Here is a 65696-nt window from a genome sequence, read left to right on the forward strand (position 1 = left end):
AGAGTATTAAAGAATATCTCTCAATTGTCAAAAAGCGTTCGAGAGTATTAAAGAATATCTCTCAAAACCTCCTGTACTCGTTGCACCGAAATCGGGCAAACCGTACCTCCTGTACTCGTTGCACCGAAATCGGGCAAACCGTTCTTGATTTATGTCAAGGTGACGAGCCACTCTTTAAGTGCACTACTTGCACAAGATGACGATAACGGTCATGAACAGACAGTATATTACCTAAGCCGAACCTTGGTAGGTGCCGAATCCCGGTATCCAATGATTGAGAGGGAATGTCTCGCCTTGGTGTTCGCAATTCAGAAGATGCGGCATTACTTGGTTAGACAGACTATTTACGTTATCTCCAAGGTTAACCCAGTCCGAGTGTTCATGACACAGCCGGCTTTCATGAATTAGTGATTAGCAAAATGGGCCTTACTCCTGTCCTAATATGACCTGCACTTTAAACAACAGAAGTCGGTAAAAGGATAGGCTATTTGTGATCTCCTAGCAGCTAACCAACCTACGGATACCGCCAAAGTATATGACGATCTGCCAAATGAAACACACGAGGTCAACACAACTTCGTACCAACAAGTGTGGCGCTTGTACTTCGATGGTGCTACTCGAGCACCTAATGTAGCGAGTGCTCATGGATATTCTAAGATTTCTTCTGGAGTTGGAGTTGTCTTAGTTTCACCAGGAAAACATGTGATGCCTCGAGCCTACTCGTTGACCGAGCCATGCTCAAATAACGTAGCCGAGTATAACGCGCTACTCATCGGACTCAGTTTCGCTAAAGAGCTGGGGGTTGAGTATCTCGAAGCTTTCGGTGATTCTCAACTAATAGTTAAGCAAGTTCAAGGGGAGTATGCGAAGCTTTCGGTGATTCTCAACTAATAGTTAAGCAAGTTCAAGGGGAGTATGAGGTCCGAAGTCAGGATTTAATACCATATCACTAATAGTTAAGCAAGTTCAAGGGGAGTATGAGGTCCGAAGTCAGGATTTAATACCATATCATAAGATAGCCGTAGAGATGGAAGAATCGTTCAAAGGATTCTTCATCGAATACATTCCGCGGTTACAGAACGCCTACGCAGATGCGTTAGCAGCATTAGCCGTATCCCTGGCGCAGCCTTCGAAAACAGAACAGTTTGTTACAGTGAGGACTCACCAACTCTTCGTGCCAATCTATGATGAAGATGACAAAGAAGAGGATGTTAAGGAAGTATATTCGACTCAAGTCGAGTTCGAACCCCGAGATTAGCGTTTTCCTATCATCGATTACGTCTTGCATGGAATCTTACCAGAAGACGTGAAGGAAAGGGATTCAATTCGACGAAGAGCACCGAGATTCTACTATAACACGGAGAGTCGAACGCTGTATCACAGGGGGTACGATGGTTTGCTACTACGTTGCTTATCGATTAAAGAAGCTGAAGAAGTCCTTAAGGAAACACACAAAGGGGTTTGTGGTGAACACCAACCCGGCCCCAAACTTTATGATCGCATCAGAAGAATGGTATATTTTTAGCCTACCTTGATGAATGACGCAGTCGCGTATGCCCGAAAGTGTCATGCGTGTCAAATACACGCGAATTATATGTACCAACCTCCGGAGCATCTGCATCCTTTGGTTACATCATAGCCATTTGAGACTTAGGGAATGGATATTATCGGTCCTATAAATCCTCCGTCAGTCAAAGGTGACCGATTCATCCTGGCGATTACTGACTACTTCTCCAAATGGGCTGAAGCGATTCCGCTCAGAGAAGTTAAGACAAGCAACGTCATTATATTCATCAAACACCATATTATCTACCGACATGGTGTCCCAAGACGAATCATACATGACAACGGTCCTCAATTTGTCAGCAACGCCTTCATCAAGTTTTGTGAGAAGTTTAAAATTCAAGACGTCTTGTCAACAGATTATAACCCCACAGCAAACGGATTAGCTGAAGCCTTTAACAAGACTATCATCAAACTTTTATCAAAACTCATGAAGACTAACAAGCGAGATTAGGACGATAAACTCAGCAAAGCCTTATGGGCTTACCGCACCACAGTCCGCACACCTAATGGCGCAACCCCGTACTCTTTGGTATACGGGTGTGAAGCCGTCCTTCCATTGAAGATTCAAATTCTGTCTCTTCGAATCGCCCTCGCGACCCAGATGACGACCGAAGAACAACATCAGAAGCATCTCGAAGAACTCGAAATGCTCGATGAAAAGCGCTTAGAAGCTCAACAGCACATTGAGTTCTACCAAGCCAGAATTTCCCGAGCTTTTGATAAAAAGGTTTGGTAACTGAGTTTTAAAGAAGGAGATTTGGTCTTAACTGAACGACGGCCTATGATCCTTAATTCTAAGAAGAAAGGCAAATTTGAACCCAAATGGGAAGGGCCGTTCGTAGTAGAGACAGTCTATTCGAGTGGCGCATATCGCCTTATTACCAAAGAAGGCGACCGGCTTATGATGCCGATAAATGGTAAGTTCCTAAAAAAAATACTATCCTTAGTATATTCAAGATAACCAATGTATCGGGAAGTTCCCGGAAGAATACTGCATACGGTATTCTTAGGGATAACCCAGTTGTTATGAAGATAACGAATAAAAAAAATCCATGCTTAGACTCTGAATGTATTCAAAGTTGAAGTGTATCTTATCATTAATGTTGAATTCACCAATTCTCATGAATTCTTTTGCTGAGATGAGATTCGATTATTTTGACAGATCAACCTTTCCTCACAAAATCCCCCACTGATCGAGTCAATTGATGGTGAGCCCACCAAAATTTCTATCCGCCAATTCATGGCAATTTTCAAAGCTTGATGTGTTAAGTCCTGATCACTTAACATTGATATTCTCCATCGAGTGGCTAGTACAAACCGGTACTTTTACTGTTACCTGTATTCCACTCTCTTTGCTTTCAGCTCAAACCTATAAAAGTTAGGGCCAAAGCCAGATTCTCCTCTCGATTCCTTCCATGAACGAGAGATCCACTTTCAATTTGAGCAATCAAACCTATAAAAGTTAGGATTGTCTCTGATCTCGCTTAGTCAAACCTGCAAATAGTTAGGGCTAAGATCGAGTCATCCCTTTCGATAAACGAAAGACTTCTATCTTGTTCCTTTTCAGCCAAACCTATAAAAGTTAGGACTGCAATCGGAATTTCACCTCAATGAATGAGGAACTCTCTTCTTGGATCAGGCAATAGATCCTATAAAAGTTAGGGTTGCTTGAATCTTTCCGATTCTCGGAATGAAGATCCCACTCCTAGTTTAATCTTTTCAGATTCTGGGGGTGGAGATCCCACCTCGAGTTTCCTTTCCAACTGGAGATAGGATATAAAATTCTTCTTCTTCAGTGCCGGGAGATAGAATATAAAATTCTTCCTCTTCCATTTTTGGGTTTGTCTTTACCCTGAGAAAATACACAATTCTCAACTTTCAATCCGCGCACTTTGTGCACGGGGAATTTTATCTCGACTCTTAAATAGAGATAAGCCTACGCCTAATACGCGTTGCCGGTTTAGTCTTTCACCGAGTGAAAAAGGCACCAGAATACGAGTCTGGGGACTTTTATCCCAAATCCTAAGTAGGGATGAATCAGCGCCTAACACGTGTTGTCGGGTGCCATATTCCCGTAAGAAATGGTGAAGTATATGCATTCAAAATCATAGCATAAAGTCTAGGAGAACTAACTCTCTTAGCACAACGTTACATATGAAACGAGTTTTAATAATTCACATGCTAGCCCGATTCAAACGGTAATCGGTAAACGCACATCAAACCCGTTAAAGACTGGGGGTTTGCCAAAAATCCTAAGTCAGCGCCGAATACGCGTTGTTGGGTGCCTTTTTCCCATAAAAATGATGAAGTCTATGTATTCAAAGTCATAGCATCAAGTCTAAGTGAGCTAATACTCTTAGCACAACGTTACATGCGGAACAGACTTATATAACCCGTATGCTAGCCCGATTCAAACGGTAATCGGTAAAGACACATCAAACCCGTTGATGGCTGAGGATTTGCCAAAAATTCTGGGTCCCTACTAATAAATCAAGTCAAAGCATATAATGATAAGCTCATCGGCCTGAACGCAGTCGGCGATCAAGAATGTGAAATTCTAACTTAGAAAGCCTATCTGTATAACTCTGCTCAAGCTCAGCCTGTAGATCAGCTCGGACAAATTCTTCAGAATTGTTCATGATCTTCGCGGCTTCATTTTTGAGCTTCATCAATCTCTCCTGCATAGATCCCAATCTCTCATGTATCTGTCTGCGAGAGTTCTCTAATCTAGCCAGCTCCTCTGCAATGATAGCACCAGACTCCTCAACATACTTCAAGGCCTTCTTCAACCTGTCTGCTTCCTCACGGTTGGAGTCTAAAGAACTGAGTCACTCGGCTCTATCCGTATCCTTTCTTGCAAGATTAGCCATCAGCTGTACGATAGAATTCTCATATGACTGAAGCTCGCTGCCAATGGAAGATCTCAGGTCACGCCACTGTGTCAGTCTATGCTCCAACTGAGAAGATACGAAGGAAGAAGCTCCATTAGCCTTTATCTCCTCTAACTCTCGGAGTTCAGACTCTAGAACAACAAAGTCGGCAGCGAAAGAATCAGCTAGCTCCGGATGTCCCTCTTCTTTGATCATCGTCATGTGGCAAGAAAGGGAATGTCTAAACTCATCAAAACAATATCCTTGATGAAGAAGCTTCTCGATCATGCCGTTAAAAAAGATGACGAAAGAGCCGAGATCCATTTGGAAAATGTCTTTATTGGGATCGGGATTAGCCAAAAGGGCGAGGACACGCTCATATGGAGAGGGTTGAGATCCTACAAGCAATCATGCGGAAGAGTAAGAGACTCTCGAACATGGTGGAAAATTTAAAGCGAATTGCAAGCATACCAATACCAATAGAGGTCCCCACAGATTGAGGTCCTACGATCGGCTCCGTCATTCTAATCTCAGCAGGCTCGGAGATAACAGCAGGTGTGATCATTGGGGGTATATCAACCTCTCTAGGGAAATCCGTAATGCCTCTCGGCTGTGGAGAAGAGACACCACCGTTAGGCAAACTACCAGGGCTAGAAACCGTAGTCGTATCAGTCGTGACGGCTGGTCCTATGATTACACTCATTTATTAGTCAAATAGAAATTCAGACGAATAAGGAGGATCATGATGACGGAGATTATATGCATACCTGCAGATCCATCACCCTCAGGTAAACTAGAGATGCCAGGAATCATAACTGTATCAGTCCCAGTGATTGGTCCTATGATTACAGTTCTTTATTAGTCAAATAAAAATTTTGACAAAATGAAGAGAATTTTAATGTCAAAAAAAAATTAGATATATACCTGCAGACGAATCACCCTCAAAGGATGGTCCTGCAGCCCTTCTGGTGTCCTGCTCCGCCAACATATCAACTAACAGTCTACTGTCAGATCCTGAGAAACTCGGTGCTGAAACATACACATGTTCGCTGAATTCCTCAAAACCCATATCATGGAAGGTCTCGTCCTCGACTGGTCTCTCTAACACGACACCTGCGTGAGAATTTAAGTGCTGGATATTGTTTGTGGAAAATTTGTAGTAAATAAAAATGAAAGAAAATTGATTTGTATTCTCTCAATCTCAATTACAATTTGGATTCCAATTACAAAAGAGAGGAGAATGAATTTGATTCTCCTCTTTGTTTAATTCTGGGTTCTTCACGGTGGCGGTGGAGTGCCTCATTCGAATGCTCGCGTCGATTTTGCTCTCCGTTGACGATCTAAATGTCTCAATTCACTGGAACAACTGACTTGTGTGGTCGAACTGATCAAGAACTCTTAATGAGTTGTGTAACTCAGAGCGAGTGATGAACTCTGGTAAAAAAGAGTTGTTAGAACCGAAAATAATTCGGTTGAGAAACCAAGTATCTAGTATCTAGAAATCTTCAGTTGTTGAAGGTTGTTGCCTCCTAATTTTCTCCTCTCCAGAATCTGGTCTCCAAATCCGATTCCCCCCCCCCCCCCCCCCCAAAAAAAAATCTGATCCCTTCACTCTGTTGAGTTTGTTGATATTTATATGGATCTTCATGGTGTAACTACCCCCACAATTTACTCCTAAGTGGGGCTCAATGGGGTATAACCGCCTCCTTAATCCACTCCTAAGTGGGGGCGGAAATCCCTCAGATCATAGGGAGAAAACAGTTTCTGGGACCGTTCAACTTGTGTTTGAACGAGTTAAACGCATGTCTTGTACTTCTGGAATGAAATCTGCGTTTGAACACAGTGTTTGCGAGCTGCGTTGGGCAGCAGATGCATTCTACGTTGGCAGCTGATGGAAGCTGCGTTCAGCAGCGAATGGAAGCTGCGTTCAGCAGCGAATGGAAGCTGCGTTGGACGACGGATGGAGGCTGCGTTTACAGCATTTGGGAGCTGTGTTTGTATAGCATTGACTTTGGAATGAGGCCACTTGTCTTTCACCACTGGGATGCAGGGATGTGTCCTGTGTCTTGGATTGAAGAGATCGTTGACTTGTAATCTCTTCTGTCAGAGTACCGCGACGATCGTTGTTTAGTAATCTTCGCTTTAGCTTTTTGAAATGTGGGAGTCATTAGATTGCAACTCTCATTATTAGTTGTGAAGACCATTGATCGAAATTTTCATCGATTGTCATGAAGGTCATTGAATTATAGCCTTTTGAAAGTCGTCAAATTGTAACCTCCATTGTTGATGTTTGATGGGGATAAACTCTCTGTTATAATTTTTCGACAGCCTACAGAACCCCCTCCAAAGTTTTCGAAAGTTCGCGGTTGACTGGGACGAATTTTCAGAATACAACCCCCTCCAAAGTTTTCGAAAGTTCGCGGTTGACTGGGACGAATTTTCAGAATACTTTGGATCTTAAAATTTTGTTGACTGATTGTTCACTTCGTTTGACTCGAAGACATCATGAACTTGGTTGTATAATAACTTTTGCGTCTTGAGGAAAACGAACTTAGTCAAACAAGCTAAAGCCAAAGTCATTACCGACGAACCAAACAAGAACGATGATGACAACAAATTTGTCTGGGTCCTTAAGATACTCCACCCAACCTGCGATGAGGTGCATCCAGTTGTCTAGAAAATTCTTGTAGGAATTCATGAACATGTGAGGCGCATGTGCAATATTTGGGTAAGAGAGAGCCAAGGACATCGAAGCAACCATAGAAACACCAGCTGCAAACTTGTCAACGAGGTCATCCTCAGTGTGGTTGAGCACCTCCGGGCTTAAGACAGATCCATTGTCATAGACAGAGAGAACCGCAAGCCTGTATAAGAAGGTCCTTATCCCAATTTTAGTCAGGAGGGCGGTCTCAGAGGAACTCACTTTATCTCCTTTCTTGATCAGCTCAACTGGGGTAATGATTTCGATCATATTGTCATTACTTGGAATATTAACCCCTTTGAAAGGGTTAGTTGCGTGATAGGCTAAGGTCGGTCACTAAAACACATGGCTAAATCATGCGTTCGACCATCTGAATGCGGGGATGCGTTTGGAAGTTGAGACCCCTTATTTGAAAACGCGAAAATCACGTTTTGGGTGGGATTTTTGCCTAAAATCCCGCGCTGATTTGACAACTACAGCTGTCTATAAATAGACCACTGAGGTCAAATCAAGAAGTCGTTCGACTTTTCTCTCTCTTGCTTTTCTGTCGACCGCTTAACAGGGTTTCTGTTCATCTTCTCCGGCGCTTCAACGAAGAAAAAAAAATATTCGTTCTTAAATCTCCTTCGTCACTATTAGAATGGCTCCCAAGAAGAGACTGGCCTCTAAATCAAAGATCATCCAAGCTCAGGATGCTCCATCGGCTAAAACCTCCGGGGAAATTCAAACCTCCGTGCCATCGTCTCCGATTTCCTCAATTAACGGTAAGTCTGGGTAGTCGTAAGTTGTTTTGACAGATTTCTTCTCCTCAATCTTTGATTGGTGGTTTGCCTTTCACCATTAGAACACATAGATAATCCTTAGTGTTTCTCGGTTTTAGAACGCATGGTTAGCTCCGTCGTTCATGATATTTCAACGCAGGCTCAGACCTTGCGTTTTGAATTTTGAATGCGGGTTGAAACCCTGCGTTTCGAATTTTGAATGCGGGTTGAAACCCTATGTTTAGGACTTTGGACGCAAGTCTGGACCTTGTTATTTAAATTTTGGACGCAAGTCTGGAACTTGCCTTCTTGAATTAGGCTCCTTAGTCTGACTGATTTTCTTTTCCATTTGCAGTGTGCTACTCCAACGAGCCTCTTTCTTTCAACCATTACTTCGGTCATGCGGGAGGTGCGGAGAAAAATACAATCTTCAGCTTTCATGTAGAGTACCCAGTATTCCAGGACACAAACAAAAAGCGGGCGAAACTCATCTCTCAAGCTTTCCCCGAGACTCTTAGGTCCTTAGTTACGGATGCTAGATTTGAAACCGCCGAACGTGAAATTTTAAAGAAATCATCTTTCCTCTTCGGGGACTCTGTTAAAATGGATCCCAAGCGGATGTCGGAGTGAAACTACAAATGGCTGAAGGCTGTCAACAACCGTCATCTTTTCCTTCCAAACTTAGAACGAATGTGGTCGAATTCTTATTATCAATGCGCTTCTATCCCACGGTCAATGAATTGGGAACTCGTTCAGGATCAAGGAGGTGTTGCTACTAGGCACATTACTCCTCGGGGCACTAATCCGGTTGGTTTTAATCAATTTGTAGCCTTGAAGCCAGGTTTATTCAAAAAGGAACATCCCGTCGGTGAACCTGCTAAGCTAGCGAAGGTCTTCATCAGGAAATTTATTTCTGTCAAAGGAGAGTTCCCCGCTCAAGATTTCAGGGCTCCGACATGGGTACATTCAAGCGAGACAGACTGGTGGGCCCAGATGATAAATTTTGTCTTAGAGGAGCTAGAAGAACCTTTGAGAATTTCAGAGTTGAGGACTCCAATAATAGCCACTCAATATGGGATTTCTCCGAATTATAGCGGACTTTTCGCTATGCTAGAATTTTACAATCCTCACACCGGTACCTTTTTCACTCCTGCTGGTGAATTAGGCTTCGCTAGAATTTTACAATCCTCACACCGGTACCTTTTTCACTCCTGCTGGTGAATTAGGCTTCGCTCTCCATGAGATGTTTGAAATCTCTGGATTGTCTTTTGGAGAGCTTCCTTATGAGGAATTTGTTCCTGGTAATAGGAAATTAGAGATCTTGAAACATGGTACCCCCGAAATCTATGACACTTATTGGGAATTGATGTGCTATTTCCAGATATGTGCACAAACTACTGGAAAAAGAGCCAGTGGTGTGAAACAAGGACAGTGGGCGGAGTATCTTTTCCGAAATCTGTGGGACAAGGACGCTGAGGTGACTCGCTTAGGTGCCAGTACTCTCGAGGAAATCAATGAGCGTATCAATGATGCGACCTCCCACTATACCTGTAAGGTAGAAGAGGACGTCTTCCTAGCTTTCACCACATTCGAAAGCTTCCATTATCAGGCAGAAGTCCCAATCTCCGATACGGCTTTGTTTGCTGGTTTTCTTACTCTTTGGTTGAAACGCTGTGTGGTACCCACTAGGCCGGTGGATGCTATTACAGTAGAAGTATTATACCCAGCTGTTCTCCTAGCTCATGGACGGCCTCTAAATCTCCTTTCAGCCATGGTATGCTGCTTGCAGAGTGGTCTACAGGAATTAGCCTCTGAGTTTATTGCCGTCAAGAAATTGGACTCAGATGGGAAAACAGTCATTCAAACCCTAACCCCTCGGGTGCCAATGCCGTATATTTATTTGGTATCTTAGTTTGTTTTGCACTGTCCTTCGATAATGTCGACCCCTGAATCGAGCAATACTTCGGCTCCTCTCGTTCAGCAATTGGAAACTGCTCGATGGGTCGGTTGGTATCAAGTTAAATTCTGCGAGATATTTAGACAGGATTATAATTACGAGATCGCTTGCAAGTTTCCCGTTTTCGAGGGCGGTGCGTATGGAGAGATCTATCAAGACACTCCAGGACGTAATTCTTTTACTACACTCAGTAGAAGCGTCTTCTGGTGGCTTATAAATATTCGCCTAGGCTATCTTATCTTCCGACAAGGGAGGAAGTGCTTCATTGAACTCTATCAGCCTTATCGCTTTTCTCGGCAATTCGGCTATGATCAGATCTATGTCGGGAATCCGAACCCCGCCCTTGCATACACGAGTAATGTATACGAGGGAGCGAGAGCTTGGTATTATTTGGTGGCAGGCTGTACTGAAGCAAAATTCTAACTGCCACATAAGATGCCCAATGTTCGTACTTCTTTAAGTTTTTGTACATGGTACCAGGCTGCTTCTCAAATCTCAGCTTACAACATGAATGCTTCTTGCTTGAAGGCCATTCGTAAATGGTATGCTTCCAAGAGGAGTGCTAAAAGGTTCCGTTCCCGGGGGGTTAACGAGTACTTATCATATGAAAAGGCGATTACTGAAGACGAACATCGACAATCGCCAGAGGGGGTTCAGGAAGAGATCAGAATGTCAGATACCCACTAGGTGGAATCCTCAAGAGTTAAAACCCGGAGCAAAGGCGCTACTGGGAAGAGGGCACTTGACCCAGCTGAGGAAGCCAAGTATGACAAACGAGCTCGTCGAAAGTTAGCGCTCGAGCCCCCTGCTTCTAAACTTATGTCAGATGCTCAGAAAGCATGGCATGCAGAAGAGGAAGAACGAGAGTCTACTGCTATGGGCCTTTCACCTCAGCCTAGTCTCCCTACAGTTGGTCCCGTTTTAGGAGGCCCTGTTTTTTCTGCTCGTTCATTAAATGAAGAAGAGCGTGGAGATGAATCATTTGCAGGGGGTTCAGAATTTGCCCCTGAAGACACGCTTCATGATACTGCCTCTAATGCCCCACATGTTGAAGAAGATAGACCTCCTGTCCAAGAACCTATCGTGACTGCCCAGCAAGACTTAGTAGCAGACAAGTCTCCCTCCGCTTCTGTGTTACTACCACCTGTAGGAGATACACAGCCAAGCCCTACTACTGGAGTCATATCAAAGCCTACCATCACTGGGGATCCACCAGCATTTCCTCTCGTAAACGAAGAGGAGCCTATGGACCATAGCGATGGTGAGAATGATACAGATGATGGTGGCGACCAAAGTGAGAGTAATAAGAACAATGACAACTTGGGTGATGATAGCGATGACCCCGGTGAGTGGGATATTCCACTGCCACCGTCTTCAGATAAGGCGTCAGTCTACATTCCTCTGCCTCTCACTGATAAGCGTCGTTTGTTCTGACTCATGACTAATCTTTGTTCTATATTTAAACAGTTTTCTCATACAGATCCTATGATACATGAGGCGAGCGCTGTCATCCCTCCTTCGACGCAACAGCTTCCACCACCATCAGCTCAAGTGTCAAAGCCACCTTGCTTGGAGCTCTCAACGATAACTCTCCCGCCGGTGACTTTATTGACAATTTCTTTAGCCCCTACAGAAGTTGTAGACGTGCTAAGATCATCTAAAATAAGGGAGCTTATGGCTCTTCAATCGAGTCCATCTCAACTGGATATCGGCGTTCCCTCTCAAGCCACTACGCCAAAATCGCCTACTGGTCTCTTACTTGGCTCTGTATCTTCAAAAGTTTCTGTACCATCTCCCATCGCTGCTTCGAGTCCCACGGATGTGCCAGATTTTCTCAAGATTTCTCTTGACTATTTAGAAAGTCTAACCAAGAAAGTGATTGAGGTTGTGTTGGCCGGCCAAGATACTTTTGAAACCTTTAAGCCTATGCTCATCAATAGTTTGAACAACCTCAAGTTCGTGGGGGATGTTCTGGTAGTTGAGTGTTGCTCAGAAGCCATTCGACGCTTAGAGGCACAATTGAGGTTCTTAGAGGCCTTAGGTCGTGCTGACATCCAAGCGCAGATCACGTCGACACTTGAGGACATCCGGGCTGAAGAGGCTAATAAGTATGAAGCAGCTCAACGTCATATAGCTGAGAAAGAAGTTTAGGTGGAACATCTGCAGAAGTTGCATGCTCAAAAACAAACTTAGCTAGCACTCTCCAATACTTCTTTAGAGAATTTACGAGAGAAGATCATAGCCACCGAAGTAGAGTTGGCTAGATTGAAGGCTCAATTTAAACGAGAAGAAGCTATTGTCACTGAGCTCAACATCAAAAGTGCAACCTCACTAGTAGATTATCGCACGGAAGCTAGCGCTCTTGAAGAGGCTAAAAAGGAGATTGCTGCCGCGTTGTCTAGCGAGGATGAGCTTTGGAAACGGGCCGAGATGCTGGTGCGAACTGATCATGAAGAGAAACTTTCTGACATTAAGTCTCAGCTTGCCTCATTCAGTTTGATGAATTGATGAGCCTGTTTTTGTATCGCTTCTTTGGTAGAAACAACATTTATCTTCTGGTTGCTTTGTTTTCCTTTGAATAAAAGTAGTGATGTGCTGGTTTTTCATCGTTTCTTTTGCATATCATATTTTGACATGGAACCATGAGATACCGTTTTAATATCAAAGGATAGATTTGTAAATCTCAGAAGTGCCATGTTAACATGGCGAGTTTGTGGTCTTGTCGCCCTATTGGTAGAAGTCGACAAAATGAAAGTGTTGCGATCAGAGCAACTTTGAGGACCTATCGCTCTATTGACGAGAGTCGATAAGTTGAAAATGTTACGTTCAGTGCAATTTTGGGGACTTATCGCTCTATTGACGAGAGTCGATAAGTTAAAAATGTTACGTTCGGAGCAACTTTGAGGACCGATCGCTCTATTGACGAGAGTCGATAAGTTGAAAATGTTACGTTCAGTGCAACTTTGGGGACTTATCGCTCTATTGACGAGAGTCGATAAGTTGAAAGTGTTGCGTTCAGTGCAACTTTGGGGACTTATCGCTCTATTGACGAGAGTCGATAAGTTAAAAATGTTACGTTCGGAGCAACTTTGAGGACCTATCACTCTATTGACGAGAGTCGATAAGTTGAAAATGTTGCGTTCAGTGCAACTTTGGGGACCTATCACTCTATTGACGAGAGTCGATAAGTTGAAAATGTTACGTTCCGAGCAACTTTGAGGACCTATCGCTCTATTGACGAGAGTCGATAAGTTGAAAATGTTACGTTCAGTGCAACTTTGGGGACTTATCACTCTATTGACGAGAGTCGATAAGTTAAAAGTGTTACGTTCAGTGTAACTTTGTGGACTTATCGCTCTATTAACAAGAGTCGATAAGTTAAAAATGTTGCGTTCGGAGCAACTTTGAGGACCAATCGCTCTATTGACGAGAGCCGATAAGTTGAAAATGTTACGTTCAGTGCAACTTTGGGGACTTGTCGCTCTATTGACGAGAGTCGATAAGTTAAAAATATTGTGTTCGGAGCAACTTTAGGGACTTATCGCTCTATTGACGAGAGTCGATAAGTTAAAAGTGTTACGTTCGGAGCAACTTTGAGGACTTATCGCTCTACTAACAAGAGTCGATAAGTTAAAAGTGTTGTGTTCGAAGCAACTTTAAGGACTTATCGCTCTATTAGCAAGAGTCGATAAGTTGAAAGTGTTGCGTTCAGTGTAACTTTGGGGACTTATCGCTCTATTGACGAGAGTCGATAAGTTGAAAATGTTGCGTTCGGAGCAACTTTGAGGACCTATCACTCTATTGACGAGAGTCGATAAGTTAAAAATGTTGCGTTCCGTGCAACTTTGGGGACTTATCGCTGTATTGACGAGAGTCGATAAGTTGAAAATGTTGCGTTCGGAGCAACTTTGAAGACTTATCGCTCTATTGACGAGAGTCGATAAGTTGAAAATGTTGCGTTCAGTGCAACTTTGGGGACTTATCGATCTATTGACGAGAGTCAATAAGTTGAAAGTGTTGCGTTCAGTGCAACTTTGGGGACTTATCGCTCTATTAACGAGAGTCGATAAGTTGAAAATATTACGTTCGGAGCAACTTTGAGGACCTATCGCTCTATTGACGAGAGTCGATAAGTTAAAAATGTTACGTTCAGTGCAACTTTGGGGACTTATCGCTCTATTGACGAGAGTCGATAAGTTAAAAATGTTGCGTTCGGAGCAACTTTGGGGACTTATCGCTCTATTGACGAGAGTCGATAAGTTGAAATTGTTGCGTTCGGAGCAACTTTGAGGACTTATCGCTCTATTAACAAGAGTCGATAAGTTGAAAGTGTTGCGTTCGGAGCAACTTTGAGGACTTATCTCTCTATTAACAAGAGTCGATAAGTTGAAAGTGTTGCGTTCAGTGCAACTTTGGGGACTTATCGCTCTATTGACGAGAGTCGATAAGTTAAAAATGTTGCGTTCAGAGCAACTTTGAGGACCTATCGCTCTATTAACGAGAGTCGATAAGTTGAAAATGTTACGTTCGGAGCAACTTTGAAGACCTATCGCTCTATTGACGAGAGTCGATAAGTTAAAAATATTGCGTTCAATGCAACTTTGGGGACTTATCGCTCTATTGACGAGAGTCGATAAGTTGAAAGTGTTGCGTTATGTGCAACTTTGGGGACTTATCGCTCTATTGACGAGAGTCGATAAGTTGAAAATGTTACGTTCGGAGCAACTTTGAGGACCTATCGCTCTATTGACGAGAGTCGATAAGTTAAAAATGTTGCATTCAGTGCAACTTTGGGGACTTATCGCTCTATTGACGAGAGTCGATAAGTTAAAAATGTTGCGTTCGGAGCAACTTTGGGGACTTATCGCTCTATTGACGAGAGTCGAAAAGTTGAAAGTGTTGCGTTCGGAGCAACTTTGAGGACTTATCGCTCTATTAACAAGAGTCGATAAGTTGAAAGTGTTGCATTCAGAGCAACTTTGAGGACTTATCGCTCTATTAACAAGAGTCGATAAGTTGAAAGTATTGCGTTCGGAGCAACTTTGAGGACTTATCGCTCTATTGACGAGAGTCGATAAGTTAATTATGATAAAAAACAATTATCATTACATGACGGAGTGATGTAGGCGGGAATCGAACTCTTATCTTGAGAACACAGGACCAGAGCTACCCCCTGCGTTTGGGATCTTTGAACTGAGCTGCGTATGTCTGGAACGGCGTTATGCTTTTGAACGCATCTACAGATTATTGCGTCTGGCTTAGCCTATATGCCTTTTAAACGCAGGGTTTTGTCCCGCGTCTCATCAGAATTCTAAACGACTATAATGATGACGAAGAGATCACACTTGGGCGGGAGTCTTGGGATTCTATACTACCCACAGTGAATATATATAAATAGCCCTGATTGGTCTTGTCAAGAGCCTTAAACGCTTAAGCTTCTTTCTTGAACTCAGAAACGAGTTTTTCCTTGTTAATTCCAAAACCAACTGTTTTGCTTCGTCCCTGTCCATGGCCTCCAAGGAATCTTGCTCGAGTGGAGACGAAAAGGCGGCGCACCCCATACCGTCACCGGAGAATGCCTTCGGGTCCACCTCCAGACCGACGTCAACGCCTCCCTCACCGATGCCTGGACATCAAGGTAAGCCACGCTGTGTTTTCTGTTTTAGCGTTCTTTTTAAATCCCTTAGATGGATTCTGGTTGATGATGATGAATACGATTCGTCTCTTCAATCTGTAATGTAAAAAGAAATTTCTGCGTCTTTCGACAAAAACTGTTCGTCTCCTTAATTTCGAACGCCGAAAGACATTCTTGTGTTCATTGACGAAACGAAGGGTCAATCCCTTAATCTTGAGCGCATGAAGAAATTTCTGCGTTCATTGATGAAATAAGGAGTCGATCCCTTAATCATGAGCGCATGAAGAAGCTTCTGCGTTCGTTGATGAAATAAGGAGTCGATCCCTTAATCTTGAGCGCATGAAGAAGCTTCTGCGTTCATTGACGAGACGAAGGGTTGATCCCTTCGTTTTGACATAATGGTTTGATCCTGCTGTGTTTGACGCAGACTTAAGCCTTACCGTCCTGAAAATTCATAACGCAATTCACTGCGTTCACAATGATTCAACACGGGTATAGATCCCTTGCGTTCAAGTTGATCTTGACGCAAGTCTATAACACTGCGCTTGAATTTTTCTATGTTGCTGACTTTGCTTTTATTTGTTTTGTTGCAAGGTGGGGCTTCTACTTCTGAACCCCTCATACCTCATAATTCAGGCGATGCTCCTCTCATTCCACCCATCTCCACAATCCTTCCAAATGAGGGTTTTGAGCGGGTGACTGATGAGGTTTCTTATCTGGCGCCCAACTGCACTCTCTTCCTCCTTAGGCGCCTGGAGAACCAGGTGAAGCAAGCTTTCTCCATCGTGATGCAAGGCTGGGGCTCCTTCTCTGAGTTTCAAGCATCGTGATGCAAGGCTGGGGCTCCTTCTCTGAGTTTCAAGCTTCTATCGAGGAGAGCTTGAATAATCTGGCTGAAGTCAACCTCTATCACGTCCTTCTCTGAGTTTCAAGCTTCTATCGAGGAGAGCTTGAATAATCTGGCTGAAGTCAACCTCTATCACGCTCGGTGTTGTGCAGAGAAGATCTACCGCTTCTCAGGTGCCGCTCGTTACTTAGAGGAGCTGAAGCAGACAGATCTGAGGCCTAAGATATAGTAGGCCATCAGTAATGCTAGGCTGAGAGAGAGGGTTGCTGCCAGGGCCAAAGCTTTCGATATCTCGGAGAAGAAGGCTCTCATCTGGCGCTTGCAGAAGCAGCATCGCCAAGCCAGGGCCAGACTCACTACAGGGGAGCTCACCCAAGAAGAATTTAACCTTAGGGATGCTACCCTCGAGGCGAGGGTCCAAGCTGAAAAGGAGGCCATCCAAGTGCTGCAACAAGAAGCTTCTGCTGCTGCCGCGGCTTCTGATGTCCAGCTTCATAAGTGGGTCGAATGAGAAGTGCTGGCGAAGCACGAAAAAGCTGTATCTGACACAGAAGCTCATCTTTTAAGCTTCTCTTTATTTTAAGCTTCAACAACTTTTATTTTTGTTTTGGTTTTGTAATAACTTTATGTTATTTCTCCAAACACTTATTATCTGCATGAAATGAACTGCTATTGCTTGTCTTTTCCTTGCATTTTCTGTGCTTGTCTGAAATGTTGTGGCCTTTTTTGTGATGTTGGAATTTCTAAAAATTGCCCCCTTTGCGTTTGAATGACTTGAACGTAGGCTAATTTCCTTTTATCAGTCAAGGACGCATGGTTTTGTCCTTGCGTCTAAACAGGCTTGAACGCAACTCTGAGACTTAGACTGTAGTTATAAAACTTTCTTCTGGGAAGACCTGACGCATTCCAACTTGTTGGGGATCTTCTTTTTTTTTTGCTGTCGTTAGAGTAATCTCTAGCAGTTTCTTTATAGTTAAAATTCTGTATTTGAATGAACTCGACGTGGGCCTGTCCCCTTTATAGAAACCAAAGACGCAGGGTTTGGACTTTGCGTCCAAAGGACTTGAAACGCAGTTATAGAACTTGCGTTCAGGGAGGCTAGATGCTTTTTCTTCCAACCTTGAGAGTGTATCCTGAGTTGTTAAGACTTTTTCACTGAATCAAATCAGTCTGACGACTTTCTGGTAGATTTTGGGAAATTTTCTTTATTATAACAGTTCTCGACCACTTCAATCGTCAGAGGTGTAATGTTAACTTGACGACGTATACAGTAAGAGAAACAAATTATTACTCCTCCTCTAATCGAACCCATAGTAGGCAACCCCCAGCTTGTATTACTTGGGGGGGAAAATTTGGTGAAAAAAGACTTTGTAATCTATGGGTAATATTTCTTAAGAAATTTCTCATTAGTTGGCATCATGAGTCTATCGCCTTTTTTATCGATGAGATGGTAAGCTCCATTGGAATAGACTGTCTCTATCACAAAAGGTCCTTCCCATTTGGGATTAAACTTCCCTTTGGTTTTGTGGGTCATTACCATAGGTCGTCGATTAGCCAAAACCAAATCGCCTTTCTTAAAAATTCGTTCTTTGACCTTTTTGTTATAGGCTTTAGAAATGTGGGCTTGATATAACTCGATCTGCTGCTGAGCTTGAAGTCGTTTGTCATCCAAAGCTTCAAGTTCCTGAAGACGTCGTTGATGTTTCTCTTCCTCTGTCAGTCCGGTCGCGATGGCAACTCTTAGGGAAGGGATTTGAATTTCTAATGGCAATACAGCTTCGCAGCCGTATACTAAAGAGAACGGCGTAGCTCTTGTAGGGGTCCTCACCGTGGTGCGGTAGGCCCAAACACATTCACCGAGTCTTTCGTCCCAATCACGTCGGCTCTTGGAAACAAACTTTTTGAGAAGCTTCACAATAGTTTTGTTAAAAGCTTCTGCAAGACCATTTGCTGGCGGATAATATGCCATAGATGCGATACTTTGGATTCTAAACTTATCACAAAATCTCTGGAATCCAAAGCTAACAAATTGTGTCCCGTTGTCGTGAACTATTCGTCTTGGGACTCCAAATCGGTAGATGACGTGATGTTTGATAAACTTAATCACATTCTTCGTCTTGACCTCTTTTAGCGGGATTGCCTCCGCCCATTTGGAGAAATAATCGGTTACAGCCAGAATGAACCGGTATCCTTTAAAAGTCAGAGGAGAAATTGGTCCCACGATATCCATGCCCCACATTTCGAATGGCCAAGAAGCAGATGTGGGATGTAAGTTTCCTGGTGCTTGATGGATAAAATCACCATGAATTTGGCATGCGTGACAACGTTTAGCGTAGTCCACTGCGTCTGAGAACATCTTTGGCCAATAATAACCGATTCGTCGGAGGCGATTACCTAATTTAGCTCCAGGCTGATGAGCTCCGCACATTCCGTCGTGAGCTTCCTTGAGGGCCTCTTTTGCTTCTTTTCGAGAGAGGCATCGAAGCAAAACTCCATCATGTGATTTACGATACAAGATTTGAGAAACTGCGTCATAATAGAATTGGAGGGCCTTTCGCTTGATAGCGGCCGCTTCCTTAGGCTCTTCAGGCAAAATCCCATATATGGCATAGTCGATGTACGGGAATCGCCAATCTCTAGATTCAAGCTCCATCGAGGTTGTACAGACTTCCCCTGTCGGTGTCTTGTCCGAACTTTCCTCTACAGGAATCTTAGAACAGTATAACTCACGTCCCGTAACAGAAATCGTAGTTTCGGCCCCCGGGGGCAATGCTAAGGAGGTTGCTAACGAGGCTAAAGCATCTGCATATGCATTCTGAGCTCGTGGAATATATTCAATAAAGAAACCTTCGAACTTCTGAGCTTGCTTTAGCACTGCGAAGTAATATGGGATCAGATCCTCATGATGCACTTCGTATTCTCCTCGGACTTGATTCACGATTAGCTGAGAGTCACCGTAAGCTTCAAGATGTCGAATATTAAGTTCTTCAATGAATAGCATTCCTAATAGCAGAGCATTATACTCAGCTACATTGTTGGTGCAGGGTTCGATCAGGGAAAATCCTCTTCAGATCACGTGACCGTTCGGAGAGACGAACACTACTCCTACTCCCGCGGTAATTGCTCCATGAGGATTTGCTCTGGATGCACCATCGAAGAATAATTTCCACACTTGCGTAGCTTCTCGAGTGACGCAAGCTTCAGCAACTTCATCGGGCAAATCTTCATACAGCTTAGATGTCCCTGGCACCGGGTGATCGGCTAAGAAGTCTGCCAACGCTTGACCCTTGACTGCTTTTTGGGGCATGAATTGCATGTCATATTATGACAAGAGAATAGCCCACTTTGCCAACCGGCAATTCAGAGATGACGGTTTCGTCATTAGAACTCTCAAGGGATTCACTTTAGAGATGACATGAATTGTTTGTCCTACCAAATAATGTCGCATCTTCTGGACTGCCAAGGGATTCACTTTAGAGATGACATGAATTGTTTGTCCTACCAAATAATGTCGCATCTTCTGGACTGCAAATACTAAAGTGAGACATTCTTTCTCAACTGGATTATACCGATGTTCGGCTCCCATCACAGTCCTGCTTAGGTAATAGATGGCTTGCTCTTGACCTTGATCGTTGTTCTGAGCTAATAAATCTCCCAGAGAATGGTCCATAGCTCTCACGTATAACAGGAGTGGTTTTCCCGATATTGGGGCTACAAGAACTGGCGGTTGGGTAAGATATTTCTTAATCTCCTCGAATGCTCTTTGGCAATCCCCATCCCAAACAAAGGATACTCCTTTCTTCCTGAGCTTAGAGAAAGGTTGACAGCGCCCTGAAAGATTTGATATGAATCTCCGAATGTAGGCCAGCCTCCCTTACAAACCCTTGAGTTCTTTGAGATTCTTCGGGGGTGGCATATCTTGGATAGCACGAATTTTCTCTGGATCAAGAGAAATTCCCTTGGACGTGACAATAAATCCCAGGAATTTTCCGCTCGATACCCCAAGGAACGATTTTGTTGGGTTCATCTTCAGTTGATGTGCTCGCATGATATCGAACATTGTCTTCAAGTTTGTAAGATGATCGCCTTTATGCTGGCTTTTTACTGCTATGTCGTCAACGTAGCACTCTATCTTCTTACGCAAATGTTCGTGAAAGATGGCATTCATTGCACGTTGATAAGTTGCACCTGTATTTTTCAGGCCGAAGGGCATCACTGTGTAGCAATACACCCACGTTGATAAGTTGCACCTGTATTTTTCAGGCCGAAGGGCATCACTGTGTAGCAATACACCCCCAGTGGAGTTCTGAACGCAGTATGCTTTTCGTCTTCAGGATGCATCTTGATTTGATTGTACCCTGAGAATCCGTCCATGAAAGACATCCTTTCATATCCACAGGTATTGTAGATCATGACATCAGTGATAGGAAGAGGAAACTCGTCTTTTGGACAAGCTGCATTGAGGTCACGAAAGTCGATGCATATTCTGACCTTACTGTTCTTCTTGGGAACTGGAACAATGTTGGCTACCCAGTCTGGGTGTTGTTCCTCTCTGACAAAACCCGAGTCCATAAGCTTTTTAACTTCGGACTCAATTGCTTCCATGATCTCTGGACGAAACCGGTGTTGTTGTTGTTTAACGGGTTTTGCATCCAGATCGATGTTAAGCCGATGCATGGTAACTTTTGGGTCAAGGCTAGGCATGTCTTCAAAGTTCCAAGCAAAAACGTCTATATATTCTCGGATAAGAGATATAAGGTCTTCTTTCTTTGATGATGATAATTTGTTAGCTATGAAGATGGGCTTAGGGTCATGTTCATCTCCTATATTGACTTGGATCACTTTATCTTCAGTGGGCGGTTCACGTTGTTCGAAACGCATATCCCATAAGATGTTAAGACGTTTAATCCAAGGGTCATCGGTTGATTCCATTAATTCTTCGTCACCCTCTTCGTCTGTATGACTGGCTGAAACCATGTTCACGGTCAAACTTTTAAAGAAGGGTCCAACATTGATGTCAGATTGCCATGAAGAAGTTCCAGACGAATGATCCTGACACAGACAGTCACTAGTTTCATTTTTTGAAAGTGAGGGAGTCATGATATAACCTACACCTCTTCCGGTTTTTTGATAATAATCCGGAGGTTTTCCTTCAAGGGTTAGAGACATCCGAATTGGTGTTCGTCTTCCTTTCCCAAAGTTTAGACCTTGTTTTTCATTAAAGTTGTATCCCATCCGTTTCATCAGATGTATAGAATTAGGTTCATGGTAATGGAATTGCAGAACTCCATTATCTTCTTCCGAACTTCTTCGCTTGAGTGGTTCAGGTTTAACTTTACCGAAATGGATCGGCTTCTGCCCTTTCTTTTTGGATGGGACTCTAAAGAAAGCCTTCTGAGCATCTTCTACTTCTTCATCTGAAGCGAAGGATGACTTAATCGGTAATGTTAGTGATGCATCGGTGCATAATGTGTGCCATGAACCGATACCTGTCTTAGTATTATTCTGTATTTGTTCAGCTTTAAAGGATCCATCAGACAAGTATGCTAAAATAAAATCTTCATTAATGCACCACTCGCCCTCACTCAGTACATTATTAGTATTCTCGACTGGACCCATTACATTGAAGTTCAACTCCCATGGACAATTTCCTTCAGGGTCTGGCTCGACGTCTGCTTCATTACCGCTGTCAATCTCTTCTTTCTCCTGTGACTCCGAGTAGAAGACCTAATCTGTGTGGAAGTTTTCCACTCCTCTGAAAGGGTATTTTTCCGCAATCAGGGTTCGAACTTTTCCTTCCTCATTGGCATACTTCATAACCTGATGGAGGGTAGACGAGACAATGCGATTTGCATGAATCCATGGTCGTCCCAATAATAGATTGTAGGATGTGTCTGCATCTATGATGTAGCAAGTCACCTCGGACTTGAGGTCTCCAATCTGGCATTTGAGTTTGATCTTTCCCAGAGGCCGAGTGCTGTTAGTGTTGAATTCGAAGATGGTAGTCTGAGTAGCGTTCAACCGATGCATAGGAATCCCTAAGACTTGCATGACTCTGTAAGGCATGATGCTGAGTGTCGAGCCTGGGTTAACTTGAACACGGCTGATTTCTGATGACCCGATGTATCCTGTGTAGTATAGGGGTTTGTCATGTTTATGTTTCACTTGCATATCCTCCTGAGTGAATGATATGCAGGGTAGACTTCTCGCTGCTTGTAAGCATTGCAGGCAAGACTGATCTTCAGCTGCTTCAGGGATCGGAGTGACTTGAGTGATAAAGCTCTCCGTGTTCTTTAAAGCTTCAATTAGAGCTTCTTTGGTGGTTTTGGACAACCTCAAGAGCTCATATAGGGTAATTCTAGCAGGTATATTGGCCAGCTGCGCCATGACATTGAATTGGAAGGGAGCGCTTGATTCCACGAGGTCCTGGTGAAGATTTTTGTTAAACCGGAGCTCCTTTTGTTTCCCCTTATCGACCGGATTTTTTGGTACAGAACCCCCAGCGTCTTGGGGCTGTTCTTCAACCTCTTGGGCAAGCTGGTTATAATCTTTCAAGTAAACTTTTCCTGACCGAGTGCCAGGATTGTCTCCTGGATATGCCGCGAGGACGATTCTCTCTTCTTCTGAGTCGGTGAGAGGTTTGAGATGATCATCATTCTCATTAACAGAGGGGCTAATCATGTTGGATGACTTAGCTATGTCTCCCTTCTTTTTGGACGTGGTTTCTGTCCATTGTTGATCTTCAATTAGGTCAGGATGGACCCACATGATCTCCCCTTTTGGGGTAGTGAGGGGTACCAACCCCCTGTCCTTCTGACTGTGTAAGTTGGTGTTTTTCAAGTGTATTTCTCCTTTACGGATGGGAATGACGCCATCTGTAGAAGCTACAGGGAGGAAGTCACCGAACTGGACCGTAATCAAGTTAGTGGATACAGTCTTCTGTTCCGGCTTTAGGGTAAGTACGTTAGCGTTCACCAAGTTTTACAAGATATCTTTGAACACATAACATTTTCTGGTAGGATGTCCCAAGAACCTATGATAGTGACAATAATTGGGGTCATCTACCTTCCCTGCTTCATCTGGTTTTCTGATTTCGGGGAGCTGCAATTTGTTGTTCTTCCGAAGCAGTTGGAATAGAGTGTCCACATGCTCTTCTTTGAATGAGTATTGCTTAGGCGCTCTTTGTTGGTTTGGCGCTTTGCCTTGCTTCCCAGATGGCGTGTGCGCATCGGTATCGGCAGCTAACGTCTCCTTTCCCTTGGAGCGTGGCGCATTGTTCTGGTTGTGCTGCTATTGTCGCTTGGGTTGAGTAACTTCTTCAGCCTTGACCCGAGCAACAATCTCTCCGGCTTGTTCTCCTTGCGAAACTAATTGTCTCCAGGAGCGACATTCTGCCACTCCCATCTGAGCGAGGAGCTGGGTCTGCAAGTTATGACTACAAGTTGCAACTAAGGTTGATTGGGTCATACCTGACGGGCATCACAATGCCATGCTGCGGAATCTTTCCTTTGCTTGGTGGCAAGAAGAGTCGGGACCGAAACTTCCGTGTCATCTTCGAAGAACCTGGCTAAGAAAAGCCTTTCCAAGTCTACCAATTTCTGAATAGATCCAGCAGGCAGTTTCATAAACTATTCAAAGGCAACTCCTTTAAGAGTACCGATAAACAAACGGGTCAGGATGGCGTCGTTCGTTACCACATCTCCAGTCTGTGACTTGAAGTAGTAAATGTGCTGGTTCGGCGACCCTGTACCATCAAAAGGTTGTAAAGTCGGAGCCTTAAACTTTGGCGGATAGGGAGCTGTATCCCATTCAGCAGCCCTTCTTCGCGAAGCTCACTTCTGTTGGCTATTACATTGAGGCAGGCTTCTAGCTCATCCACTTTAGTTGACTGAGGATTCGGATCTCTTTCCGTCTCTCTCTCGTTTTCGGAAGAAGACTCCAAATTGTGAGTTTCATGTTCCGAGTTCTCATGTGCTTTCTGTTTTCCCTTGGAGGTTGTCCTTCGGGGAGATTCAGGTTTCTGGCCTTTTTCAGCAAGGAGCTGGGCCAACATATCCTTCATTTGGAGAAGGATTTCCTGTTATGCCTGGAGCATGACATGATGTTCATCCATTCTTTTGGCTAAGTCTTCAGTATTTCCAGTCATATAAACAGAAGCCTCTCGTGCCACGACGGAGTTTGAAGAATGAGATTCGGCGATTACCGAATATTCATCATCAGAAATAATCCCTTTGGCCAACTTTTGATAATCGACCGAGCGGATAGCTCCTGTTCGAGTCCGAGTATGCCGGTATACTCCTTCAAATTCGTCACAAATTTCCCTAACAGTCGGGGAATGACTTCTTTGCGACTCGTCAGAACTAGGATGCGAGGCTTTCCCTCTGCCGATCACGTTGATAGTGACCTGAGGATATTTAGCTTCAGAAACCTTCTTCTTCTGATGACATCATCGCTTGGTAGGTCTTGCGACGTTAGCCAGCCTGTCGAACACAGACTTGCGAGGCTCAGGTGTACAACAGTGGCATTCGGAAAGGATTGCTGAAATAAGCCGCTCACAGTGGCATGAATGAGCTGTCTGTTGCGTTGGTTTCCCTCTAGAGAGTAATTCTCGCAAATCAGAAATTTGAGAGTAATTCCTCGTCGAGCATGAGGTCGGAAATAAAACCCCCTGTCCTTGAGTAGGTGAGACTGGTTCTTATTGGACATGGATCTTAAGCCCATGTCGACTCCCTTGAACTTGACGGACCACGTCGTGTTCTGGAGACGAAACGCGAGGGTTACGTTGTGATTTGTAAACACCAGGCTTTAGCCTGCGTTTAATTGATGAAACAGACCCCTTAGGGTCCTGTTTTATTTGGACGCACTCATGAGGTACGTGTTTTTCTTTAGCAGCACTGTGTTTTGGATGGACAACGCACCACTAAGGATCGCGTTTAAGCTGTATCACCCGAGGCTCATAGTTAGGCTCATTGCCGCGAAGTACGCGTTCTGGAGTAGGAACGCAATGTTTGGACGGAGCCTCAAAAACGCAATCCTTGCGTTGGACCAGGGATTGGTTTTCTCGGAGATGCGCACGTCGGATGGATCTTCTCCGTCTTCGAGCGGCATTCTTCTTGGCTTGTTTCAAAGCCTTTGCAGCAACGTCATTGACGTTTACAGAATTTGACTCTTCTATAGGCCGTTTGTAGCCCGTAGCACATCGTGTTGATGTAGATGGGGACCGTTCAATTTGTTGGACAAGTCCATCAGAGGCTAAGTCCGCTCCTTCAGATGAGGGGTGATTTGATGAATATCGTCCAAAGGAGAGGGCTTTCTTTGACCTTTCAGCAACAGGTTGAATCTCTTTGGAGATTTTTCGGATGTTGCGTCTGGCCTTGGGGCTAAGCGATCCAGAGGAAAGAGCTTCCTCGTACTTGGCTTGATCAAACTTTACAACGAGAGTTTCAACAGTTGTTCCAGCGAGATGGACATCGGATTGCGCCACCACTTCTTCGTCAGAGAAGCTAGTCCCCAGCGGAGTCGTTATCTTTTATTTGTGGAAAATTTGTAGTAAATAAAAATAAAAGAAAATTGATTTGTATTCTCTCAATCTCAATTATAATTTGAATTCCGATTACAAAAGAGAGGAGAATGGATTTGATTCTCCCCTTTGTTTAATTCTGGGTTCTTCACGGTGGCGGTGGAGTGCCTCTTTCGAATGCTCGCATTGATTTTGCTCTCCGTTGACGATCTAAATGTCTTAATTCACTGGAACAACTACTTGTGTGGTCGAACTAATCAAGAACTCTTAATGAGTTGTGTAACTCAGAGCGAGTGATGAACTCTGGTGAAAAAGAGTTGTTAGAATCAAAAATAATTCGGTTGAGAAGCCAAGTATCTAGTATCTGGAAATCTTCAGTTGTTGAAGGTTGTTGCCTGTATCTAGTATCTGGAAATCTTCAGTTGTTGAAGGTTGTTGCCTCCTGATTTTCTCCTCTCCAGAATCTGGTCTCCAAATCCGATTCCCCCCCCTCCCCCCCCCAAAAAAAAAAAAAATCTGATCCCTTCACTCTGTTGGGTTTGTTGATATTTATATGGATCTTCGTAGTGTAACTACCCCCACAATTTACTCCTAAGTGGGGCTCAATGGGGTATAACCGCATCCTTAATCCCCTCCTAAGTGGGGGCGGAAATCCCTCAGATCATGGGGAGAAAACGGTTTCTGGGACCGTTCAACTCGTGTTTGAACGAGTTAAACGCATGTCTTGTACTTCTGGAATGAAATATGCGTTTGAACACAGTGTTTGCGAGCTGCATTGGGCAGCAGATGCATTCTGCGCTGGCAGCTGATGGAAGCTGCGTTCAGCAGCAAATGGAAGCTGCGTTCAGCAGCGAATGGAAGCTGCGTTGGACGACGGATGGAGGCTGCGTTTGGCGCGCTGCGTTGGACGACGGATGGAGGCTGCGTTTACAGCATTTAGGAGCTGTGTTTGTATAGCTTTGACTCTGGAATGAGGCCACTTGTCTTTCACCTCTGGGATGCAGGGATGTGTCATGTGTCTTGGATTGAAGAGATCGTTGGCTTGTAATTTCTTCTGTCAGAGTGCCGCGACGATCGTTGTTTAGTAATCTTCGCTTAAGCTTTTTGAAATGTGGGAGTCATTAGATTGCAACTCTCATTATTGGTTGTGAAGACCATTGATCGGAATTTTCATCGATTGTCGTGAAGGTCATTAAATTATAGCCTTTTGGAAATCGTCGAATTGTAACCTCTATTATTGATGTTTGATGGGGATAAACTCTCTGTTGTAATTTTTAGACAGCCTACAGATATATAAAAATCAAAGACGGGAAAAAAGAAAAGAACTCAGATTTACTTGCAGTAGTGGCAGAATATTCTTTTGCCCCAATATTCATGCATGGATTCTTCAATTTGTCTAAAACAGAACGAAGCGCGGAAAGTAATTAAAGGAGGAATAAATCCTGAATTCCCTAACTCCTTTAATTGCTGCTCGGATAGTGTATTATCGGAGTTAGATATACCTGAGCATAGAACTGTCGGCTCGACGCTATCAACTTGCTTTGCATCTTTGTTTGTTTCGACATCCATAGGTTCATCATGAATGGCATCGCACATCCGCTGCACGAAGCTATCCAAATAGCTAGGATCTGAGAATACAGAGTCTCGTGGAAGTTCACCTTTGTTATGGTTTCCTGAAACGCAGAACATGATTAGATTCAACGAATCCAAAAGAGAATCATCTTAAAGCAATAAAGACAATAGATCATTACCCTCTTCTCCGCCGGTGGTGCCTCCTAACTCTGCTCCGTAGGCGCGCTGACCAGTATGTGATTTATGAGCGGTCTTCTTCCGTTTTGGAATACGAACTCTTACAGAACCAACAGGCCGTTCATGCATGAACTTAGTACGCATCTCAACCTGTGCGGAAGCTTTGCCACTGGGTCGTGACCTCGCATACCGAGAAGCGAGCGGCTCATGCTCATCAACCATTCTACCTGGGGTGATAAGAGTCATCTTGTTAGGATAAGTGAATAAGACCTATCGCTCTGGTTTTTGAAAAGCCAATTGAGATCTAGAAAGGGTATAACGTTGATGCCAACGAGAGAAGGCCAGATCCATTAATCCTGAAAAGAAAGAGTCTGACAAACCTGTAGTAGGTTCTTCCCCGTCGGTATCTATGTCCACATATTCTTCCTCAGGAGTCTCATCCTCATCGTCAGTAGGAAGAAGCTCTTCATCATCCTCCATCTTGCCTCTGCTCAAATGGGAGGGTTTGGCAGGCTTTTTCCCCTGCTTCTGCGAATGCTCGGCCTTACGAGCAGCCCTGATAGTGGTTTGAACCAAATGCTCAGCCTCCAACTCTGAAAGACTCCTCACGCCTAGAAACTCATTGGCAGAAAGGAGCCACTTGCAGCTGAGAAAAGTAAGCAACGGCTTGCGCTTAGATGAAGGAAGAGCGAAGTAGGCTCCAGTACAGCCCACCATAGTCCAAAACCATGCTCGAACGCCGTCAATAAGACCCCCCTCAGTCCTCAAACCCCGGCTCGGGTTCCCAACATATAGTTGGTCGTAACCGAACTGGCGAACAAAGCGGCACGGAAGATAAGGCTCTATGTGGCAACGACTCTTTACCCGAAAGACAAGATATCCAACGCGGATGTTCACCAACCAACGGAAGCAATCAGCATCAAGAGAAGTCCGACCAGTCCTGAGTTTCTCCTCATCAATCAACACATCGCCGTAACGGACCGAGAAGCGAGGAAAACACTTGAAGAACTCCCAACTCTTACGAACTTGAAGCTCTCGCTGTACATCAATAAATGTCTTTCCAAACCATTTACTCCTTTCCAACAGCTGCACAAAAGGAACGGAGGCTTCAACAGTACTAGGCGCCGACATCAAATCAGGACGATGAAGAACGAGCCACGCCATCAGGTATGTATACGGAAGCTCGACCTTTACAGAAATAAGCTCGGTCGACGGTTCAGAACCCACATGTGTAAAACCATAGACCAAATACCTAAGCCCACAATGAATGCCAGCAATCATCGCCGGAAGCAGAGAAAGCTCCCTCCCGTAAGCTAATTGAACAGCAGGGAAGAGTACCTCAATAGGTAAGGCGTCAGAAAACTGATATGGAACGACGCACTTCTTCAACCAGATAGCAAGATAGCCCGCTAACAGAGCTTGGGCCGAATAGACTTCTGAGCATGACAAAAGAATGTCCGAAATTTGGTCCCTGCAGAAAAAATTCCCTCAGCGCCGGCAATAGTGTAGGAGCAAGCTTCGGCCTTCTCCATTAACTCATTAACGGCAGAAGATGTCAAAATGTCTAAGTCACGAACAGTCTCGCTTGGATCACCCTCCAAATGCTGGAATAGATAAACAGCGAACTGCTTCAAGCTGATCTGTTTCTTCCTCTTAGCTTGAGGGGTCACTTTGATTAGAGATGTATAATAATGACACGTGAGATCCCAAAGTGTGTCGTACATGTCGGGAGAGTCCTTCTTCAAACACTCCAATTGCAGGTTCGAGGGAAAATACTCTTGGTACGGACAATCCCCTATCGGAAGACCAGAAACTTTGTGCATCTCATGCAAAGCTAACCCCAACTCTCCACTGCAAGTTAGAAAGGTGTTGCTATCGGGGATATATGTTTCCAATAATGCTAGGAAGTGGCGACAGCTGACCGGGAATCCATACATGGTGGCTCATATAGGCGCATACAACCCACTGCCTCCCAGATCGCTCTCCCAACGTCCCAAGACGTAACTAGTCATACGTGTCCACCACCACTTGGGTTGTGAGTAAGCCCAACCAAAGCATCTGAAATCTAGTGGAGGTAACTTCCTTCCAAGCTTGGCCAAACGATTCCTCACAGTAGGAGCAGCTGCTGGCACCTCGTCTGGGGGTGCGGTGTCAAGACCCAGAATCCCTGGTCGAAGACCGCGAATATAATTATGCCCATCGGAACCTGGGGTCTTATGGTGGGAGATAAATCCGTAATGAACTCGGTCACGATCATCTGTAAGATTCCAGGACATCTGTCGCTGTACAGCCTGCATATTCAAATGAGCAAAGGAATACTGGCGGGGAATGGAAGGAATGTAAAGAAGAGCTCCTTCATCGTTATTCAACCAGTGCTCATCAGCAAGAGTCAACCAAGCCGGATCCTCAACATGATCTCCAAACAAATAACCAGGCCTCTCTAAAGCCTGAGTGAAAATGATGTCTGTGGTAAAAGGGGCATCAGTAATCAACTGGCGTAATGAACGACGTCCCCCATCTCGTATCAAACGACAGGACTCATCAGAACGGCTCCTATCAAACCGAGGAGTCGGACCAATGGCCTGCTCACCAGCAACAGAAGAAAAAATCTCCCCACTGCAACCACTAGTAGCATAAGGGGGAAGACTGTCCGCAGGGAATTCAACTGTGACAAAACAAGGGTAGAGTCAGAAAATTATCCATGAATTACACAATGATCAAATTCATCTCACAAGATGGCGAGATAGGATCATTCATTGAGCAATTGGCGAGACGATTTTGAATGTCCTACACTGGAACGTGGTAACGTATCCCGACCTACACAGTGTAATACAACACGAAATCGCCTCAATATGCCGGAAGACTTGAATTGACCAAGCAAAACAAATCTCCTGAAACCTCGATCCCCGCGAAGGAGGACGTCTGTTCTTCCCGAATGACCCGTGAATGGACCAAACGAGGGCATGACAGAACCACAAATCTCCTGAAACCTCGATCCCCGCGAAGGAGGACGTCGATTCTTCCCGAATGACCCGCGAAGGGGTCAAACGGGGATACAGAAAGCACAAATGCTCACCCCCGAAAGAGAATGCCGCGGGAGAGAATGCTACGGGAGTCTCCCTCTCGCTATGCTGTGAAGAGGAGCGACTCCTATGAAATCGCGGTCGGCGCGGAGACATGGATAACCTGCAATAAAAATCAACGGATCAGGTACAATCATAAATCCGGGTGCCCGAAGATTAAAAGGGAAATTAAGAACTTTAACTAAAGTCCTATAAATAGAATAGGATTTTATAGTTGAAGTCTAATTAAACCTATGAGTTTTGTGCATGCAAACAATGGGCTCAAATTGCAATATAAACCCTCACGATGAATTTTGGTGAAATACCCAAAATACCCCTCTTGTTCGAGGCTAAATTCTAGTCATGGACGCATTCGAATTTTGGCCATGATCATCGTGTTTGTTCACCTAACATCCCCGATATCTCACAATCTCGACTAATTTTACGAATAAACCCTTTTATAAAATTTGGCTAATTTTGCAAATAAACCCCTCCACAAATTTCGGTCTAGTTTGCACATACTCTTCTCAAATTTTTGGTCATGGGTTTTTGGTCTAAACTCTTAAAATTTCAGACATAAAATTTCAGCCCTTTTGCAAATAAACCCCTCTACAATATTCGGTTGCTTTTTGCAATTAAACCCCTCAACAACGTTGATTCTTTTGCATGAAAACACCCCTCAAAGTTTGGCCAAATAAGGGTGAAATTTCAGTCCCAAATTTCAGTCCACTTTTGCACAAAAGTCCTCAAACTTCAGTCCACTTTTGCACAAAAGCCCCTCAAATTTCGGCCATATTACATTTTTGCATAAAACCCCCCCCTGGTCCATACACACAATCCATCATCAAGATCCTATCTTTTTCACAAAACCTAACTCATGAGAACAAAAGCTATGATCCTTGCATATGAATTCATGGCATACCCTCATTACAAGCATAAAGTTGCAATCTTTCTTAAAAAAGGAGAGAATTTTGAAGGAAAACTTACCCAAATCAAGAAGCTTTCCTTGAGCTTGAAGATGAAGAAAAACCCTAGCTTTGAAGGGAGATAAAATTCGGTCAAGAGAGAGAGAGGAAGATATCCGAATTTTTTTGTGGTGGAGGGTTTTTAAAGACAAGTGTTTTAATGGATGGGGAGTTCTTGAAGAAGGAGAACAATGGTGTTTGGATAACAGGAGGAAGAAGAAGAAGTTTAGGGGGGAAAGGACTCTCTTTTGAAAATTTTGAAAGAGGGGGAAAAGTACACAAGAAACAAGCAAAACAAAAAAAAAGGGAGAAGAGGGCATGTGTCTCGGCCAAGGCCAAGACACCCAAGGGTGTCTTGGCCCAGTTTGAGCCCCCGGATATTTTTTTCAAGCCCGAATTTCGTCCGTTTTCGTCGGTTATTGGACATTTTGATAAAAATCAACACTAATCAACACCGAACGATTCAAAACCCTAGGTCAACGTCGGTCAACGCGTAACCCTAGGTCAACACCAGTCAACGCGTTGCGATGAAAAAGTCAACGATGAGCGATCTAAAACCCTAGGTCAACGCCGGTCAATACGTAACCCTAGGTCAACGCGTTGCGATGAAAAAGTCAACACCGAGCGATCTAAAACCCTAGGTCAACGCCGGTCAATGCGCAACCCTAGGTCATAGCTAGTCAACGCGTTGCGATGAAAAAGTCAACACCAAGCGATCTAAAACCCTAGGTCAACGTCGGTCAATGCGCAACATTAGGTCAACGCCAGTCAACGCATTGCGATAAAAAAGTCAACGTCAGGCGATCCGAAACCTTAGGTCAATGCCAGTCAACGCGTAATCCTAGGTCAACGCCAGTCAACGCGTAACCCTAGGTCAAAGCTAGTCAACGCGTTGCGATGAAAAAGTCAACGCCGAGCGATCTAAAACCCTAGGTCAACGCCGGTCAACACGCAATCCTAGGTCAACGCCAGTCAACGCGTGCGATGAAAAAGTCAATGTTCGACGATTTAAACCCATGAGTCAACGCTGGTCAACGCGTTGTGACAAAAAGTCAACGTACGGCGATTTGAAACCCTAAGTCAGCACGATGTGATGGAGATAGTCAGTTCTAAGTCAACTCAACGACACGAGCCAAACTCAACTCATCAGTTTTAGATTCGAGACTTCGACGACGGCCAGACGATAAACGCAGCGCCGGAAGAACTTCAGCTATTCGTCAAAACATTGAATAGACTAAAAATCGAAGGAGTCAAGAATTGAAGCTAACTACAGGTCCTGTACACCGACCGAAGGCTAGACCAATCACATCCAAAGTATTCCAGCCTCTTCTATAAAAGAAACGAGACTGAAACGCTTTGGAGGGGGTATCTATAGGCATCGAAAATTACCTATAGGTCTCCACAAACAGCTCGAAGCTAAGAGAAGACGATGAACGTTACTATCCAAGTCACAGAAGCTGGATTGACGTCGACGAACGCTTGAAGTGAATCGACGAACTACGTGAAGCAACGGAGTTTCGATTGACGTCGACGAACGCTTGAAGTGAATCGACGAACTACGTGAAGCAACGGAGTTTCAGAATAACGAAGATACGAACTGATCGGGAGCCCCGCGTCGCTTACAAAAGGCAAAACGCCCCTCGTATCCCAGTTTACTCCACAATGATCCAATCATCGGAGCTTATAGATCTCATCGTCGGCTTTCCAACGCACTTTGAATCACTCAAATCCGAATTCGGATGAAGTTACGGCGGAAATGGACAAGCGCGCAAAACGGACTGTCTCAGCCTAAGCTAAGACACCTCGAGGTGTCTCGGCCCAACCGAGACACCCCCAAGGGTGTCTCGGCCTCGCTGAGACGCCCGAGGGTGTCTTAGACCCTAAAAATCGGATTTTTTGACTGTTATGCAGTTTTAACCGCCTGGATTCCCCGGAGCCTATAAATACAGCCCAGTACCTTTATTTTTTGAGATCTGGAATTTTTGGAGAATTGGCGAAGCCCTGCCGGACTGAAGATTGATCGAGTTCTTCAGCACAGGAGAGAAAGGTTCTTCAGATCTACATCGCCCGTGTCCGTTCCTTAGGATTATCCCGTTGCGGTAATCTTAAGAAGAGCAATTATCTCGCCGTTGTCAAGATAAACGCTTCTGCTTCTAGATTCCTTCGCGAATCGACGAAGTTTTGGATCTGATCTAATTGTCAGGTGGTCCACGGATATTGACGTCCCCATCACTGGCCAAAAACCCACGCAAGCAAGAGACGACGAACGGATCTTGTGTTATTTTCGAGAGAGTTGTAATTCCAAGAGACGACGAACGGATCTTGTGTTATTTTCGAGAGAGTTGTAATTCCTTTATTTCTTTCTTTTGTTGATTATTTGAATTCTTTGTAAACGACTAAAGTTTCTTTCTTTTGTTGATTATTTGAATTCTTTGTAAACGACTAAAGTTATAATGAATTCAGTAATAAAGACAACTTTCAGCGAAAACAACAAGAATAGGAAGTATTTTATCTTCATTTGATTTTGTGCTGACAACAACAATGCCTTTCCACTTCTTTCCAAGTTTTTTTTTAAACAAACACACCCTTAGGTAGAGCATAGCATTTACTCTGGGCTGGTCGAGACTCAAATGCGGTTATTACCAAAGAAAAATTCCTATAGAACGGGAAAGGAGGAAATTGTAAAATTGATAGTTCCACTGATTTTTCTACTGTTTACAATGATTTAATCCTTCAACATTATAAAATTGAGAAATAAACATCGCAGAAAACTTAGGGTGAAGCTAAAATTTAAGTGTTAACCTGCAAGAAGTTAAAGTTGCAATCAAGACTACTACATGAAAAAGAAAGAAAAGAAAAGTAAATTAAAAAGGAAAATTTACCTTCCTAGTTGCTTTGATTTCAATTGCGGGATAACCAGGGTCGGAAAAAGCACAGATCTGAACACCGATTTGCTGGACAAGACAGATCTTCAGTAAGGTATGGAGACTTAGGGTTTTTTTTTCCAAATCTTAAGATGAGAACAAGAGAGAGAGAGAGAGAAAGAGCAGCAGCGATCTTGAAAGATTTCCAACTTTTTTTCTAAACTTTTTGCAGGTGAGAATGGGAGAGACACTTTCCTTTTTTTTAAACAAACACAAGAATAGGAAGTATTTTATCTTCATTTGATTTTGTACTGACAACAACAATACCTTTCCACTTCTTTCCATGTTTTTTTTCAAACAAACACACCCTTAGGCAGAGCATAGCATTTACTCTGGGCTGGTCGAGACTCAAATGCGGTTATTACCAAAGAAAAATTCCTATAGAACAGGAAAGGAGGAAATTGTAAAATTGATAGTTCCACTTATTTTTCTACTGTTTACACTGATTTAATCCTTCAACATCATTATAAAATTGAGAAATAAACATGGCAGAAAATTTGGGGTGGAGCTAAACTTTAACTGTTAAACCTACAAGAAGCTAAAGTTGCATTCAAGACTACAACATGAAAAAGTTAGAAAAGTAAAGAAAATTAAATATTATTTTACCCAGCCATTCATATAATTGACAAATAATATTGGAAAAATGTTCTATGTTACATGAAGATATTTCTTACCCCCAGATTGAATAAAAAGACAAATAAGACCTAAGAAAGATATAACACAAGGCTCGCGAACAATAATTACATGATGCACCAACGCTGTTCACAAATCTAACAAAAACTACCATAAGATCAGTCAACTGTGGTGGAAGCTCATATATGGAAGAATCTGCCAAGATCAAAAGCTTGATTTAGCCATCACTCCAATTATCATCATCACCCCCATCATCGCTACCCACAAATGCCTGGAAATGTAATATATTTATGAGACATATATAAATAGAAAGTCTACCAAAAAATAAATGTTTTAGTAATCCTAATCTGAACTGATGACTTCTGGTTCTGTTAATAATAAGTTCACATCCTTACAAAAATCTGACCACTCTGCTATCTTCTTTAGTAAATACATGATATTTCTAAAACCTTTTACATTTCTCTTGTATATGTTGTCCAGATAGCTACTTATAAATCCTAGTCTCATGTCTTCTCAAGTATATATACTCGCATTATTGGGCATCTCAGGTAATAAAAGATACTGAAGTCTTATTCAACTGTGAAAAAAGAATAATTAAATTAAATAAAAATGTCGAGTTTGAGAAGCACAACAACAAACAGAGGTTTAAAAAAAACAAAAACTTATGTAACTGTGAAAGATAGAGATTAGTATGAGACTTTGATGACCTGACGAATAGCATTTGCTTTCTCCAAAATTGCAGCAACATTGGTGTTGGTGGTAGCTTGAGACACAGGACTGGGCTTTGTGGATGAGGTGTGTCGAAGATTAAATGACTGCATATTTCACAGCAAGAATACAAAAGCGTGTATCAGCTAAAAATAATAATGATTTGATGCTCCAGTACTCATTTTACTATAAAAAATAGATGAAACAGGTTACGCTTTACATTTTATGACTGAAAAACAACAAGAATCTAGACATAGAGGACAATTCAATGTCTGCATTGTCTACAGTTCTTAACATTTGCTACAATTGTGATCCCATTGCAGCTCATGATTGATATGTAAACAACACCAATACGCTCGGTAATAAAAGAATTCTAATGATTTTTCAAGTTAAATGAAAACCGCTTACTGTGAATTGATTGCCAAAGAAACAACACTTACAGACCTTCAAATCATGGAACTCTTGAGGATTATGTATAGATAGATAAAAATTTGTTCCACCTGTAGAATATATTTATTGGGCAGTTATTGATGACATTGTACTTGTTTCTTAATTCTAGAAATTCCATACACACACGCATATATGTTTAGAAGTCCACCATAAATTTTAGAAAACTGCCCATAAATAAAGCAGGGAGATCATTATCCCATTAATAGACAAAAGAGGTGTGAAGTACAGAAGAAGGACAGAAGAATTTTCATTGATTCCTGAGGATTACATGTAAACGGACGAAAATTTAGCGCTACCCTGGATAGCATAGGGACATTTATTCATGATGTCCTTGTCTATTGTTAACTTATTATTTCTAGAAATACAATTATATATTTTCCAGTAGGAGTATATGGTTAACTTATTATTTCTAGAAATACAATATCTTTTCCAGTAGGAATATACAATTAAGAAATTCAGCATGTTAGGAGCTTAGTTGGGAAAAACTCGGAGATACCTTGTTCCTGATTTGATGAAGCAGCTCTTCCCTTTCATCGACTTCCTGACCATTGGCACAAGGAATTTCCAGTTCTTTGTGTGCATTCAGCTTTTGTTGGTCATGCTGCAAATAGATTAAACACAATGGCGAGCGTTTTTGAAGTCCGTTGTTTATGCTCAAGACCTTAAAACTTTATGATAAATCATTCTTATAAATAAAAAAGAATAAGATCCCTGAATAAAATATTGTCACAAAAGCACACGTCAGTAAATTCGTTTGTGCCAAATTAGTTGATAGTAGCTCTGCTATAAATTATATTATTTATTTTTCCACAAGCACCTAGTAACTAAAATTTGTTATTCTCAGTACATTCAACTATCTGTCACTTGAACTTTCGGGTAGATTATTGAACTACCTACACTTGACAGTTCCAACTCTAATTTCTCTATAATATCTAATATAAAATATAAGAGTATTTGCGCATTTGCTTAGATATTTGATACATTTTCTAGACCCTCTCTGAGGGGATATAATTAGGAGAGAGGATATAATTAGGAGAGGGGATATAATTAGGCTTTTCCCTCTAGATCCTGTTAGGAACAAAACTTTTTCCCATACTTTTTTCCCCAATATGTGTCATCTACAGTCTCAATGAAATCCTAAAATGATTAGGATTCTTACTAGAATTAAATTAACGTGCAAATTTCCGGTGAACGATTGCTTTGAAAGTTCATTTTAAATCTTTAGTTGCTCCTTTCTCAAATAAATTCTTTATTGGCCTGCCTAGTCTTACCTGTCTCATATGCTAAATTAGTTTCAGTATGATAGCAAATCCGACCAAGAGAAGTTAACTTCAGTTAACAACTTCAGAAAAAATGAAGTGATTCTAAATGGCTTTGAACATATACCTTCTTCCAGGTTTGATGAAGAAGCTCATCCTTTCTGCGCTTTTGCTCACCTTTATCGTTAGTTTTAATTTCTTCTCTGATCATGTTTTGTTCATCATCCTGCAGGAAAATTTTGTGTACTATTAGCTTGATATACATTGTAGCCCACAATCCAACAGTTTCCACATTTTTGCCTGGAACAGTTCATGACATGGTTCGTACGTTCCAACTAATACGGTTTAGGTTCTAATTGTCAAATTTCCTTTACATACCATGCTATAAATAAATTAATCACAATGATAAGAAATATCACTGTCTCAACTTAACATATAACACATAAGGCAAACAGGATTTCTGCACTTACCAATTTCTTGATGGGGCATGACATTATCTCCGGAAAAGGAGGTTGACTTGGTACATTGAGTTCTTGTTGCTTGTGAGCTGTGAGCCTTTGTGCTTGCATTACATTGAAGCGCTCCACTATTTCAGCAACACTAGAATCCTTTTTTTCGGCTTTATGAACGGAGGCATCCTTCATCGTCCACAGTATAGGAGGCAGAGGTGGAGGAGGTGGGAGCCCAGTCTGAGATTGAGATGCCAAAGCCTCAGTTCTGAATGAATCACATACTCCTCCGTTATGTGTATGTGTAACCGAATCAAGACCAGGAAGACACACAGAATTACTGTTTTGAAAATATAATATACTGTTCTCAGCCTCCAAATTCTCGGTGGCTTCTACCTGACACATCTGACCAAATCTATCGATGCTAGAAACGGAAGAACTTGAAAGTGAAACTCTATGTACACCGTTGTACATTTCATTACTTTGTCCTTCACTCAGATCTTCTTGGCCCCATAACTCAGAGTATGAATCTGAACGGGGGCTAAGATGATCCTCTGAGGTACAAGGACAAGATTTTATACAGAAAGTATCATCATCAGTTTCAGAACAATCATATTCTACGGGAACATGGGGCCCTGGAAGCAACCGGAATGAAGGGAATGTCACATCTTCAATATTTTCGTCGAAATCGACACTGGAATATTCGAGTTTCAGTTTTGAGGCCTCCATAAAAGTCATAGGATGGAAAGAGATTTTCATATGTTCTAATGGAGGAGAAAAATGTCCTGGTAAATGTGGACTTGATAAATTTGAAGTTTTTGATGAGATACTTTCTGTATTATTGGTGTTCTCTGGATAACAAGCCTCAGCTACAACTCTTGTTGGGCCTTCTTTCTGATTGTTTAGAGGAGAAATTTCTTGTTGCTTGATAGAATCAGCATTTACATTCTCACTATGAGCTTGGGCAATTGATGGTTTTCTTTGAAGACTGTTGGCGAGTATTCTCTGAGCAAGAGCGGATAAACTCGATTTAATATCCATTGTGTTTTGTCCAGATCCATTGGGCTTTGACTCAACAGGATGACTACTAGGGAACTCATCCCCTTTAGGTACTATGTTATGACATCCATTCTCAGCACTGATATAACTGTGATGTGCACCTTGAACTTTCTGAAACTCAAATGAAGAGCAAGCTTGAAGATGTCTGTGAGAATTTTGGTTGGCAGGCGTACTATCAAGTTGATTATCTAGGTAGGTTGAAGAACATTGAGAGGGATCAAGTTGTGGAAACACATTATCACTTCTACCAAAATGTTGATGGCCATTCAAGGAGGCTTTTGGCAATCCATCTGCTTTTTTAATAAAACTGTAACTTCTTGATGTAATCTCATTTGATGTTGACATTGTCTCTTGCTCTGTGGTCAATCCATTATAATGCGATGTAGTCCCTTCCAAACTGTTGGAATGCTCATACATAACATTACCAGAATCAGATACAAAATCTTCAGCTGGCACTTTTGAGACACTGAAAACTGGGGGTTTGGATGGCTCCAGTCCTAACAGACCGCCATTCGTCCAGAATTTGGGAGAAGGAATATTAGAAAAATTAACAGGAGGTGAATCTGGAGATTGAGACACACTAGTAGTTGTTCTAGGTCCCAAAATTGCTGGTGAACCAGAGATGCTCAACTCAGGAGGCAGGCTATCCTGAACACCTTCACAAATACTTGACATATCACCAGCATTAAGTTCGGAGATTTGATCATCAATGTAGTCACCGGGATTTGAAATAGGACCAACTGATCGAGATGGCACAAGTTTCAAAGGGAAGATGTTCTCATTTGAGGAACCGTGAGGGCCACTGACAGTGTCAATACCAGAGACGTCAGAAGCTGTGGAGGTCATTTCTTGAGGTCGTGATGTTCCAGATTCCATTGATGGTTTATTGCAATTAGACATGGACTTTATTTCGCGCTTTGTTTGGCACTCTGTATCTGTTTCTGTTTCTGATTCAAGCATATTATGTGCATCCATGTAGTTATCAGTCTCACTGTTGACCTCTTCAAAGTGGTTTACATTGGATAATGGTGTCTGTACATTTTCAGTGTCAAATATGCTGTTCCCCTGGTCCATGGTTCCCAGTACAGAACTTTCAAGTTCCATGTTTGATTGTTCAGAACTTGCTTGCAGAGGCTCTAAATATTCTGTACCATCCAACGTAATGTTATTACAAGATCTGGGGCTTGTGGACTTCAGTATTTCAGTCTTTTCATCCCATTCAACAGAAGGTGATCTGCAAGAAATTTCCACTTTCAACCACCCATGTGGGGAGCCATCAGCTGTACAATCTCCATTTAATTTATCATGCGCATCAGAAGCAAAGCTACCACTTTGATCGATCTGTAACTTAGAATCAGAAAGCCCATCATGTTCGGGTTCATCCAGCAGTGCACATGAATTTGTATCTGGGGCTTTTTCAACATGGTCCATCCTCATTCTCGAACCAAAATATGTAGATCTACTTGCAAATTTGGGTTTTGGTTCTGTATCAGATATAGGTGATGAACCAGTCGAGTTATGCAATTCTTCGGTGCTTGGGGATGCAAACTGTGTACTGCAAGACCAATTGTCAAGATGACAGTAGTTGAGACCAAACTAAGTTAGTTCTTGAGCTTATCGTAACCAATAGTATATATTCTCTAAATGCAGTGAATAATATACAAAGTATACCTGCTATGACGTTGCGATAAGGATATTCTTTCTCCAGTTTTAATTTGTGATCCTTTCCTCTGGACACAGTTAAATATCACAATATAGTTTTTAGATTCTCATCAATTTTGATCATGTAGAAATCTAGGAAATATAAGGAATCCATGCAAAATACAATCTAAGATAGAGCTTAGCCTCTATGCAAAATATTTGTCTCATATAAGTTAGAATACTGTTAAGATTTAGTTTGAGAAGGCAGAAGCAACTGTCCAACATTAAGTGCAGTTACTCAAAGGGACAAGTTTAACCTTGATTTTCTGCGCTTTCCTCTGTCTTTGAACTTTTTCCGCTTTCTTCAGTTCCAAAGTATCCCACTCTCTCTTGAAATATGCAGGATCTGAATATCTCTTCAGACAGGCACCAGTACCAGCAGTATCGAATCTGATAAAAGACATTGTTTACATATGTTGGAAGCATTCTCAGGAATTTAAGGTAAAAATTCTAAATCTTACTTGTCAAGAAGGTATAAGCGTGGTGGTTCTCGACATTCTTCGTATGAATCCATCATAAATTGTGGCAAGTCACTGGAAAGTAGATGACTCTTCTTGATTTTAAGATCAGCATGCCAATCTGAACCTGGAATTTGTGGCAAATGTAACATATCCACAAACTCACCAAACTCATCTATGCAAGGTATTTATGAACTAAATTAAATCAATGTCCATGAAATGAAACATTACACTATAAATTAGTATCAGAAGGATTTCAACACTTTAGTTGTGTGATTAGCTCCTACTTCCTGCATTTGCATTGCTCTAAGTAAAGCTAGCACATCATAAGACCAGTGTACTGATATTACTTCCTCCACACAGTTTGAAACAATCTCAGAAACATACAACACTATATGATGGACTTCAATTTAAATTGTTACAAAACCAACAGCTATATACGAGATTCTTTAAGAACATTATGACCAAATGTCTTAATTACCTATCTTCTATAAGTTAGATTAGGTGCGGAGAGACTCCAAGATAATTTTGTATGCTATTAAAACAAATGCACAATCAAGCAGAAATAATTATAAAGAGCAAGCACAAGATAAATGACAAGCAATCGCGAACACAGAAATTTATGTGGTTTGCTCTATTTGGGCTACATCCATGGCAATGGCGTTGGAGAGAGATTCCACTATCAAAAGAGAAAGAAGTACAATATCTGGAGTACAATATGTCCCAAAGGCAAACTCCAGACTCTCATGAACCCTCTCTCAACTCTCTATAATTTTCTGATGAAAAAAATATAATCAGGGCTGACCCTATTAAAAGAACACGACTGCTTAACAAAAGTCCCTTAATTAACCCATTAATTATGGGCTAATCCTCACCGTTCAAATAGTAAGCTGCTATCTCCTTGGTTCCTAGCCACTCGTTGGATTTCCGAGTCTGAGCGAATAAATAAAGCTGTTGTTCAAGTGGGCTTGGGCTTCAGTAATACAAATTCAATATGAATTGGACTTGAGTCCAAAGCCAATTAGGATTTTAATAACGACATTAAATGTCATTATTTTAATAGAGTTCGCAATGAGAGCAGCTTTCCAATTTCCACTGGGATAATTGTTCATAACAGTAAGAATTATTGAGGGTTTCAAGGCAAAGTTCAACGACTCTCCACATTGACTCAACAATCCAAAATAGTTAGCCACTTTCTCAATAGTGTTTTCCCAACGCCTTTGCGAATGCGCCCTACGGCCCCTCAATGAACACGAAGCAAGTTCATGCAAAGCATGAACTTGATTATTGATAATGGCTTCGTCAATATATCCGCTAGATTCTTGTTTGTATCAATCTTCTTCAAGAGTACTTTACCTTCCTCAGCAATCTCTCAAAGGAAGTGGTAACAAACATCGATTTGCTCTGATTTTGAATTGAGGATTGGATGCCTAGCCAAGTGAATCGTACTTTGGCTATCACAATGAACGCATAACTTTCTGCTCAACTCCTAACACACAGAGAAAACATCTCAATCATATCGCTTCCTCCGTGGCTTCTGTAGTAGCCATGAGTTACGCCTTTGTTATTGACAAAGCAATAATAGGTTATAGGCTTATAGCATTGATCTCCAATAGATAGAATTAGAATCTCCACCAAAAGCGAAAAACCTATAGTCGATCTTCGTTTATGAAAATCACCCGCATAATTCGAGTGAACATATTTGATAGCAATGCAATCTCTCACTATCTCCACCAAATACTAACCCAACACCTGAAGTTCCCTTAAGTATTTAAGGACCCACTTTACTGCTTATCAGTGCTATTTTCCAAGATTCGTCATATACTTACAACACCAATTGCTTGAGAAAGATCCGGTTGAGTACAACCCATCGCGTACATGATGCTCTCAACTGCACTTGCATAAGGTAAATGTAGTCACGATTTGCATCCGTGCTAGGTGATAATAATGTCAATAGCATAAAATGTGTTGCAAGAGTGGAAACCGCTATAGCTTTATGCATATTGAATCAAGCAATGACTTTCTCGATGTAACTCCTCTGCCACGACCATAATTTTTTTTCTTTTCGATCTCAAAAAATCTACATACCAAGAATTTTCTTTGCTTCTCCTAAGTCCTTCATCTCAAGCTTTGCGCTCAACTTAGGTTTTAAATTCTTCACCTCTGACATGTTCTTTGAAGCAACCAATATATCATCAACATAAAGTAATAAATAAATAAATGAATAAGTCGGAAGAACCTAGTAATGGACACAATGATCATGCAAGGTCCTCACATATCCATACCCAATCATGAAAGTATCAAATCGCTTATACCACTATCTCGAAGACTGTTTCAAATCATAATGTGATCTCTCTTTTCCCTTTTGACCAATAAATCCTTCGGGTTGGTGCATATAGATATCCTCATGCAAATCTCATGCAAGAAAGCTGTCTTGACATCGAGTTGCTCTAACTCAGCATGGATAGCGCTTCACTACCGGTGAAAAAAATCTCGACATAGTCCACTCCTTCCTTTTGAGCATAACCTTTACTACCAAAGAAAGTATGGCATGGATAGAAGTTTGCTTCACTACCAGTGCAAAAAATCTCGTTATAGTCCATTCCTTCCTTTTGAGCATAACCCTTAGCTATCACATGTGCTTAATACCTACCATCACCTGTTTATGGAGAAGCTTCCTTTTTTTTGAAAACCCACTTGCAGCCAATGACTCTTTTACTCTTAGGTAACTCTACAAGATCCCACATGTTGTTCTTTCAAAGAGATCCCATTTCCTCCTCCATAATCGATCCCCAATTTGAGAAATTATTATCATATATGGCTTCCTGGTAAGTGAGTGGCCCTCCCTGCTTAATTGTTAAGACAAATGTTTTCATGTCTTCAAAACTATTTCTCACCGGTGGCTTAATGTTTCTTTTGGGTCTTCTTGATTGTATTGAATTTGTAGGCAAAGAATTTCATGATTTAGGTTCTACTGAACTTTCTTTTGATTCTAGCTGAATTAGGGCTTCTAACTCTACCTTCATCGATGTATCCTCAACATTATTACAACTTTCTAAATTTGGCTTTTGCCATGCAATATCGCAGACCCATTAAAGGTAACATATATGCTAATAATAAGGCATGGAGTCTTTGAATTCGTACACTACAATATGTACTCTTTTACACCGTCTGCACATCCAAGAAAAATATACTTCCTTGGCCTCGGGTTAAGTTTGTCATTCTTAATATAAGAATAAACAGGGCAACCAAATATATAAAGTGTAGAATCATCAACAGGTTTACTGGAACATACCTATTTAGGAGTTTTTAAATCAATGGCAGTAGATGGTGTCGTGTTCATAAGACATGTTACAGTCAATGTTAAGAATAATGATAAGGCATTATGTAACGCTCTATCTATTAAGGGTTAAGGAAAAAAACGCAAAAAAATATAATGCATAATATAAATTATTTTTATTTATTAATTATTTAGATATTTCTTAAATACAAACTATTCATAATGATTTTAATAATTAATATCATCAAAATTTTCAAACATAAAGGAGAATTAGAAGAGCGAGTAAGGATCTAAAGGCTTCATTTTTGTTGAAAAGAGTTAGGATTTAAAAGTTGGAGAGATGTTGGAGGTGAAGATAAGGTTAGGATTTTCTTCATCGGCGAGAGGAGGTATGGGAACCGAGGAGGGACCAGAGAGGAGTCTTATCATCAGCAAAGATAGAAGACAAGAAAAGCCTTATAGCCTGTAAGAGGCTTCTTCTTCGTCAAAGGCACGAATGGAAAAAGAGACCAAGAGATTTTTTCGTCGAAGGAGTGAGAGGAGGTGGAGGGGAAAGATGAGGGAGTCCCTGGCGATGGGGTCAAGGGACTGCTAAAATTTATTACGTGAATGAAATTGGGTTCGATGGATTTTTTTTGTTTAGCGTGATGGTCAAGATATGGCCACACATCCAAATCTGATCATCAAATAAATTTAACAAGTGTTAAATAATGCTTAACATAACATGGATAAAATGTGTTTTTTGGTGTTATTTTCCGTGTTAAAAGCAACATGAGTATTCTATCTGAGTTTTATAACATTTTAGCTCTGTTAGGTGGTAAAATGGGTTTGGAACAGATCTTTTTCTACATTGGTTGTAGTGGAAAGAGCTTCAGCCTACAATTCTTTCAATAATTTAGCACTTACGCATAGACAACGTGCTTCTTTATGAGGGTTCGGTTCATCCTTTCATCATCTCGGCAACTCTGTAGGACTGAGGATCTCCTGGTGTAGTGTAGTGACGAGCAATGCCTTCATCTTCATAGTATTATTTCAACTTTGTAGAAGTATATTCGATGCCATTATTGGATCTCAAACGCTTGACTTGTCTTCATGTTTGCTTTTCAACCAAGGCTTTCCACTTCTTGAAAGTGGCAAATACACTTGATTTGTTCTTCCAAGTGTAAATCCAAAGCTTCTAGGAAAAATCATCAATGAAGCTAACAAAATAAAGAGCACCACCTTTCGATCGAACCGATGCTGAGCCCCAAACACCTGCGTGATCCAAAGTGCCATTGATACCATGAACTACTGTAGTGAACTTCACTCAATTTCTTGATTGCTTTTAGAAGCTATCTCTTATGAAGTTCTGCCAAGCCTCGTTGACTCATATGCCCCATGCGCATATGCCATAAACGTGTCAAGTCTAAATCACTGCTTGTGGATGTAAAGGCTGTAACTCCATCTATCACTATGTGTTATTAACGTTTATGTAAGTTTCGAACGCTGCTACCTCACATGACAAGAGAACCTTTGAAGAGTTTCATATCTTCTTTATTTTTAATGCAATTTTACAACCACTAGAGGCCAACACACCCAAAGAGAGGAGATTTTTCTCCATGTTGGGCACATGACAAACATTTGTGATTGTCCTCACAAATCCATTGTGCATTTTGAATGTCCCAATGCCAATTGTTTTACAAGCAACATCATTACTCATAAAAACTATCCAGCCATTAAAAGCACAATATGAGGTAAATATGCTTTTAGTGGGAGACATATGACAGCAACATCCAAAATCCATATATTCTGTGAATAACCAGCACTGACAGAGCTAATGCGAACTGTATCGCTTAAATATCTTCTACAATACTAGCCTTCGAGGAAGCTTCTTTGCTCTGAGCTTTCTTCTTATCCTTATTCTGAAGCTTCTAGCATTCATTGATGACAAGCCCTTTCTTCTTGCAATAATTACAGAATCTGCTCTTAGTCGTCAATTTTGATGTCGCTTTACTTTTACTATTAAAGCCATGTTTTACATTTCTGCCCCAAACATTAAGGTCTCGTCTTTACCATCACCGGATCTGGTTAACTCTTTATCCATCAACTCTTTCGAGAATAAAAATGATTTCACATCTTCTATTGTGATAGATTATCTTCCATATATCATAGTTTCCGTAAAATGCTTGTAAGGGGATGGTAACAAACATAACAATAACAAAACCTGATCTCCATCTTCTACCTCTATATCTGCATTCTCTAAATCTATAATAATAGAAATAAATTTTATTATTATTGATAATTTGGTAGATGTACCTTCTGTCATGCGAAGCATGGATAATTTTCATTTCAAATGCAGTTGGTTGACAAAAATTTTTGCCATGTAAAGAGATTCCAGTTTGAGCCATAGGCCCGCTAAGGTCTTTTCGTGCATGACTTCACGAAAAACCTCATTTGACAAACACAATTGAATTGACGTTAATGTCTTTTCATCCATCTCAAACTTCTTATCATTTATCATCAATATCGGCATCTTCTCTTTCCACAACAAATCCTTCTGTACTCCTTGTTGAACAAGACTAGCGTGCCTCCTTACTTGCTAAAGATCGAAATAAACATCACGATCAAACTTCTCAACCTTGAACTTCGCAAACATCTTCAATGTGCACAAACAAATCGAAAACTCAAAGCTCTGGTACTAATTTGTTAAAACAAGTGCAAAATTGAGCGAAAATAATTACAAAGAACAAGCATGAGATAAACAAGCAATCACAAACACAGAAATTTACGTGGTTCACCCAATTTGGGCGACGTCCATAGCAAAGGCGTTGAAGTGAGATTTCACTACTATCAAAAGAGAAGGGAGTACAATATTTTCTAAAGGCAAAAGCCAGACTCTCATGAGCCCCCTCTCAATTCTCTATAATTTATTGATGAAAAAAATACAATATCAGCTGACCCTATTAGAAAAAATGTCTGCTTAACAAAAGTCCCTTAATTAACTTAATCATGGGCTAATCCTCACCGTTCAAACAGTGAGATGCTATCTCCTTAGTTCCCAGCCACTTGTTGGATTTCCGAGTTTGAGCTAATAAACAAAGATGTTGTTCAAGGGAGCTTAACCTTCAGCGATACAAATTGAATATGAATTGGACTTGAGTCCAAAGCCAATTAGGATTTAAATAACTACATCAAATGTCATTACTTAATAGAGTTCACGATGAGGGCAGCTGTCCAATTTCTACAGGGCTAATTATTCATAACAAGTAAGAATTATTGAGGGTTTTGAGGCAAAGTTTAACATATGCATTCCAATTAAATTGTCAATTCATTCTGCACACATGAACTAATGCAATTATAATCTATAACAAATCCATTAATCATATAAAGTTTTTTTTGTGGCGTTCAGTTACATAGAGCTTTTAGCTCTTCAGTTGAACCACGCGTCCACAACTATATAAATTAAAGAAACTGGAAATTGGCGGATATCCAACATTTAATGTAGATTCTGGATTGGACTTTCTTTGGCCATTAACTTTCACGCTCGCTTACATGTGCTCCCTCAATCTTGGGAATCTTAGACCCAACACAAGAAAATTTTTCATTTAAATTATTGATTTATCAGGCAGATCAATAAGGACATATGTACGGTGTTGTTCAAGAAAAGTAGATCAACTTGATAAAAAGTTAGTAAATTACATTAGCATACATCGTACCTGGTTCATAAGAAAAATGTACGTAGCTTCTTTGACCCTGAACAACACTCTCAACATTTGGAAGTTCCATTTCTAGTTGTTTTACCCGAGCCAATAGCTTTCGTCCTCTTGAGGAAGTTGTCATCACTTGCTCACGCAGCTCATGGAAAATGTCAGATGCAAACCTGTAGTTCGGTAAAAGAAATTCACTCATCATAAGTAAATTGGCTATTAAAAGTACAAAAAGAAACCACATTCAAATAATTTGCAGAAACAAATAGCTCGCTGGTCGCTGCACGGATGATGCATTGTTTGTTCTCTAAATATAAGTTTGCAAAACTACTCTAGATATAATCCACCAAGGAACCCATAAAATTTTCTCAAAAGGCATTAGAATTGTCAAAATAACCAGTCAAGAACAGAAAACATACCGCGCAAGCATCTAGAAGGAATATTTCAGAAACTACTCTTCCTGTTTTGAGGGATTTTGGATGGTTTTAGATTCCAAATTCATCTACTTTCGCTTTTGAGTTATATCTCCAGGTGAATTGCATACACAAATGTATTGAAAAGCTATCTAAACGTGCATCGCTCACATATCCCTACTCGGGCTTACACATCTCTTTCTCATTATAGAAATTTAGATTACTATGAGCCAGCAAGCAACTTCCATATCAAAGAGAATGGTCTATTTTCAGTATCAACTCTCAAATGAAAAATAGTTTCTATTCATAATCCTGTGCCTAGATGCTAGAAGATACATATCACCACAGGTCAAATTTGTGTTGGTCAAAAGTAAAAATGGGTTAAAGCATATAACATGCAGCAAATGATAATGGTTCCACATAGAAATGACATGCGCGTAGTTTTGAGAGGATTTGCACTCCGCTCAAAGGTGGGTTGTACATTTGTACTTAGGGTCTGTTTGGTTATTTCCTAAAAACCAAGAAATAGAAATGGTAAAGGTGAAAATCTCAAAAAGTACTATTTCCTCCATTTCCATCCCTAAAACTCACCCACAACATCCAATAAAATATTATTTTCATCCAACAACTCATCCACATCATCTAATAAAGTATTATTTTTATCTAACCACCCATCCATCACATCTAATAAAATATTATTTTCATCTAACAACTCATCCATCACATCTAATAAAATATTATTTTCATCCAAACATCACTCAACTCATCTCTTCTCATCATTTCAAATCACTCACATCATCCAATAAAATATTATAACAATTCACCTCATCTCATTAACATTTCATTTCTTTGTTTTCATCCAAAAAAGTTGTGAAAACATTTTTCTTAATCTTGGATCACATCACCCAATAATACAATGACAACTCATCTCAATCTCATTTCATTTCTTATTTTTAAGAATGAACCAAACAAAAAAAAAAAACAAACTACAGGAAATAGGTTTCTTATAATTCATTTTCTTATTTTTTTGGCCAACCAAACAACATCAAAACTAGTTTTCTTAAAAAATCACTCACATCATCCAATAATAATGTGACAACTAACATCATTTCATTTTCATTTTTTTGATTTCCTTCCTTTTTTAGCCAACCAAACACTCCCAAACCAATTCTTCATTTTAATAGTTTTCCATTTCTTTGATTTCCCTCTTTTTTTAATAAAACAAACGGGCCCTTAATGGAAAGCTACAGATTACTAGACCTTTAGTTGCAATGTCTTAAACACCCCTTTGTCTGAAATTATGTCTATTTACTTGGATAAATTTGATAAACCCCCCCTCTACATACAGTACTGTCGTGAGCAGCCTTTGACAGGTACAGTTGTATAGCCATGCCGTAAAAATCTATTATACAAGTGAAGGCCCTTCAACGAGCAGTACACAAACTTAAATTCTGATTGCTTTTAGTGGCTTTTGGTTTTTATGATAAAAATACTATAAAAACCTTTTCTGTAGAGTAGTAATTTTTTTGGCCAAACCTAGCTTAATTTGGTGAGCTTACAAAAAAAGCTAGGGTATACCAGCTTTATAAAATGGAGCTTATAAGCTAATTTATTTCGCATTTTACCAAACATATAAATATAAAACAGCTAGCTTCCAAAAAAAAAAGCCACCGCCACTCCCCAACCAAAACACCCTGTTAGCGATCACCTTATAACAAGTAATTTTCTTTATGTTTTGAGATTAAAAAGAGCATTTTTTTTATGCTCATGACATTCGAGACTAATTATTTCGAAGTTCTAAACCTACTTCCTTTCATGAATAATCTTATCTCTGGTCTAATTATTCCTTGTTTTCCCTTCCGTATTCCCTCATTCCCTATTCTTTCTCTACTTTTTAATCTCTTTTATCGGATCGAGACAAGCTGGTTGGATTTGTTAGCATATTTTCTCGTGAATTAATAGTAGAACAAAAAAAAAATTCAATAACTAGCAAACTACAACAAGTCAAATTGCGACACAAGAAAGAAAAAAAAAACTCAAAAGAAAGTTTTTTAAAAAAAATCCCAGAGACAGAGAGAGAGAGATAGACTGCTTGTACTAACTCAGCAAGATCGCCTAACTGCCGCAAGATCCCGATGAGTCCAGCGACCGCCACTCCATCAAGAATCGCCTTGGGATCCTCCCTCGGTGAAACCCTATACAGCGCAGGATCTCCCAATCCGTACTCATTCCTCACTTGCAATCGAACCAGAGGCATCTCTTCCTCTCTCAGCTATGCTACGACACGAAGAGGGTGAGAGGAGGGAGAAAAGAGGGAGGGAGATCAAATTTAAGTGAGGCGCACAGAGAGAGAGAGAGAGAGACGGGCGGTGACCAGACCGCGCTTAGACGAAGACGACGGCTGAACTTCCCGCACTTTCGGTGACTGCACCGCACACTCCCTTTGCCTTCGCTGCAAGGCAAAAATTTCTTCTCCCCTCGAAGCAGTTCCGGTTTTTTTTTTTTTTATTATTATTAATTTGGGCCCGGGTTGCTTGGAAAATTACAGTTTTGGTCCTTCTGTGACGGGAGAGCAACAGTTTATGACCGCTCGCTTGAGGTGCTTGAGCTGTTGGGGGCAGGAGTATTTTTGACCCGCAGATGACAGTTGAGAATGATGTCCTTGGACACAGATGTTTATCTTGCCTAGGGGTGGGCAAAAACCGAAACAAACCGGTTCAACCGAAAAAACCGCCCGAAAAAACGGATCGGTTAACCGAACCGAATTAAATGGATGAGAAGAAGTCTCTAAACCGCCCGAACCGAATTAAACCGGTCTGGATCCGGTTTGAACCCCTGAACCGCCCAAAAAAAACCGAACCGAATTCTTAAACAAAAAGTAGCTGTGAGCCTTTGGTGTGAAGAAAATTTATGGCTGAATGTTTAGCATTTAAGAATTGTGGAGTGGAGTTTATACTAACATATATTTGAGTACGCTGATATAGTTAAGTGAGATTTCCGTAAATCAATACAAGATGTTGAGGTTGAAGGATAAATTTAGTGTTTTGATCAAATTTTAGTGATAACATGAATATAGCTTGCTGGTGCTGGATATCAAATTAACCTATAGTATAAGCTATCAAGGATATAAGATAATTCTTGATGAGAAAAAAACAGCTAAAAATTAACGAAAATCATCAAAAGGTGTGTGTGCCTGCCAAACATTGTTCTTTCTCTAAAAAAAAGCTACATAATTACATGGTCCTCCTAGTGTATTAAGCTAGTTATATTCAGATCATACAATTTGATTAAGTGGCTTAGTACAGTTTTGATTGTTTCTTTTCAGTTTTGATTGCTTCTTTTCAGTTTTGAATATAACTAAAACTTACCCATATTTTTGTGAAATGGAGTTAATTCGGTTCAAAACCGAAACCGAACCGAACCGAACCGAATTTCGGTTGGGCCGAATATTTGGATGAAGGGGAAAAAATCTGGATCTGGATGAGAGTTTTGAGAATCCGAAAAATTCGGATTGGATGCGGATTGGGCTTAAAACCGAACCGAACCGAATACGCCCAGCCCTAATCTTGCCTGCGCTCTGTTTGGAGCGCCCAAGTCTGGGTCACCTCTAAGTTGTGGGCCACGATAGAACATGGATTAGAAATGGATTAGAAGAAATTTTCAAAATAAACACATTCCCAATTTTATTCCCAAAATTCGATCCACTTCAAACTTTATTATGAAAATCGACTCACTTTCTCGTTATGTCGCTGACGAGGCGAGAAAGCGCGTCGATTTAAAAAAAATCACGGTGCTAATTAGTCGGGGTTGCCAACCCCGACTAATTAGGAGCTCGCCTGCTACCCTGCTATAGTTTGGCAGGTAAATTAGTCGGGGTTCGAAACCCCGACTAATTTAGCCATTGCAAAAATGGTCGGGTTGAGAACCCCGACCATTTCGAAATGCCTAATTCAAAATGGTCGGGGTTCCCAACCCGGACCATTTAGCAAAAAGTGGCCGACCCGAAGTTGGCGAAGTGGGAAATTGGCTAAGTGACACAATAGTCAGGGTTGAGGTTGCCAACCCCGACTACTTGTTCTAGGCTCGCCCCCCTATATAAACTAACTGAATCCCTTCTCCCCCAACCTCATCTCTCCTAGCTGCATCTCTCTTCTCCAACTCCGGTCGCTCTCTCGTTCTGCTGCAACACATCTCAATTTCAACCTCATTCTGCGGCCAAAATTCGTCGCGAAAGTCTGCTTAAGATCTCTAGGGTAATTTCTCTTCTTTTTCTCCACTTTTAACATGTAAAAATCTAGGGTTTTCTCTCAAAAACGAATTTCTAGGGTTTGAAATTTATTATCAACCACTCTATTATTGGTGGTTTGAATGCTTTGTGTGTTGATTGTTGTAATTGAAATTAAACTTTACGGCATAGAATGCTCAATTCTAGGGTTTAGGATTTTCAATTTGGGGTTTAGGATTTTTGGTCAAAATTAAATGAGATTATTTACATCTTGGGTTTTCCTCTCTTATTCAATGCCCTGATAATATTTTTTAATTTTTTATATTTAAATGATATAATATTCTTTTGTACAAGTTGAACAATATAATTTTTATTGTTTTCTCTTACAGTGGGAAAATTAATTATGGAATGAATAATATGCCAATATACGTCGGAAGGGTAACGATGCCATTAATGATCTCAGAATCATATAGTTACTGTGACTTGGTTAAGAAATTACACCGAGTTACGGAAATTGGCCCACGTGAATACCAACTAAAAATAATATACAATTAGCCAATAACTTTTGATAGAACGTCCGCAGTTGAGATCTCAAACGATCATCATATGAGTATTATGTTTAATTTGAGCAAGTCGCAACCAACGATAGAATTATTTATTAAAAAGTTATCATATAGTTCGGGCCAAATATTCAAACCTCCAGGAGAATTTTCACGCATGTTAGATTTGGGAGTTGAGTATGATGGTTTTTCTTTCTTCTTTGAGTGAAATAGAGCTGACTCAACTTCAATATCCAAGTGCACCTTCATTCGGTGGAACGTCAAATGTCATGAACAATGAAGTCCCTTATAAAAATATGAGGCCGTTAAGAGGGGCAATAATTGAAGAGGATGAAAGAATCAACGACTCTGAAGGTGAAGGGCAAGATAGTACACCAATTGATAGCACGCAATTTGTGAGTGAAGATGTTGAAGAGAATCCGAATTGGCCTGATGAGACTTATGTTAATAATGAGTATGTTGAGTATGAAGAACCACCCCTGACAAGTTTGAAGATGATGAGTGGATTCGTTCTTCCACAGTACAAGATATGTGCATTGACCAAAGTTCAACTCATAGAGGAGATGATGACGTCCCTTTCAGAGTTGGTGATTTATTCGAGACTAAGGACCAATTGGTTGATGCTATTCATGATTACTCAATCAAAAAGAATGTCAAATTCAAGCAAGTTAAAAGCAATCGCACAAATTATGATGCAATCTGTTTTATGAATACACAAAGGAAAGGTCGGGCCGAGGGAAATGAAGCTGATTGCGCATATCCTTGGAAGTTATATGCATTTGTCGGAAAGAAACATAATGGGCATTTTAGGATCACAGAATACTGTGGTATTCACATATGTAGCAAACTAATATTAGAGTAAGATCACAGTGGTGCATCTGCCTCTTACATAACGGGGTTGATTATACCAAAATTAAAGAAGAAGCTTGAACTAACTCCCGGTAATATAATTGAGAGAGTACTAGATACAAAGTTCATTAAAATATCGTATAGTAAAGCATGGAATGCAAGGAGAATTGCGATGATAAAAATATTTGGTGACTGGGAGAAGTCTTACGTGACACTGCCTCAATATCTTGATGCGATCAAAGGAAGCAATCCTGGATCTGAATACAAGCTCATAACCAAAGAGATTAGTCTGGGAGTTCATTAATTCACCTCTGTATTTTGGGTATTTGCTCCTTCGATCGAGGAATTTAAATTTTGTTGGCCGGTTCTTAGCATTGATGGTACACACTTATATAGTAGATATAAGAGTGTATTTCTTGTTGCTACAGGAGTAGATGTAGATGGTGGCTCATTTCCTTTAGCCTTCGCAATTGTGAAGGTTGAGAGCAGTGAAAATTAGTAGTAATTTTTTTCTTACATTCAATTATATATTTTTAATGTGTTGCCTCCTAGGAAAATTACTTATATATCCGATAAGATGAAAGGTATTCCAAAAGCATTTTACAGGAGATTTGGCTCTCATCACCATCACCACTATTGCTTATGACATATTAGAACTAGTTTTGAAAAGAGCTTTGGTCAGATACATTTACAAAACCTTCTTTGGAAAGCGGGTTATACACCCGAAACATGTGTGTATGATCGTATACAGGATCAAATCAAGGTAACATCTCAAGATGCACATGACTGGATTGAGAGTAGTTTGGGAAGTGAATATGTCAATCGGTAGGCACTGATGCGGCATAAACATATACCAAAAATTACAAGTGCACAACTAATCAAGTTATAGTATAAAAAGTTATCGATCCCACGAGGAAGGTGTTTGTAGAAGAAAATTAGATTCAGTTCTTATGTTGTGTGCATGACAATTAGGAGTGATGATAGATGTGATTGTGGAGAGATGGAGAGCATGAGAATGATTGTGTGTAAACAAATTTGATATTGAGAGTGATAGATAAAGAATAAATGAAATCACAAGGAAAGAAAGGAAAAAATGAAGGAAATAAAAATCAAGATAAAAGAAAAGGAAAAATAAAGAAAGAAAAGAATGAGGATTCAATTAAAGATACGAGGAATCTAGAATTGAACCCACCTCAAAAGAAAAGACAATTCCCTAGAGGATTCTAGACTCAAGGCGAATCAAAGAATATGAAAATAAAGAAAAATAAAAACTAATCCCAAGAGGGTTCTAGCCTCAAGGTGAATAGTGTAAGAAAATAAAATCTAACTACAAAATAAATTACAAGAACTAAACTACAAAATAAATTACAAGAATTAAATGTAAAAAAATAAATCTACTCTATAAGCATGAAATAAATCTACTCTATAAGTATAAAATAAATTTAAGGCAAGAGGGTTCTAGCCTCTTGGCTATTTAAGCAAGAAAATAAAAAGATAAAAATATTAACAAAAAGGAAATTTACCACCCAAGAGGGTTCTAGCCTCAAGATGAAAACAAACCTCACTCTTGATCTTCATCTTCATCCCATCTTCATCTTCATCATCAAACAAAGAGAAGAAAAGAAAAATATGAAGAGGTGAAAAAAATTCTTTTTTTGATTGTAACAAAAAGTTACAAAATTGGAAGGTCTTCTCAATTAAGAGTAACCCTCCTCTCCAAATGGAGTTATAAAACTTTTTACACCTCTAACCCCTCACTCTCTATCCATATTTATAGTAAACATTAATGAATATGAGCCATTGGATCAAAATTTTATCCAAAAAGCTTGAATTTCAGCCTTAGATTCGTAACAGACTGACGTTAGCATCGATGCAGGCATCAATGCTGGCATCGATGCCTGTATCGATGTCGGCATCGATGCCCCCATCAATGCTGCCATTGATGCCTACTATTTCTAAAATCTGACATCACAGATGACTTCGTCTCGTCTAGATAGGCGATTTTTATATATTATATGTTAAATTCCGCCTTCCGGATTGAGAGATATCGTCGTTTCTTTACGGCCAACCATTTTGAATATGATTTCTTTTCATATTGGATTTTTAATTTTCTTCAGCTTCTACAGGCTACTCGGCTTGATTCTGGGCTTTAATAAAAGGTTACAAAATGAGGAAGTTAGAGTCTTTTGGGCTTTTATTTATTATTTCTTTATTAACATGTAATTAAAGATAAAAATAATTATTAGTGGTATATTTATTCATGTAAAATAAATAATAAGGGTATAAAATTGTAATAAAAATATGATTATCAAATATCTCCACACCTAAACTTTTTCTAGTCCTCTAGAAAAGAAAGAAAAATCTTAACTCACTTTCGCAGGAACCGCGGTTTTATTTAGCGCATACAACAAGCCTTTAAACCCTAGGTTACCGTAGTGAACGAGTTGTAGTCTCGTGAGGATTTGCAGGGACTATACCCACAAAATTTGGTCAACTTGCCAATTTAAAGAAGTCAGTAAATAACTAAGTTTACTTGATAATTTTAGATAATCTAATTGAAGTTAGTTATTACTCAAGAAAACGTTTTTATATATAACTCCAAAGAGAATTTCCTAAAAAATCTTCTCATTATATCAATACAAAATCAAGTCAAACTTAGAAATTTAATTAAAAGTTTTGAAAAGAACATGCTAACTCTTTGTTTTAAATAATTTTCAAGTCAAACTTAGAAATTTAATTAAAAGTTTTGAAAAGAACATGCTAACTCTTTGTTTTAAATAATTTTCAAATCTCTTGAAAAAAATATTTTTCAAAGAAAAGAACATGCTAACTCTTTGTTTTAAATAATTTTCAAATCTCTTGAAAAAAATATTTTTCAAGATCTTATATATAAATATAACAATATATAAAACATTTGTTAGTAAATTTTTTTAACTCTTTCTTCCTTGGTGGTTTTTTCTACTTTAACGGGCTTTCTAAGTGACCATTTAACGAGTTTTAGGCCAATGGGTCCCAACCCAATTGGGCTTAGGTCATTAAGTATGAAAATACTTCTTGGGTTTAATTACTCGATCAACTTAGGCTTTATAAGATAGAATCACCTTGAATTCAAGAGTTTTTTTTCTTTTTTTTTGTGCCTATTTTCTGCACTCTTCTTTTGCAAGGTTAGTTTTTACATGTATATATTCTGAAAAATATGTAAATCAAGATAACTTGAAAAATTATTTTCAACTCTAAGTTAAGCATGTAAAAATTTCATTATTTTAATTAAAAGTCTAAGTTAAGGCTTTAGTAAAGTATACTACTTTTAAAAATTATTTCTTAAGAAATTTATTTAGAGTTATCATAAAAGGTAAACTTGAGTACATAACAAAATAGGAATTATAAAATTTAAACATTATCAAATGAATCAATTATTACTTAACTCTATCAATTTGGCAAGTGACAATATTTTTCTGATTTTTTTAAGAAATAAAGAAAAAATTATGGCAAAAATGCAACAAAAAGGTAAAATAAAGAAGAAGAAATACTATTTTCCACCCTCACAACTAAATTTTTACATTGTCCTCAATGCAAACTCTATGATGTACAAAGTAATGCAGATAAGAAGTAAAGTACTTACATTTGGTCGGCTGACCTAGATGATAAAAATATGCAATTATCTTTTATCTGAGGAGGATGAAATTAAAATTTTATTTATTTTTTCTCTTTTTTTTATCTTTTTTCATTTTTTATTTTCACTATAACAGAACAAGAAACTCTCAAATAAATTCTTTTTATTAGTATGAGACAAAACAAAACAAGGAATGTAGAATGAAGGATTCAACATGAAAAGCTCATATTCCACATTAAGTCCTACCTTATTGCTGAAAATTCTCCCCCGGATTTTAAACAATTTCAAAATGATAAAATCAATGATGTGCTTAAATTCCAAATATTCCAGGGTGTTCAATAATTCATGCAGCAACATGAGATAGGTACTATTGGTGTCATACATTTTGAATTTCTTAATGAACTTAGACTCTTGATTTGTGAAGTTTTGTTTTTGTGACTCCCCTGGGTTCACACAAGGCTGCAGTCCGAGGTGAAACAAGAAATGTCAAACCTGCCATGCACCACACCGTGCAATAACATGTTTCACTATCACAATTACTATCTCTCTAGTGGAATCAACAACAGGTGTAGTACAAAGCAAGTAAAAGATTATACAAGAATCAACTGATGAAATAATAGAGATCAAATTAATATTTCATCATCTAATATACTGAAATACAAGTAAATGTCTGAAATAAATGAACTGGAGTTCTCAACAAGTCTCAATTACAAAATGTCTGACAAGAGGAAATAAGGCACACAGCCTTTACAACTTCTAGAATAAGACTCTCACATGTCTACACAAAATCTACAGTGGAGCTCAAAAGAAAATATATCTAAATAGCCGGCTGAAGCTAAAGTACATCGCCATCAACCTGCGACTCTCCGGGCTCCTGGCTCGTTACCTGAAAGGGGGAGGGACAATGAGCGTCAAAGCGCTAGCGAGCAACATCACAACCAACCCCAAGGGATAGGGCTCGTTGTATATGAAAATACAGTTAATACATAATAATATAAATCATTTACACAAACATTTATGGGTTTTAGTACTTAGGGAAATACAACACGAGCATAGGTACGTCGAGCGAAATAATCCAAACAAGGAAACCCTCATGTATATACCTTGTATCTCAAATTGTAGATCCCTAAATATTAAACCCGAGGTTGGTCATAAGAAATAAATAAAGAAAAGAATACATACCCATCTCTACCAATAAAGTGTAAACATGACGAAACTACAATAGGTGTCATGTACAACCTAGGTAGCTATTATGTCCCAGCCTAAAACAATATATCATGTACCCAACTTGATTAAGTAACATGATCAAGGTTTAGCAAAAGTCTAAAACATGATTAAAATGGATTATAGTCCAACACGAGGACTCTAATGGGTTATAGTCCAACACGAGGACTTGAAATGGATTATAGTCCAACACGAGGACTGTGCATAGAAAGATATACATGTCCTATTCCTATACATGCCCTGCTGGGCTGATCCAAACCCATGCCACAAATGTCATCTTACAAGTACAGGGGAAAAGTCAATATCACTACAATTAAATATCCGATAGACGAGGCAACACCCCAAGTTCAAGAATAGAAGACAGGATCCTCGAACATATATATATATATACACTGTATATATGTATAAATATATAGGTATACAGCAGATGATTAAACAGAAACACAACCAAACAGGAAAAATACTTTGATGAGTCGACTCGTGCTCATTTATGGGTCGACTCATGTCTCATGGGTTGACTCATGATCCGATACGAGTCGACTCAACAGAAACTCGAGATAACAGGAAAATTACTTCGTGAGTCGACTCATGACAGTCATGGGTCGACTCAACCTGATGAGTCGACTCATGATAAGTCGTGAGTCGACTTACGGGCTGAAATCTGCATATAACACAAGTTAAAATTCGCCAACTCGATCCATCCTTCCATTATACTGATCTACATCTCTATGGCTATCAGTTCTAGACTATGATACAGTGAGAAAAACATGTTCATCATGAGAAACGATTTTCTTGTAGATTAAATCTAATATTTAACTCCTATACATGAAAGAAAACATTTAATCAATATAAAACTCATATTTTTATTCTTTAAATAAAAATTTTCAGATCTGGGTTTTCATCAAAAACTTGTTGGTGGGGGTTTAAAATCCGAAACACATGATTTCTAGCATTCACCCTAATAAGAACATTGATTTATACTTGAAAATATGTCTTAGGCTCAATAAAACTCATGGAAAACAGTTGTAAACTATTAAAAACATGGGAGAAGGATTGGGCGAGATGTTACTCGCCTCAAAAGTGATGATGAACAATCCCCTTCGCTGTAATCCACGAAAAGCCGCTGAAAATCCCCAAAAATTGCCCAAGAAATCCCAAAAACGAGCTAGGGTTTAGAGGGGGAGAAGGGGCTAGGGTTTCTCTAGGGTTGGCTAATGAAAAAGAGGTGTTTTCGGGTAGAGGGGAATATATACGAGTGGATAAAACCCGACCCGAAACCTAAACAAACCCGACCCAGAAAACCAGAAAAACCCCGATGAGTCGACTCATGACAGTCATGGGTCGACTCATGACTCATGGGTCGACTCATGATATAATGAGTCGACTCAGCAGAGACTAAATAACAACAGGACTCGATTTCGTGAGTCGACTCATGACAGTCATGGGTCGACTCATGGACTAGAAACTGTATACTATGACTCTGCTGCATATGATTTGAAATCTTGCACACTCAACCTCATTACTGATGTACATATACATACTCAAAAATCTATGGGGTCTTACATTCTTCCCCCCTTAAAAGAATTTCGTCCTCGAAATTCAGGAAATCACATCTAACTTATAAAGATACTTGAAAAACATGACAATGGTCTAATCTAACCCGCACACATATACATTTCGCAATAATGAATGCTAGTTAGCACATAGTGACATTCATACTTAACGATCTAAAATGATAATATTCTTACTTAACCCCAAATCTAACGGAACTAGTACGTCGGGCGAAAAATCCAAACAAGGAACCCCCCATGTATATACCATGTGTTCCGTAAGATTAAGAATTAAGTGAAAATACCCTCATTCTAGTGTTAAATATAAGTATCAACATATATAGATATAAATATACAAGTAAGAAGTCATATAATAAATACTTTAATTAGTTTTACCTGCTCGAACAAGTGTGGGTAGTCGCGTCGCATGTCCTCCTCGTGCTCCCAAGAAGCTTCCTCAATTCCACTTCGGTTCTATTGAACTTTCACCAATGGAATCACCTTGTTCCTGAGTCTCTTGACTTCTCTAGCAAGTATGGACACTGGGATCTCAATAGTCGATAAATCATCCCGATCTCCAGTGCATCCACCACTCGCTGCCGCTCCTCATCATGCAAGTGCTTCTTGAGCATAGAAATATGGAATACATTGTGTATACTAGACATAGAAGCTGGAAGATCTAGTCTGTATGACACAGCTCCAATACGTTCCAAAATCCGGAAAGGTCCAATGTATCTTGGTGCAAGCTTCCCTCGCTTCCCGAATCGCTGTACGCCTTTCATAGGTGATACTTTCAGCATAACCAAATCCCCAATCTGAAACTCTAGGGGTCTTCGTCTCTTATCTGCATAACTCTTCTGCCGACTCTGAGCGGCTAGAATCCGCTCTCTGATCAACGCTACCTTCTCAGTAGTTTGCCTCACAAGCTCTGGTCCAAGCATCAAACTATCCTCAGGCTCTGCCCAACATATCGGTGATCTGCAGGGTCTCCCGTACAGTGCCTCATATGGAGCCATACCGATCGTCGCTTGATAACTGTTGTTATAAGCGAACTCTATCAGTGGAATATGATCCTCCCAGCTACCTTGGAAGTCAATGACACATGCTCGCAACATGTCCTCCAACACTTGGTTCACCCTCTCCGTCTGACCATCTGTCTGTGGGTGGAATACACAGCTATAAGACAGCTTGCTGCCAAAAGAGTCCTAAAAACTCCTCCAAAAATGTGAGGTGAAAACCGATCCTCGGTCCGACACAATCGTATCCGGAATCCCGTGCAATCGAACTATCTCCTGAATGAAGATCCTCGCATATGCCTCAGTTGTATGAGTAGTCCTTACTGGGATAAAATGTGCTGATTTCGTCAACCAGTCCACAATGACCCAAACTAAATCATTCCCCTTCTTCGTCTTAGGCAACCCTACAATAAAATCCATAGAAATGTCCGCCCACTTCCATTCTGGGATAGGCAACGGCTGAAGTGTGCCTGCTGGTCTCTGGTGCTCCGTCTTTACCTGCTGGCAGGTAAAACACTTCGCCACATACTCTAAAATCTCCCTGCGCATACCACTCTACCAAAAGTGCCTCTTCAGGTCCTTGTACATCTTTGTGGTCCCTGGATGTACTGTGTACCGAGTACGGTGTGCCGCTCCAAGTTGGTTCCACTGATATGGCTCCCAAAAATACACTAGTGCCACCAAACTCAGGTCTAAAATCAAATTGGCTAAGAGCGAGAAGGTTTCGGTGCAATGAGCACCTCAAAGCCGCAATCTGATGTCGACGCTTCCTACTCAAAGCATCTGCTACGACGTTTGCCTTCCCGGGATGATACTGAATCGCGAACTCGTAGTCCTTGATAAACTCAATCCACCTCCGCTGCCTCTGGTTGAGTTCCTTCTGAGAGAAAAGATATTTCAGACTCTGGTGGTCTGTGAACAGCTCGAATTGCACTCCATACAAGTAGTGCCTCCATGACTTCAGTGCAAATACCACTGCTGCTAGCTCCAAGTCATGAGTGGGATAGTTCTGCTCATGCACTCTCAACTGCCGTGAGATATAAGCTACTACTCTCTGAGTCTGCATAAGGACGCCTCCTAATCCTGCTAATGATGCATCTGTGTAGACGACGAATGTCCTGTCGTTGCTCGGAATAGTCAAAACGGGTGCTGAGGTCAACTTAGTCTTCAAGATATCAAAGGCCTTCTGGCATTCTGTGCTCCAAATAAACTGTACACCCTTCTTCATAAGGCGTGTAAGTGGCGTTGAAATCTTCGAGAAGTCCTAGATGAACTTCCTGTAGTAGCCTGCTAATCCCAAAAAGCTGCAAATCTATGTCACTGTCTTTGGTGGCTCCCAATCAAGCACTGCCGTAACCTTGGCTAGGTCTACTGATATGCCCTCTCTGCTGATGATGTGGCCGAGAAATCTGACTTCTGAAAGCCAAAACTCGCACTTGCTGAACTTGGCATATAACTGGTGCTCCCATAGGGTCTGCAAAGCTAAACGGATGTGCTGCTCATGACCTGCCTCCGATCTCGAATAAATGAGGATGTCGTCGATGAAAACAATCACGAACTGATCTAGGAATGGATGAAAAACCCGGTTCATCAAGTCCATGAAGACCGCGGGTACATTGGTCAACCCAAATGGCATGACCAAGAACTCGAAAGATCCATAGCGCGTGAGGAAAGCGGTCTTGGGGATATCTATCTCCCGAACCCGCAACTGATGATAGCCAGAATGAAGATCAATCTTCGAGAAAAATCACGCTCCCTGCAACTGGTCGAACAAGTCATCAATCCTAGGCAGTGGGTACCTATTCCGGATGGTGACCTTGTTTAACTCCCGATAATCTATACATAATCTCATGCTGCCGTCCTTCTTCTTCACGAAGAGGACTGGCGCGCCCCACGGAGAATGACTCCGACGAATAAAACCCTGAGCTAACAACTCGTCCAACTGGGTCTGAAGCTCTCTCATCTCAGCTGGCGCCATGCGATAGGGTGCGCGGGATATCGGGGCTGTGCCCGGCTGCAACTCAATACAAAACTCAAACTCTCTCACAGGAGGTAACCTTGGTATGTCCTGAAAGACATCCTGATAATCCGAGACAACTCGAGTCTCTAACAAATCAGAACTCTGATCCCGCAGCATCACCTCGTCGATGAACGCCAGAAATGACTCCGCAAAGCGATTGCCCTGAGAAGTGGCCACAATCATCTTAGACCCATCGGACGCTCGCAATCTGACTGTCTTCGCAAAACAGTCAATACTAATATGGTAGGACTGTTCGCGGTGAAAATCGTTGTTTTCTTCATCATTGATTCCATTGCAAATTCTTGTAATAGTTTATCGATTACAAAGATCTGGTCTTTTTTAGATCCGGTTACAACGAAAATCAAATAACACAAGAAATAAAGAAAATTACAACTTTCTCCTTATTTGTCGAACGAATCGCAAGATCCTGTTTTGCGGTCTCTTGCTTGTGTGGGTTCTTTGCCGACGCCGGGGTTAATCCGTGGCAGATCTAAGCAGTACGACAGGTATTATTCCACAAAGGAAATAATAGCCGGGGAGGATTGATTCACCAAGGAAACAATCGTCCAAGTCTCGGGATCTAAGACCAAGCTTAGATCCGGAGTACGTCTGCGTAGATCTGAGATCCGGGTTCTTCCCCTCTCTCGAACTCCTGCCTTTTGTGACGTGGATGCTCGCCGAGGATCAGATCTGGATGTCCAAGTCTTCAAGTCTTCAAAACTCTAAGCTCGATCTTCAATCCGGCAGAGTTTCGGATCTCAAAAGTCCAACCTTTTAAAATGAACCACCTGCCTTTTTTGGCGTTGACGATCACTGAGCACCAGATCTGGAAGAGTGAGTCCCCGAAGTCCCAAAGCTCCAATCTTTTTTAAGTTTCGAGTCTTGAATCCGACAGAGCTTCGCCTCCAAAATTTCCAACCATTCAACAAATGAACCAAGTGGCCTATTTATAGGCACCCTTTACTGTGCCCGCGCACGGAACAGTGTCGGCCACCTCTGGGTGGCCGGCACTGGCAGCACCCATAGTGCTCGGCACTGGGCCGAGCCACCCATGGGTGGCTCGGCTTAGGCCGAGCCACCTATGGGTGGCTCGGCTTTGGCCGAGCCCCCTTAGGCATGGTTGTTTCGTCGTTTTCCGCTCTTGGTTTCCGCTCTTGGTTCTATCCGTGGTTGATTTATCCAGACTTGATTCGTTGATCTGATTTGGCAGTAGATTCGATTCCTGATTTGGCAGTAGATCCACTTCTGAGTTCGAGTCCGAAACTGATCTTGATTCGATCGTGATTCATACGAGTCTGCCCTTGGTTGGATGACTCGTTGACTCTTCAACACTTGGCTTGATTCCGAACGTGAATGGATGTATTCCATTGCTTGCGTGCGATTCGTCGATCTCGTCGCCTCGTTGGTTCGTCGGTTTGTGCCGAGCTGTGCTAAGGGACCTATAAGCAATTTTATATGCCTACAGATACCCCCTCCAAAGTATTTCAGTCTCGTTCTTTTATAGGAATAGTCTCGGAATACTTTGGATATGATTTGTCCAACCTTCAGTCGGTCCCTGGTAATGGGACCTGGAAATACTTTCCGTTCTTTGATTCCTCTCCAGGCTATTCGGTGCTTTGTCGAATGTCTGAAAGAGTTTCGGTGCTGCATTTATTGTCTGACCGTTGTCGAAATTTTGAACTTTGAAGTCGGTTCCTGATTTAGCTGACCATCGATTATTGGCGTCGAGTCTTTATATGCAACGCGTTGTCCGGCGTCGTATTGTTGATTGGAGTATTTAAGAAGCAGTTTAACCTCATGCACCTGTTGGAGGATTGAGAAGCAGTTTATACTCATATACTATTCGGAGTGTTTAAGAAGCAGTTTATACTCGTATACTTTTCGGAGTATTTATTACAACGCATTGATAGGCGTTGACCTTTTGATCACAACGCGTTGACTGGCGTTGACCTAGGGTTACGCGTTGTCCGGCGTTGACCTAGGGTT

At 40.9% G+C, this 65696-nt stretch overlaps 1 protein-coding gene across 1 annotated transcript; it reads right to left on the reverse strand.

Annotated features, from left to right (window-relative positions):
- LOC109822759 (SCAR-like protein 2) lies at window positions 35153–51140 on the reverse strand. The gene is made up of 10 exons (XM_020389008.1): window positions 50756–51140; window positions 48250–48413; window positions 41278–41401; window positions 41074–41206; window positions 40787–40845; window positions 38078–40670; window positions 37735–37833; window positions 36845–36949; window positions 35898–36005; window positions 35153–35461 (listed from the first exon to the last, which is right to left on the reverse strand). The coding sequence occupies exons 1-10, from the start codon at window positions 50908–50910 to the stop codon at window positions 35408–35410; spliced, it is 3594 nt and encodes a 1197-aa protein (XP_020244597.1). The 5' UTR covers window positions 50911–51140; the 3' UTR covers window positions 35153–35407.

This window comes from Asparagus officinalis, chromosome 1, assembly GCF_001876935.1.
Source record: "Asparagus officinalis chromosome 1, Aspof.V1, whole genome shotgun sequence".
NCBI lineage: Eukaryota > Viridiplantae > Streptophyta > Magnoliopsida > Asparagales > Asparagaceae > Asparagus > Asparagus officinalis.

Bases quoted from the DNA above. Each gene is read 5' to 3' on its own strand.
- LOC109822759 (XM_020389008.1), bottom strand. From the start codon at position 50,910: ATGCCTCTGGTTCGATTGCAAGTGAGGAATGAGTACGGATTGGGAGAT. The intron at 48,414-50,755 runs GTTAGTACAAGC...ACCGAACTACAG, and splicing joins CAGTTAGGCGATCTTGCTGA to GTTTGCATCTGACATTTTCC. The intron at 41,207-41,277 runs GTAAGATTTAGA...GTCTTTTATCAG, and splicing joins CGCTTATACCTTCTTGACAA to ATTCGATACTGCTGGTACTG.